Source organism: Nicotiana attenuata, unplaced genomic scaffold (assembly GCF_001879085.1).
Source record: "Nicotiana attenuata strain UT unplaced genomic scaffold, NIATTr2, whole genome shotgun sequence".
Taxonomy (NCBI): Eukaryota; Viridiplantae; Streptophyta; class Magnoliopsida; order Solanales; family Solanaceae; genus Nicotiana; species Nicotiana attenuata.
In genome coordinates, this window is record NW_017674475.1 from 1 (window position 1) to 59,720 (window position 59,720).

General features: G+C 40.4%; 2 protein-coding genes across 8 annotated transcripts; one reads left to right on the plus strand and one right to left on the minus strand.

Moving 5' to 3' along the window:
* Positions 1 to 30,499: 30,499 nt before the first annotated feature.
* LOC109218732 (phosphoglycerate mutase-like protein 1) lies at positions 30,500 to 39,843 on the plus strand. Of its 7 annotated transcripts, none has more exons than XM_019383108.1 (10): positions 30,500 to 30,585; positions 32,212 to 32,273; positions 32,423 to 32,530; positions 32,831 to 32,910; positions 33,295 to 33,457; positions 34,792 to 34,866; positions 34,986 to 35,074; positions 38,415 to 38,534; positions 39,240 to 39,284; positions 39,359 to 39,843. In XM_019383108.1, exons 2-10 carry the CDS (start codon positions 32,214 to 32,216, stop codon positions 39,468 to 39,470), a joined length of 852 nt encoding a protein of 283 aa, XP_019238653.1. In that variant the 5' UTR covers positions 30,500 to 30,585; positions 32,212 to 32,213; the 3' UTR covers positions 39,471 to 39,843. The 7 variants fall into 7 exon arrangements, with proteins under 7 accessions (XP_019238653.1, XP_019238657.1, XP_019238655.1 ...); XM_019383112.1 differs by having other exon boundaries at positions 30,583 to 30,662; XM_019383110.1 differs by having other exon boundaries at positions 30,585 to 30,667.
* A 205-nt stretch (positions 39,844 to 40,048) lies between these two features.
* On the minus strand, positions 40,049 to 40,948 carry LOC109218731 (KDEL-tailed cysteine endopeptidase CEP1-like). Its single transcript, XM_019383105.1, has 2 exons — positions 40,940 to 40,948; positions 40,049 to 40,765 (listed from the first exon to the last, which is right to left on the minus strand). Exons 1-2 carry the CDS (start codon positions 40,946 to 40,948, stop codon positions 40,343 to 40,345), a joined length of 432 nt encoding a protein of 143 aa, XP_019238650.1. The 3' UTR covers positions 40,049 to 40,342.
* Positions 40,949 to 59,720: the final 18,772 nt, after the last annotated feature.

A 59,720-nucleotide genomic window follows, 5' to 3' on the forward strand; every position in this document is an offset into this window, starting at 1 on the left:
CTGGCGGATCGGCATAATGAACCCCTCATGGAACCTAAGTGGCCCACCGGGACTGCTGGGCTGGAAACCTCCTCCTCCATAATCACCTGACAGTCTCCGCCACTGAGGCCTGCTGCTGGGGACTCCGGCTGCTGACGGTAGAGTAAGACGCGCTGTTCTCGCCAATCTGCGAAAGACAGAGTAGAAAACTCAATTCCGGGGTTTGATGGAAACAGAACCGCACGACAAGAAAGAAACAAAATGTATAAATTTTTTTCCTAACTCTGTAGCCTCTGGGAATATAATACAGACCTTCTCCGTACCGATCCTCAGACTTCTACGAGTTTGTCCGTGAGTGTGATGTAGGACCTATGTGTACCTAGTGCTTCTGACCTAACTTGTCACGACCCGGATTTTCCACCTCGGGAGTCGTCGATTGGCGCCCTACTAATTAGAGCAAGTGCAAGCCAATTATACGAATCCTTTTTAGCGAACATCGACCATATTAACAACAATGAAGCATTTAACGAATAAGGCGGAAAGACGTCTCAAATAAAATTTACTAAAAGAAATGCGGAAGTTTAACAATCCTCTACCCAAGGCTGGTGTCACAACACTCACGAACGTCTAGAGAAAATACTAAATACAAGGTGTGAATGAAACATAAAACTGTCTGCTACGGTACAACGATAACAAACTGAATAAAATAGAAAGGACTCCGGGCCTGCGGACGTCAGCAAGGCTACCTCGAATGTCCCTGGACTGGAAACTCGCTCCCAGAATGCTACTGCTACTCAAATGCTGCTCCAGCACCTGGATCTGTGCAAAAAGATGCACAGAGTGTAGCATCAGCACAACCGACCCCATGTGCTGGTAAGTGCTTGGCCTAACCCCGGCGAAGTAGTGACGAGGCTAGACCGGACTACCAAACAAGCCTGTGCAGTTCAAAAATATATATACGCAATAGAAGAGAATACAGAAATTTAACAAGTCAAGAGGGAGGGGAGCATGTTGTAGGGGCTGTAGCAGTTTAGAATACAAGGTCAATAAATAAGGAATGAAACGTACAACTACAAAGCCAACGAGAGTGATAATCAAAACATGGCACGGAATGTCCCTTCGTGCATTACTAATCAAAACATGGCACGGAATGTCCCTTCGTGCATTACTAATCAAAACATGGCATGGAATGTCCCTTCATGCATTAATAATCAAAACATGGCACGGAATGTTCCTTCGTGCATTAATAATCAAAACATGGCACGGAATGTTCCTTCGTGCAATAGTAATCAAAACATGGCACGGAATGTTCCTTCATGCAATAATAATCAAAACATGGCACGGAATGTTCCTTCGTGCATTAATAATCAAAACATAGCACGGAATGTTACCTTCGTGCAATTAATAATCAAAACATGGCACGGAATGTTCCTTCGTGCATTAATAATCAAAACATGGCACGGAATGTTCCTTCATGCAATAATAATCAAAACATGGCACGGAATGTTCCTTCGTGCATTAATAATCAAAACATAGCACGGAATGTTCCTTCGTGCATTAATAATCAAAACATAGCACGGAATGTTCCTTCGTGCATTAGTATATTCTCAACACAAATCGTGCACGGCATCAACCTTCATGCTTTATCACTCTTCCTCACCCAAGCAACAATCACAAAAAATGGGGCGAGGGGATAGACAAACAATAAGAAATGTCCCGGCAAGGGAAAACACAAGTAAATAGCTAAATCCCAGCAAGGGAACAACAACAATAACTTTCACATCCCGACAAGGGAGAAAATCACTATACGAACACAGCCCGGCAAGGGAATAATCACATTTCTTTCTCTTTCTTTCATTTCTTACTCAACAATTACTTTAGCATTCGAGCCAACGCTCCAAAGAGTTCACAAGTCATAATTCTTTCTCATACCCTTCACATTATATAGAAATCATCAATTACACAAGGAAGAGTCACAACAAAATCAAAATAAGCACAACTAAGGACTCACGGTCATGCTAGACACCAGTGTATAGATACTCGTCACCATGCCTATACACCGTACTCAACAATTAGCAATTAACAAACAATACTCTAATCCTATTTCCTCAAGCCAAAATTAAATCAAACACTTACCTCGAATGCTCCAAACTCAACTCAATCCTCTAGTATAGCTTTACCCCTCGAATTCACCACCAAACCGCTCGAATCTAATCACAAATTACTTGAAGGTATTAACAATACTACTTGAATCAATTTGAATGCACGAAAATGAATTTGCCAAAGTTTGTTCAAAAATTCCCAAAATGCCCCTGGGCCCACGTGGTCAAACCCGAGGTTCGAACCAAAACCCGATTCCCATTCCCCCATGAATTCAGATACATAAGTTATTTTGGAATCGGACCTCAAATTGAGGTCCAAAACCCCCAAATTTAGGAACCCTAGTTCTACCCTAAATTCCCAAATTCCCCCATTAAAAACCTTGGTTTGAAGTTGGAATTATGTTTAAGGATGTTAAGGAGTATAGAAAATCAGTTAGAAATCACTTACCAATCGTTTTGAAGAAGTAGAATCGTTTGGAAAAACGCCTCTTATGTTTTGGGTTTTGAAAAAGTGAAAATGACTGAAAATCTCGACTTTATATACTGTACTGAAGACCCAGCGCGGACCGCACAAAAATGCCCCGCGGCCACGCCGAGGAAGGGTGGGGAAACCACTCTCTGAACCTACCCAGCGCGGACCGCACTGTTTGGTGCGCGCCCGCGCTGGTTAAATGAAACCCCAAGGCCCCTCTCTGAATCTTCCAGCGCGGACCGCGCTGATATGGCACGCGGTCGCGCTGGTCGAATTGGAAGTCATTGGCCCTCTGAACCCAGCCACGTGGACCGCGTAAAAGTGCACCGCGACCGTGCGGCTGCCAGCGCGGACCGCGCGGAAATGACCGCGGCCGCGCTGGGGGCCTGCAACACCTGATACTTTTAAGCCTAAGACCTCCCGGGACCTACTCAATACCCACCCGAGCCCTCGGGGCTCCAAACCGAACATACATAAAATCTCAAAAACATACTCCGGACTCATTCGTGCGATCAAATCGCCCAATTAACATCATGAATCGTCAATTTGGGTCTCAATACCCATGAATTTCTCTCCAATTCCCATAAAACATTAATTTAAGCTTTTCTAGCTCAAAACACGTCAAATGACGTTCAAATCTAACCAAACTTTACAGCAATTGCTTAAATCATATTTAAGACTTGTGCCGGGAGTCGGAACCAAAATACGAGCCCAACAGCACACTCTTCTAAACAAATAACACCTTCCAATTCTTTAATTATTTTCAGAAACAATTTCACACAACAATTCGTTTCTCGGACTTGGGACCTCGGAATTCGATTCCGGGCACACACCCAAGTCCCAAAATTTCCTACGCACCCTCCGGACTGTCGAATCACGAGTCCGGGTCCGTTTGTCCAAAACGTTGACCAGAGTCAAACTTAATCAATTCAAAACATCAAATATATTATCTTTCTCACAAATTCACATTTAAACTTTCCGGTTACGCGCCCGGACTGCGCACTGGCAACCCCCAAGTGAGGTTTTCACGGCCTCGGAAGTACAAGGTGAGGGGGAAATACGGTGATGACCCTTTGGGTCGTCACAAGCGAGGTGACTGCCAGCGTTCGCAGCACCACTGTCTTTGTATGTTATTCATTATTTTTGTTCAGTGTATTTCTAGACTGTAAAGTGGAGATTTCATTCATATAGATGCTCGTGACTTGTGCCACCCCGATTAGGGCTGTGTTGGGTTGTAAATTTGTTAATTAATATCATTAAGTCGTATCTTGTCGTTCATTTGTGTTTAACTATTTTGAAAGAGTCGAGTTGGGTTAGTTGGCTGGCCTTGTCTTCACGAGAGGCGCCATCACGACCGGTGCGAGGTTTGGGTCGTGACAATAATGTATCGTATCATATGGTTCATAGCCTTCAGTAGAATTATTTGCCTATGTAATTAATAATGGAAAGGACTTTGTTAGGTAAAATTATGCATAGTTCCAATAGACAAAGAAAAGGATTTCTAAAAAAGAAAAGAAAAATAAGGACTATTAAGCGTAAAATTTTATAACCAAAAAAGTACCCATAACCTAGAAAAGGAACTCAAACTGAAGAAGAAAACAAACATAGGAACTCCTAACAAAAATTTAATAACAAAAAGTAATATCCGTGGTCCTAAAATATCTACTCCTGTAAATGGAGTTTATAGTGAAGTACCCTTGAAAAGGAATTGAATGAAATAATATGATTTTTCAAATCAAAGTCTTAAATATTAGTTAAATAACTAAATGACTACTATGATTTTTCAAATTAAAGTCCTAAATATTAGGCAAATAATTGAAACAATTATTTCTAATATTAGAAAAATAATTAGTGACTATTCCTACATATTAGGAAAATAAATCAAATTACTATTTTATCCAATATAAAATTTATTTTAAAAGGGTATAAAAGGTGAATGATATTTCGCCAAGGGCCTTCGTGCTTTTAATATAATATAGATAGATAAATTCGCAGTTTGTACACTGCAAGTGCTCAAAAAATGCTTGTATGTAAAAGAATGGTAATTGAAGTTATAGAGCCCGTTTGGACATACAAAATTTTTCCTTTTTTTCAAATTTTTTTGTCACGACCCGAATTTCTCACCGTTGGGACCGTGATAGCGCCTAACATCGCACTCGCTAGGCAAGCCAACGTTAGAGTTCTATTAACCTTTTTTCTTTACATTTTGTAGTTAAAATTAACAAAAATAAATCAAACAGAAATAAATACGGAAGTACATGATAAACCGATTATCTATATACTATTAACAATACCGAAGCTCTTACCACCCAGAAACTGGTGTCACAATCCACGAACATACTACGAATTACTTCAAATACTGGTATGAAAGAAGTACATCTGTCTCGAAAGAAAAGAAAACAGGGAAATAGAAACATAAGAGGGGACGCCAGGGCCTGCGGACTCCAGTAGGACTACCTTGGGTCTCCTAGATGAAGTATCTGCAACCGACCTCTCGATCAGCCATTACCAGCTCCGAAATCTGTACAGAAAGTGCAGAGTGTAGTATCAGTACAACTGACCCCATATACTGGTAAGTGCCGAGCCTAATCTCGACGAGGTAGTGACGAGGCTACGGCAGGGCATTTACAATATAACCTGCATATAATATATAATAAAGCAAGAGGAAGTACGCAACGAAATGGAACGGTAACTTGCAGCATTATTAAATACGAAACTCTATTATCTTGCTAATACTCAGCTATAACCAATGCTTAAGAGAGTTCCAATGCTACTGAATAAAATTACAGCAGAGGAAGAATACATAAATAACAAAATGATGCGGCGCGCATCCCGATCCCACCATATCATCAGTAACAGTATGAACATTCATCCTTATTACTCCTGTTGCGGCATGCAACCCGATCCCACCAGTCCACCCTTATTACTCCTCAATATGTAACCCTTATTTGTCACGACCCGGATGTCCCACCCTCGGGAGTCGTGATGGCGCCTACTAATGAGCTAGGCAAGCCAATTATGTGAACAATTTACCTCTTTTTTTACCCATTTTATATTCATTAACAATTGCGAAGTAATAACATTTAAACAGCGGAATTTAACATAAGCGGAAGAAAAAAAACAATAAGCTAGCTGAACATGAATCCAACACAACTGTTCGAGTCTCGACTACCCAGAACTGGTGTCACAGTTTCACAGATGGTCTAAGAATACTACAATTAAAGGTCTGAAAGAAATAAATATAACACTGTCTCTGGAAATGCATGAAAGAAAAAGGAATAGTAGACAGAAGAGGATGCCAAGGCCTGCGGACGCCTGCAGGACTACCTCGGGTCGCCTGATGAGCAAGAATCAGCAATCCCACTGCGGTCCGAAGTCTACAACACTGGGGTCTGCACAAAAGAGTGCAGAGTGTAGTATCAGCACAACCGACCCCATGTGCTGGCAAGTGCCTAGCCTAACCTCGGCGAAGTAGTGACGAGGCTAGGACCAGACTACCACATAAACTTGTGCAATTTAACTATATACAGCAGAAAAGAAGTACAGAAAGAAACAGTCATATACAGTCAAGTATGGGAGGGGGAAAACATGCTGCGGGGAAACATCGAATAGTAACAGAAGAGCAACAAATAAATATGAGGATCACCACAGTTTAACTGAAAATAGGAAGGGGAAATCATGATGCGGGGTACAACAAGTATCAACAGGAAACCAGCAATTTAGTGTAGAGAAACCGTAACACAGTTATCAATAAGAATTAGGAAATCAAAGACAAGTGCACGGCATCACCCTTCGTGCTTTTACTCTCTCTCACCAACACGATACACGGCATCACCCTCCGTGCTTTAACACTCTCTCACCAAAACAATACACGGCATCACCCTTCGTGTTTTACGCTCTTCCTCACCCAAAAAACAATCACAAGGCAAGTAGGGTAAGGGAATCTATAACCTCGAAATAAAATCAAATAACAACAGAAAATCAGTAAATAAACGTAAAGGACAACATAACTCAATTATCAGCAAGAATCAGGGAAATCAAGGACAAGTGCACGGCACCACCCTTCGTGCTTTTACTCTCGACCTCACCATAAGAATCAATACAATAGGCACGGAATAGTACATCGTGCGGCACGACATCACCCTTCGTGCTTTACACTCTTTCCTCACCATGTAATCATAATAATTGGCACGGAATGGTACATCGTGCGGCACGGCATCACCCTTCGTGCTTTACACTATTTCCTCACTAAACAAATAATGCGCGACATCACCCTTCGTGCTTTAACTCTCTTCCTCACCCAAATAACAATCACAAACAATAGGGCAAGGAAATAAAGGAAATTTGCAATAAGAATCCCGGCAAGGGAGCAATTAGTCAACAATTAAATCTCGGTAAGGGAACAACATCAATAACATCCACATCCCGGCAAGGGAGATAACAAATAAATCAACAATAGCCCGGCAAGGGTGACAACATAATGATCTCCTCTCTTTCTCACTTTTACTTCACAATTCACTTCACAACTCAAGCCAATGCTCTAGAGGTTCAATTATCACTTATACCTTCACAACTCATTTCACAACTCGAGCCAATGCTCTAAAAGTTCGATTGTCACTTATACTTTCACAATTCGTTATACAACTTGAGCCAATGCTCCTCAATGTTCATAGGTCACAATTCTTTCCACAAACTTTATACAACAATTAGAAACCATCACCAAGGCATGAAAGATATAACGAAGTCATGATAATCACAATATAAAGACTCACGGGCATGCTAGACACCAACGTATAGATACTCGTCACCATGCCTATATGTCGTACTCAACAATTACCACATAGCAAATAAGACTAAACTCCTAATCCCTCAAGCTAAAGTTAGACCAAACACTTACCTCGATGCCACGAACATAATTCACGATTCAATTATAGCTTTACCCCTTGATTCCTCCACCAATTCGCTCGTATCTAGTCACAAGTTACTTAATTACATCAATAAACGCTAAATGAATCAATTTGAATGCATGAAAATGAATTTTCCAAAGTTTTACCCAAAAAGTCAAAAATCGCCCCCGGGCCCACATGGTCAAAACCCGAGGTTCGAACAAAACCCGATTACCCATTCCCCCACGAACTCAAATATATAATTTGTTTTAAAATCGGACCTCAAATTGAGGTCCAAATCCCCAATTTTTGAAAAACCTAGGTTCTACCCAAAACACCCAATTTTCCCCATGAAAATCATTGATTTTGAGTTGAAATCATGTTAAAAGATGTTAAGGAGTTAAGAAAATGAGTTAGAAATCACTTACCAACGTTTTGGAGAAGAAAGGTTGTTTGAAAAATCACCTCTTATGTTTTTGGGGTTTTGAAAAATAAAAAGTAACTGAAAATCCCGTCCAAATATACTATTCTCAGGTGCCCTTGCGGACCGCACAAAATCAATTGCGGCCGCACAGCACTACTTGTGTTCTACAGTGACAGGTCTTAGTATTTTGGCCATAACTTTCTCGACAGATATCCAAATGCCTATTATAATATGTTTCTGAAAACTAGATTCAAATATCTACAACTTTTGTTTTTGAACCATCCCCAAATTCCCTGTAGATCAAAAGATATGAGTTTCCGAAGTCGGACCAGTGAATCTGTGCGGACCGCACAAAATCAACTGCGGCCGCACAGTCACCAGTGCGGACAGCACAAAAACTACTGCGGTCAGCACTGCGGGTTCAGAGGTTTGCACTTCCCTGAACCTGCAACATCCATGTTTTTAAGCCTAAGACATCCCGGGACCTACCCGAAACTCACCCGAGCCCTCGGAACTCCAAACCAAGTGTGCATACTAACTCAAAAACATCATATGGACCTACTCGTGCGATCACATCATCAAAATAACATGTAAAATCATGAATTAAACCTCAAAACTCAACATTTTCATCAAGAACTCTCAAAGTTCATAACTCTTCAACCGGAAGTCCAACTCACGTCAAATAAACTTCGTTTTTCACCAAATTTCACAGTTATCTTTCGAATACTATAACAAGTTTGTACCGGGCTCCGGAACCAAAATACGGGCCCGATAACAATGGTTTCAAACATTAATTCTTTTCTTCATTTCTTAGATAATTCAGTAAAATAATTTCTTTCAAAAATTGATTTCTAAGGCTTGGGACCTCGGAATTCATCTCCGGGCATACGCCCAAGTCCCATATTTTACTGCGGACCTCCCGAGATCGTCGGAATACGGATCCGGGTCCGTTTGCTCAAAATGTTGACCAAAGTCAACCATAATCAAATTTTTAAGTCTAAAGATTTCTATTTCTCATATTTTCACATAGAAGGCTTTCCGGATATAGGTCCGGACCACGCACGCAAATCAAGGTGGGGTAATAAGGAGGTTTTTAGGCCTCGGAACAGTGAATTCATTTGCAACACAAGTGATGACCTTTTGGGTCATCACATTCTCCACCTCTAAAACAACCGTTTGTCCTCGAACAGACATAAGAAGGAAGTACCTGAGTCGGAAAAAGATGGGGATAACGTTTCCGCATATCGGACTCGGACTCCCAGATCGATGCCTCAGCGGGTTGACCTCTCCACTGAACACGGACAGAAGGAAAACTCTTCGATCTCAACTGACGAACCTGCCGGTCTAGAATAGCTACCAGCTCCTCCTCATAAGACAAGTCTTTGTCCAACTGGACAGTGCTGAAATCTAACACGTGGGATGGATCGTCGTGATACTTCCGAAGCATGAACACATGAAACACTGGATGCACGGCTAACAAGCTCGGCGGCAATACAAGTCTATAAGCCAACTCTCCCACTCGATCAAGAATCTCAAACGGGCCAATGAACCTAGGGCTAAGCTTTCCCTTCTTCCCAAATCTCATTACGCCCTTCATAGGCGACACTCGAAGCAATACCCGTTCACCGACCATGAATGCCAAATCACGAACCTTGCGGTCGACATAACTCTTTTGCCTGGACTGAGCTGTACGAAGCCTATCCGAAATAATCTTGACCTTGTCCAAGGCATGCTGAACCAGATCCGTACCCAACAACTGAGCCTCTCCTGGCTCAAACCATCCAACCGGAGACCGACACCGCTTACCATATAAAGTCTCACAAGGAGCCATCTGAATACTCGACTGGTAGCTGTTGTTGTAGGCAAACTCTGCTAAAGGCATAAACTTATCCCACGAGCCTCCAAAGTCAATGACACAAGCTCGGAGCATATCCTCCAAAATTTGAATAGTCCGCTCGGACTGCCCGTCCATCTGAGGATGAAATGTTGTGCTCAACTCAACCCGCGTGCCCAACTCTCGCTGAACTGCCCTCCAGAAGCGTGAGGTAAACTACGCACCTTGGTCCGAAATGATAGGCACGGAGACACCATGAAGGCGAACAATCTCTCGGATATAGATCTCAGCTAACCTTTCAGAAGAATAGGAGACTGCCACAGGAATGAAATGCGCTGACTTGGTCAGCCTATCAACAATAACCCACACTGCATCGAACTTCTTGCGAGTCTGTGGGAGTCCAACAACGAAATCCATAGTGATCCGCTCCCACTTCCACTCGAGAAGCTCAATCCCTGAAATAAACCACCGGGCCTCTGATGCTCGTACTTAACCTGCTGACAATTCAGACACCGAGCCATATATGCAACGATATCCTTCTTCATTCTCCGCCACCAATAATGCTGCCGCAAATCTTGATACATCTTCGCCGTGCCCGGATGAATAAAGTATCGGGAGCCATGGGCGTTCTCTAAAATCAACTCTTGGAGCCCATCCACATTAGGCATACAAACTCGACCCTGCAATCTCAACGACCGGAATATAAGCAAGACTGCTCATACTGGCTGACTTCCTACTCAAAGCATCGGCTACCACATTGGCCTTTCTCGGATGATATAAGATGGTGATATCATAGTCCTTTAACAACTCCAACCACCTCCTCTGCCTCAAATTTAACTCCTTTTGCTTGAACAAATACTGAAGACTCTTGTGATCCGTAAACACCTCACATGCAACGCCATACAGATAATGCCTCCAAATCTTCAATGCGTGAACAATGGCTGCCCACTCCAATTCATGAACCGGATAGTTCTTCTCATGAATCTTCATTTGCCGCGAAGCATAGTCAATGACCTTGCCATCCTGCATCAACACTACACCAAGCCCAATACGAGACGCATCACAATAAACTGTATAAGGCCCTGAACCTGTGGGCAAAACCAACACCGGTGCCGTAGTCAGAGCTGTCTTGAGCTTCTGAAAACTCGCCTCACACTCATCCGACCATCTGAACTAGGCACCCTTCTGGGTCAACCTGGTCATCGGGGTTGCAATAGATGAAAACCCCTCCACGAACCGACGATAGTAGCCTGCCAATCCCAAGAAACTCCGAATCTCTGTAGCTGATGCTAGTCTAGGCCAGTTCTTGACTGCCTCAATCTTCTTCGGATCAACCTGAATACCCTCTGCTGATACAACATGACCCAGGAATGCGACTGAACTCAACCAGAACTCACACTTCGAGAACTTAGCATATAACTGACTATCCCTCAAGGTCTGAAGAACCACTCTAAGATGCTGCTCGTGCTCCTCCCGGCTGCGGGGATATATCAAAATATCATCAATGAAGACTATCACGAACGAATCCAAATAAAGCCTGAACACTCGGTTCATCAAATCCATAGAAGCTGCTGGGGCATTTGTCAACCCGAATGACATCACCAAGAACTCATAGTGCCCGTACCGAGCGCGGAAAGCTGTCTTAGGGACATCGGATGCCCTAATCCTCAACTGATGGTAGCCAGATCTCAAGTCAATCTTCGAAAATACCTTGGCACCCTGAAGCTGATTAAACAAATCATCAATCCTCAGCAATGGATACTTATTCTCGATTGTAACCTTATTCAACTGTCGGTAATTAATACACATTCTCATCGACCCATCCTTCTTCTTAACAAACAACACCGGCGCACCCCAAGGCGAAACACTAGGTCTAATGAAACCTTTCTCAAGCAAGTCTTGCAATTGCTCCTTCAACTCTTTCAACTCAGGCGGGGCCATACGATACGGCAGGATAGAAATGGGCTGAGGGCCCGGAGCCAAATCAATGCGAAAATCAATATCCCTGTCGGGTGGCATACCCGGCAGGTCTGAAGGGAATACCTCAGGAAACTCACGAACAACGGGCACAGAATCAATAGAAGGAACCTCAGCACTAGAATCACGAACATATGCCAAATAGGCCAAACACCCCTTCTCGACCATACGCCGAGCCTTCACATAAGAGATAACACTACGGGTAGAATGACCAGGAGTCCCTCTCCACTCTAAACAAGATAAACCTGGTAAGGCTAAGGTTGCGGTCTTGGCATGACAGTCCAAGATAGCGTGGTAAGATGATAACCAGTCCATTCCCAATGTGCCATCGAAATCAACCATGTCCAGAAGAAACAAATCTACATGAGTCTCAAGACCTCCAATCACAACTATACATGATCAATGAACACGATCCACCACAATAGAATCACCCACCAGTGTAGACACATAAACAGGGGCACTCAAAGAACCACTAGGCATGACCAGATGCGGCATAAAATAAACCGAAGCTTCTTTGCTACAAACCGAAACAGTACCTGCACCTCCACCTCTAATACCTCTAGCTCCACCTCTAGCATCTTTCCCTCCACCTCTAATACCGCTACCTCCACCTCTAGCAAACTGAGCGGGCTGGACGAGTCCCTCAATGAACCTCCTCGCTCTCTATCTCTCAGTGGGAAGCATGATAAGAGCATGACGAGCCAAGTCGATAAATCTGATCTCGTACTGAGTAACAGTCATAGGACCCTACTGGAGACGCTCAAACTGCCTCCGATAGGCCTCTCTCTGAGTGATGGGGAGAAACTTCTCCAGAAATAGCTAAGTCGAAGCTGATGACCTAACTGGTATAGCCAATCAATAATCTCTCCAATAGGTCTTGGCGGATCCAGACAAGCGAAAGGTAGGAAAATCGACCCCATTGGTCTCCACGATCCCCATGTTCCTGAGAACCTCATGACAACTGTCTAGATAATCCTGGGGGTCCTCAGTAGATGCACTGCTGAATGTAGTAGTGAAGAGCTTGGTGAAACTTATCCAACCTCCACAAAGCCTCCGAAGACGTAGCTGATCTATCACTGGTCTGTGTTGCTGCTCGGCTGAAGAAGCGGTACATGACCTCGCCATTCGCGAAAGGACAAGAGTAGAGATTTCAATTTAGCATTGAGAGAACAAAATCGCACGACAGGGAAGAATAGAAGTGAAACTTTTCCTAACTCTGTAGCCTCTGGGATAAATACTCACGTCTCCGTACTGATCCCTCAGACTCTACTAAGCTTGTCTGTGGACTGTGAGACCCATGTAACCTAGAGCTCTGATACCAACTTGTCACGACCCAGATGTCCCACCCTCGGAAATCGTGATGGCACCTACTAATGTGAGCTAGGCAAGCCAATTATGTGAACAATTTACCTCTTTTTTTTACCCATTTTATATTCATTAAAAATTGCGAAGTAATAACATTTAAACAGCGGAATTTAACATAAGCGGAAGAAAAAAAAAACAATAAGCTAGTTGAACATGAATCCAACACAACTGTTCGAGTCTCGACTACCCAGAACTGGTGTCACAGTTTCACAGACGGTCCAAGAATACAACAATTAAAGGTCTGAAAGAAATAAATACAATACTGTCTCTAGAAATGCATGAAAGAAACAGGAATAGTAGACAGAAGGGGACGCCAAGGCCCGCGGACGCCTGCAGGACTACCTCGGGTCGCCTGATGAGCAAGAATCAGCAATCCCACTGCGGTCCGAAGTCTACAACACTGGGGTCTGCACAAAAGAGTGCAGAGTGTAGTATCAGCACAACCGACCCCATGTGCTGGTAAGTGCCTAGCCTAACCTCGGCGAAGTAGTGACGAGGCTAGGACCAGACTACAAAATAAACTTGTGCAATTTAACTATATACAACAGAAAAGAAGTACAGAAAGAAACAGTCATATACAGTCAAGTATGGGAGGGGAAAACACGCTGCGGGGAAACATCGAATAGTAACAGAAGAGCAACAAATAAATATGAGGATCACCACAGTTTAATTGAAAATAGGAAGAGGAAATCATGATGCGGGGTACAACAAGTATCAACAGGAAACCAACAATTTAGTGTAGAGAAACCGTAACACAGTTATCAATAAGAATTAGGAAATCAAAGACAAGTGCACGGCATCACCCTTCGTGCTTTTACTCTCTCTCACCAAAACGATACACGGCATCACCCTCCGTGCTTTAACACTCTCTCACCAAAACAATACACGGCATCACCCTTCGTGCTTTACGCTCTTCCTCACCCAAACAACAATCACAAGGCAAATAGGGTAAGGGAATCTATAACCTCGAAATAAAATCAAATAACAACAGAAAATCAGTAAATAAACGTAAAGGACAACATAACTCAATTATCAGCAAGAATCAGGGAAATCAAGGACACGTGCACGACACCACCCTTCATGCTTTTACTCTCGACCTCACCATAAGAATCAACAAAATAGGCACAGAATGGTACATCATGCGGCACGGCATCACCCTTCGTGCTTTACACTCTTTCCTCACCATGAAATCATAATAATAGGCACGGAATGGTACATCGTGCGGCACGGCATCACCCTTCGTGCATTACACTCTTTCCTCACTAAACAAACAATGCACGGCATCACCCTTCGTGCTTTAACTCTCTTCCTCACCCAAATAACAATCACAAACAATAGGGCAAGGAAATAAAGGAAATTTGCAATAAGAATCCCGGCAAGGGAGCAATTAGTCAAAAATTAAATTCCGGCAAGGGAACAACATCAATAACATCCACATCCCGGCAAGGGAGATAACAAATAAATCAACAATAGCCCGGCAAGGGTGAAAACATAATGATCTCCTCTCTTTCTCACTTTTACTTCACAATTCACTTCACAACTTGAGCCAATGCTCTAGAGGTTCAATTATCATTTATACCTTCACAACTCATTTCACAACTTGAGCCAATGCTCTAAAAGTTCAATTGTCACTTATACTTTCACAATTCGTTGTACAACTTGAGCCGCTCTTCAATGTTCATAGGTCATAATTCTTTCCACAAACTTTTACACAATAATTAGAAACCATCACCAAGGCATGAAATATACAACGAAGTCATGATAATCACAATATAAAGACTCACGGGCATGCTAGACACCAACGTATAGATACTCGTCACCATGCCTATATGTCGTATTCAACAATTACCACATAGCAAATAAGACTCAACTCCTAATCCCTCAAGCTAAGGTTAGACCAAACACTTACCCCGATGCCACGAACATAACTCACGATTTAATTATAGCTCTACCCCTTGATTCCACAACCAATTCGCTCGTATCTAGTCACAAGTTACTTAATTACATCAATAAACGCTAAATGAATCAATTTGAATGCATGAAAATGAATTTTCCAAAGTTTTACCTAAAAAGTCAAAAATTGCCCCGGGCCCACATGGTCAAAAACCGAGGTTTGAACCAAAACCCGATTACCCATTCCCCCACGAACTCAAATATATAATTTGTTTTAAAATCGAACCTCAAATCGAGGTCCAAATCCCCAATTTTTGAAAAACCTAGGTTCTACCAAAAACACCCAATTTTTCCCATGAAAATCATTGATTTTGAGTTGAAATCATGTTAAAAGATGTTAAGGAGTGAAGAAAATGAGTTAGAAATCACTTACCAACGTTTTGGAGAAGAAAGGTTGTTTGAAAAATCGCCTCTTATGTTTTTGGGGTTTTGAAAAATGAAAAATAACTGACAATCCCGTCCAAATATACTATTCTCAGGTGCCCTGTGCGGACCGCACAAAATCAACTGCGGCCGCACAGCACTACTTGTGTTTTGCAGTGACATGTAAAACCATGAATTAAACCTCAAAACTCAACATTTTCATCAAGAACTCTCAAAGGTCATAACTCTTCAACCGGAAGTCCAACTCACGTCAAATAAACTTCGTTTTTCACCAAATTTCACAGTTATCTTTCGAATACTATAATAAGTTTGTACCGGGCTCCGGAACCAAAATACGGGCCCGATAACAATGGTTTTAAACATTAATTCTTTTCTTCATTTCTTAGATAATTCAGTAAAATAATTTCTTTCAAAAATTGATTTCTAAGGCTTGGGACCTCAGAATTCATCTCCGGGCATACGCCCAAGTCCCATATTTTACTGCGGACCTCCCGGGATCGTCGGAACACGGATCCGGGTCCGTTTGCTCAAAATTTTGACCAAAGTCAACCATAATCAAATTTTTAAGTCTAAAGATTTCTATTTCTCATATTTTCACATAGAAGGCTTTCCGGATATAGGTCCGGATCACGCACGCAAATCAAGGTGGGGTAATAAGGAGGTTTTTAGGCCTCGGAACAGTGAATTCATTTGACACAAGTGATGACCTTTTGGGTCATCACATTATTCCTCCGGTTGCGGCGTGCAACCCGATCCCACCAATCCACCTTTATTACTCCTGTTGCGCAGCGCAATTCGATCCCACCAGACAGCACCCATCACACAATAAAAACACATATTTCACAATTTAGCTCAAAACCCTCCACAATATTTATGCTTCAAACCAATGCAAATAGAAGACTATACAGTTATGAAACTTCGCTCAATTGCTACTACACAGCGAGACCAACCAAAACATACCATGAAACACCGATAAACCAACTTAACCAATAATGTAACACAATGAGATTACGGAACAATTACTACCTTCAACAAGGAAAACAACATTTAAAAAGAAGCAATTAAACATGGAAGCACCAATAAGCATGTAGCAGTTAAGATAGGAAGACATTATATTAGGAAAGGGGAAAGGGACAGGCTAAACAAATAATTTGGAGGCGCATAGGTACTCGTCACCTCACCTATGCGCCACACACATATTTTTTCACATAGCAATTAAGTCGGGGATCCCTAATCCCTTAAGTCAAAGTTAGACACAACACTTACCTCAAACCAACGGCCAACTCAAAGCTCAATTACCGATTTTCCTCTAGATTCCACCTCCAATATACTCGTATCTAGTCATAATTAACTTAATAAAATCAATTATCGCTAAAGAAAGCAATTCCAATGCATAAGTATAAGTTTCCCATCATTTTCCCCGAAAAGTCAAAAATCGACCCCGGGCCCGCTTGATCAAAACCCGAAATTCGAACCAAAACCCGATTACCCATTCACCCCGAGCCCGGATATACAATTGGTTTTGGAATCCAACCTCAATTTGAGGTCTAAATCCTCAAATTTTGAAATCCCTAAGTTCTACCCAAAAATCCCCAATTCCACCATGAAAAATCCTAGATTCTAGGATGAAATCTTGTGAAAAGATGTAACAGATTTAAAGAATTGAGTTAAGAATCATTTACCTATGATTTGGGGAAAAAATAGCCTTTGGAAAATCGCCTCTTGAGGTTTATGTTTTTAAAAATGGGAGAATAAATGAAAAATCCCGTCCAAAATCGTTTTTGAACAGTTGCAGATATCGCATTTGCGATCAGGGGTTCGCAAATGCGAACATCCCTTCGCAAATGCGAAGAATGTCCAGGACCTGCTACTATCGCAAATGCGAACAATTGTTCGCAAATGCGGCCTGTTCTTATTGCAATTGCGATCCTGAGCTTCGCAGTTGCGAAGGTCCGCTCCCCGCCTTATTGGCCGCAAATGCGAAGCTTCTTTGCAAATTCCTTAAGTCTAAATCACTCCGTAGCCTATCCGAAACTTATCCGAGCCCTCGGGGCTCCAAACCAATCATGCACACAAGTCATAAAACATCATATGAACTTGCTCGTCCGATCAAATCGCCAAAATAACATCTAAAACTACGGATTTAGCACAAAATTGCATGAAATTTTCAAGAAAGTTCAAAACTTCTATTTTCTCAACCAAAGGTCTGAATAACGTCAAATCAGTCCCATTTCTCACCAAATTTCACAAATGGTATAAAATATCATAACGGACCTGTACCGGGCTCCAGAACCACAATACGGGCCCGGTATCAACAAGATCAATTATTAACTAGATTCTTAAAACCTTTATAAATTCAGTTTTACAATTTTCATCAAAAATTCATTTCTCGAGTTAGGGACCTCGAAATTCGATTCCGGACATACGCCCAGGTCCCATATTTTACTACGGACCCACCGAGACCGTCAGAACACGGGTCTGGGTCCGTTTACCCAAAATGTTGACTGAAGTCAACAAAAATCAACTTTTAGGCCAATTTTTCATATAAAAGCTTTCCGGAAGCACGCCCGGACTGCACACTCAAGTCGAGGAGGAATAAAATGATGTTTTGAAGACCTCGGAACACGGAATCGAGTTCTAAAACATAAGATGACCCTTTGGGTCATCACATTCTCCACCTCTAAAACGACTGTTCGTCCTCGAACGGACATAGAAAAGTACCTGAGCTGGTGAAAATATGGGGATATCTGCTCTGCATATCGGACTTGGACTCCCAGGTAGCTGCCTCAACAGGCTGACCTCTCCACTGCACACGAACCGAAGGATAACTCTTCGATCTCAACTGACAAACCTGCCGGTCTAGAATAGCTACCGGGTCCTCCTCGTAGGTCAAATCCTTGTCCAATTGTACAGTGCTGAAATCTAACACGTGGGATGGATCGCCTTGATATTTTAGCATGGACACATGAGAAATTGGATGCACCGCTGATAAGCCTGGGGGCAACGCAAGTCTGTAAGCCACCTCCCCCACTCAATCAAGAATCTCAAAAGGCCCGATGAACGTAGGGATTAACTTGCTCTTCTTCCCAAACTGCATCACACCTTCATAGGTGATACCCGAAGCAACACTCTCTCTGCGACCATGAATGCCACATCACAAACCTTACGGTCGGCATAACTCTTTTGCCTGGACTGAGCTGTACGAAGTCTATCCTGAATGATCTGAACTTTATCCAAGGCATCCTGTACTAAATCTGTACCCAATAACCGAGCCTCCCCCGGCTCAAACCACCCAACCGGCGATCGACGCCGTCTACCATATAATGCCACATAGGGAGCCATCTCGATGCTCAACTGATAGTTGTTGTTGTAGGCAAACTCCGCTAATGGCAAGAACTGATCCCAAGAACCTACAAAGTCAATAACACAAGCGCGGAGCATATTCTCCAAGATCTGAATAGTACGCTCGGACTGTCTGTCCGTTTGAGGATGAAATGTTGTGCTCAACTCGACCCGCGTACCCAACTCACGATGTACTACCCTCCAGAAACGCAAGGTAAATTGCGTACCTCGATCGAAAATAATATACACGGGCACACCATGAAGAATAATGATCTCGCGGATATAGATCTCTGCCAACCGCTCCGAAGAATAGGAAACTGCCACAGGAATAAAATGCGCTGACTTGGTCAGTCTATCCACAATAACCCAAACTGCATCGAACTTCCTCTGAGTCCTTAGGAGTCCAACAACGAAGTCCATAGTAATGCGCTCCCACTTCCACTCGGGAATCTCTATCTTCTGAAGCAAACCACCAGGTCTCTGATGCTCCTACTTTACTTGCTGACAATTCAAACACCGAGCTACATATGCAACAATATCCTTCTTCATCCTCCTCCATCAATAATGCTACCGCAAGTCCTGGTACATCTTAGCGGTGCCCGGATGAATAGAATACCGGGAACTGTAGGCCTCCTCTAGAATCAACTCACGAAGCCCATCCACATTAGGCACACAAACACGACCCTGCATCCTCAAAACTCCATCATCTCCAATCGTAACTTGCTTGGCATCACCGTGCCGCACTGTGTCCCTAAGGACGAGCAAATAAGGGTCATCATACTGCCCATCCCTGATACGCTCAAACAAAAAAGACCGAGCGACTGTACAAGATAAAACACGAGTGGACTCAGAAACATCCAACCTCACAAACTGATTGGCCAAAGCTTGAACATCTAAAGCAAGCAGTCTCTCACCAACTAGGATATACGTAAGGCTGCCCATACTAGCTGACTTCCTACTCAAAGCATCGGCCACCACATTGGCCTTCCCGGGATGATACAAGATGGTGATATCATAGTCTTTCAATGGCTCTAACCACCTTCTCTGCCTCAAATTGAGCTCCTTCTGCTTGAACAAATACTGCAAACTCTTATGATCCATGAACACCTCACACGACATGCCATATAGATAGTGCCTCCAAATCTTCAGCGCCTGAACAATGGTTGCTAGCTCCAAGTCATGAACTGGATATTTCTTCTCGTGAATCTTCAACTATCACGAAGCATATGCAATAACCTTGCCACCCTGCATCAACACCGCACCAAGTCCAATACGAAATGCGTCACAATATACTGTATAGGGCCATGAACCTGTGCGCAACACCAACACCGACGCCATAGTCAAAGCTGTCTTGAGCTTCTGAAAGCTCGCCTAACACTCGTCTCACCATCTGAACGGGGCACCCTTCTGGGTCAACCTGGTCATCTGGGCTGCTATGGATGAAAACCCCTCCACAAACCGACGGTAATAACCCGCCAAACCCAAGAAACTCCAGATCTCTATAGCTGATGTGGGTCTAGGCCAGTCCTTGACTGCCTCAATCTTCTTAGGATCTACCTGAATACCTTCTACTAATACAATGTGATCCAAGAAAGCAACTGAACTCAACCAAAACTCACATTTTGAGAACTTAGCATATAACTGGCTGTCCTCAACGTCTGAAGAACGATTCGAAGATGCTGCTCATGCTCCTCTCGACTGCGAGAGTAGATCAAGATATCATCAATAAAAACAATCACGAAGGAATCCAGATAGGGCTTGAACACCCGGTTCATCAAATCCATAAATGCTAGTGGGGCATTTGTCAACCCAAATGACATCACTAGAAACTCATAATGCCCGTACCAAGTCTGAAAAGTTGTCTTGGGGACGTCAGATGCCCTAATCCTCAACTGATGGTAGCCAGACCTCAAATCGATCTTTGAAAACACCTTGGCACCCTGAAGCTAATCAAATAAGTCATCAATCCTCGGCAATGGATACTTGTTCTTGATGGTGACTTTGTTCAACTGCCGATAGCCTATGTACATCCTCATCGACCCATCCTTCTTCTTTACAAACAACACCGGTGCACCCCAGGGTGAGACAATATGTCTAATAAAGCCCTTATCAAGCAAATCTTGCAACTGCTCATTCAATTCTTTCAACTCTGGTGGGGCCACGCGGTACGGCGGAATAGAAATGGGCTAAGTGCCCGGAGCCAAATCAATGCAAAAGTCGATATCCCTTTCGGGTGGTATCCCCAGCAGGTCTGCAGGAAATACCTCTGGGAACTCTTGAACAACTGGTACAAAATCCATGGAAGGAACCTCCACACTAGAATCACGAACATAAGCCAAATAAGCCAAACACCCCTTCTCGACCATACGCCGAGCCTTCATATAAGAAATAACCCTGCTGGTAGAATGACAAGAGTCCCTCTCCACTCTAATTGAGGCAAACCCGGCAATGCTAAGGTCACGGTCTTGGCATGACATTCCAATATGGCATGATAAGGTGATAGCCAATCCATCCCAAAATGACATCGAAATCAACCATATCGAGAAGTAGGAGATCGATGCTGGTATCAAGACCCCCAATAGTAACCACACACGAACGTAGACACGATCTAAAATAATAGAATCCCCCACTAGTGTGGACACATACACGGGAGCACTCAAAGAATCACGAGGCACAACCAAATATGAAGCAAAATAAGATGACACATAGGAGTATGTAGACCCTGGATCAAATAGAACTGAAGCATCTCTACTGAAAACCGAAACAGTACCTGTGATAACAGCATCAGATGACTCAGCCTCAGGCCTAGCCGGGAAAGCATAACATCGAGGCTGGGTCCCACCACTCTGAACCATATCGCTGGGACGACCTCCTGCTGGCTGGCCTCCACCTCTAGCGGGCTGACCCCTACCTCTGGCTCCCTGACCCCTACCTCTAGCTGGCTGGGTGGGCGGTGCCGGAATCATGACACGAGAACCCTATTGTTGTGACCGAACACCCACTAATCTCGGACAGATCCTCCGGATATGCCCATACTCACCACACTCGAAACATCCATCCTAATACTATGGCTGAGGAAACTAAGACTAACCCTGATGGGCCGGCTGACCGCGATAATAACTATGAAGAGGAGGTGCTCTGATAGGAGCTGGCGGTGCACTATAACCCGGCTGCCCTGAAGGAGGTACATAAGAACCACGACCCCCTGAAGCTCCATGGGATATCTGAAGTGCTAAATGAAATGTCCTGGGAGGAAGGCCTCTACCAAAAGTACCCCGGCCTCTAGATGAGTCCCCACTGAATCCACGGGAGTGACGAGGCCTCTTGTCAAATCCCTGATCACTCCCATGAGCTAAAACCATCTCAACTCGTCTGGCCACATTGGCTGCATCCTGGAAAGAATTCTCATTCCCTGTCTCCTTAGCCATCTGCAATCTGATAGGATGAGCGAGTCCCTCAATAAACCTCCTCACCCTCTCTCTCTCGGTGGGAAGTATAAAAAGAGCATGACGGGCCAAATCAATAAATCTAGTCTCGTACTGAGTGACGGTCATAGAACCCTGCTGAAGGCGCTCGAACTACCTCTGATAGTCCTCTCTCTAACTGATAGGAAGATACTTCTCCAAAAATAGCTGAGAGAACTGGTCCCAAGTAAGAGCTGGTGACCCAGTTAGTCTGGCCAAACAACAATCCCTCCATCATTTCTTGGTGGAATCTGACAGACGAAAGGTAGTAAAGTCGACCTCATTGGTCTCCACTATCCCTATGTTTCGTAATACCTCGTGACAACTATCCAAATAGTCCCGGGGATCCTCTGAAGATGTACCGCCATAGGTAGTGGTGAAAAGCTTGGTAAGCCTATCCAATCTCCACAAGGACTCAGAAGACATAGTTGATCCATCAACGGTCTATGCTATAACACCCGGCGGAACTACCCCAACTGGCTGAGCTGCTGGAGTCTGAAACTGGGGAGCCATTTGCTTCGGAGTGTGAGTAGTAGGAGTCTGTGCTCCTTCCCCAGCCCGAGAGACGGCTGGTGCTACAGGGAATGTACCGGCCTGAGTAACACTCTATATAAGGCGCACTAGACGGACCAAAGCATCCTGAAGTACCGGAGTAGCGATAAACCCCTCTAGAACCTGAGTTGGTCCTGCTGGAACGGTCTGGGCCGGAGCCTCCTCATCAAACTCTACCTGAGGCTCCGCCGCTAGTGCTTCTTCTCGAGCTCTAGGCTGAGCACTGCCCTTGCCTCAGCCTCTAGCACGGCCTCGGCCTCGGCCTCGTCCTCTCCCCCTCGTAGGAGCTGCCACTAGGGGCTCGGGTTGCTGATCAGCAAATGAAGCGGTACGTGTTCTTGCCATCTACGAAGGAACAATAGTAGAGAGTTCAATTAGCATTGAAAGGTCAAATCGCACGGCAGAGAAGAATAGAACTGAATTTGTTCCTAACTCTGTAGCCTCTAAGGGATAAGCATAGACATCTCCGTACCGATCCCTAAGACTCTACTAAGCTTATTCGTGAATTGTGAGACCTAGGCAACCTAGTTCTCTGATACCAACTTATCATGACCCGAATTTCCCACCGTCGGGACCATGATGGCGCCTAACATCGCACTTGCTAGGCAAGCCAACGTTAGAGTTCTATTCACCCTTTTCCTTTACATTTTATAGTTAAAATTAACAAAACTAGACCAAACAGAAATAAATGCGGAAGTACATGATAAACCAGTTATCTATATACTATTAACAATACCGAAGCTATTACCACCTAGAAACTGGTGTCATAATCCACGAACATACTACAAATTACTACAAATACTGGTCTGAAAGAAGTACATCTGTCTCGAAAGAAAAAACAGGGAAATAGAAACATAGGAGGGGACGCCAGGACTTGCGGACGCCAGCAGGACTACCTTGGGTCTCCTGGATGAAGTATCTGCAACCGACCTCTCGATCAGCCACTACCAGCTCCAAAGTCTGCACAGAAAGTGCAGAGTGCAGTATCAGTACAACCGACCCCATGTACTGGTAAGTGCCGAGCCTAACCTCGACGAGGTAGTGACGAGGCTGCGGTGGGGCATTTACAATATAACCTGCATACAATATATAATAAAGCAAAAGGAAGTACGGAATGAAATGGAACAGTAATTTTCAGCAAAAATAAATACGAAAATCTATTATCTTGCTAGTACTCAGCTATATCTTAAGAGAGTTTCAATGCTACAGAATAAAATTACAACAGAGGAAGAATACATAAACAACAAAATGATGCGGCACGCATCCCGATCCCACCATATCATCAGTAACAATATGAACATTCACCCACTCCTGTTGCGGCGTGCAACCCGATCCCACCAGTCCACCATTATTACTCTTAATATATCACCTTTATTCCTCCTGTTACGGCGTGTAACTCGATCCCACCAATCCACCCTTATTACTCTTGTTGCAGCGCGCAACCCGATCCCACCAGACAGCACCCATCACACAATAAGAACACGTATTTCACAATTTAGCTCAAAACCCTCCACAATATTTATGCCTCAAACCAAACGAAATAGAAGACTATACAGTTATGAAACTTCGCTCAATTGCTACTACATAGCGAGACCAACCAAAATATACCATGAAACACCGATAAACCAACTTAACCAATAATGTAACACAATGAGACTACGGAACAATTACTACCTTCAACAAGGAAAACAACATTTAACAAGAAGCAATTAAACATGGAAGCACCAATGAGCATGTAGCAGTTAAGACAAGAAGACATTATATTAGGAACGGGGAAAGGGACATGCTAAATAGATAATTTGGCGGCGCATAGGTACTCATCACCTCACCTATACGCCACACACATGGATTTTCACATAGTGATTAAGTCGGGGATCCCTAATCCCTCAAGTCAAAGTTAGACACAACACTTACCTCAATCCAATGGCCAACTCAAAGCTCAATTACCGATTTTCCTCTAGATTCCACCTCCAATCCACTCGTATCTAGTCATAATTAACTTAATAACATCAATTATCGCTAAAGAAATCAATTCCAATGCATAAGTATAAGTTTCCCACCATTTTTCCCAAAAAGTCAAAAACCAACCCCGGGCTCGCTTGGTTAAAACCTGAAATTCGGACCAAAACCCGATTACCCATTCACCCCGAGCCCGGATATACAATTAGTTTTGGAATCCGACCTCAATTTGAGGTTTAAATCCCCAAATTTAGAATTCCCTAAGTTCTACCCAAAATTCTCCAATTCTACCATGAAAAACCCTAGATTCTAGGATGAAATCTTGTGAAAAGATGTAATAGATTCAAAGAAATGAGTTAAGAATCATTTACCTATGATTTGGGGAAGAAATAGCCTTTGGAAAATCGTCTCTTGAGGTTTAGGCTTTGAAAAATGGGAGAATGATGAAAAATCCCGTCCAAAATTATTTTTGAACAGTTGCAGATATCGCATCTGCGATCAGGGGTTCGCAAATGCGAACCCCGCAAATGCGAACATCCCTTCGCAAATGCGAAGAATGTCCAAGACCTGCTACTATCACAAATGCGAACAATTGTTCGCAAATGCGACCTGTTTTTATCGCAATTGCGATCCTGAGCTTCACAATTGCAAAGGTCCCCTCCCCGCCTTACTGGTCGCAAATGCGAAGTCTGCAGACCTGAAGCATACCGGCAAAATTCCTTAAGTCTAAATCACTCCGTAACCTATCCGAAACTTACCCGAGCCCTCGGGGCTCCAAACCAATCATGCACACAAGTCTTAAAACATCATACGAACTAGCTCATGCGATCAAATCGCCAAAATAACATCTAAAATTACGGATTTAGCACCAAATTGCATGAAATTTTCAAGAAAGTTCAAAACTTCTATTTTCTCAACCAAAAGGTCGGAATCACGTCAAATCAGTCCCGTTTCTCACCAAATTTTACAGATAGGGTATAATATCATAACGGACCTGTACTGGGCTCCGAAACCACAATACGGACTCGGTATCAACAACATCAATTATTAACCAGATTCTTAAAACCTATATAATTTCAGTTTTACAATTTTTATCAAAAATTCATTTCTCGAGTTAGGGACCTCGGAATTCGATTTCGGACATACGCCCAGGTCCCATATTTTACTATGGACCCACCGGAACCGTCATAACACGGGTCCGGTTCCATTTACCCAAAACGTTGACCGAAGTCAACAAAAATCAACTTTTTAGGCCAAAAATTATTATTTCAACTATTTTTCATATAAAAGCTTTAAGGAAGCACGCCCGGACTGCGCACTCAAATCGAGGAGGAATAAAATGAGGTTTTGAAGACCTGGAATACAGAATCGAGTTCTAAAATATAAGATGACCCTTTGGGTCATCACATCTTTTTGAAAATAATGTTTGGTTATCCCATTCTTACCAATTTTTCCTTTTTCACATGAAAATTTATTTTCAAATTTGAAAAACTGGGAAAATGAGAATTTTCTAGTTTTTAATTTTACAAATTTATCCTATATTTTTAAAATTTATAAAATGACCGCATTAGTTTTTCATCTTTGGCAGATACATCTTTGGCGACTGATGGTGGAACATTAGTCCTAGTTGATACTTGAACTCTGCCTACTGGAAGTTTGATTATATGGTTATGAGAAATATGTGGCTATGCGTTCTTTTGCACCTTTTCTATGTGTTAGTAGAATTAGAATATGTGATATTGGTTTTGCATCTTCTGTGTATTATAGTAAAGCAGAATATGATAACAGTTAAACAATAGCATTTTGATTGTTTATTTGAAGTAGGATAATCAAATTGGGGTGATTTTGATATTTTTTTACAAATTGTGGGGTATAAATCATGTTTCATGATTTTTTAAAAAAAGACATCCATAAATTATAACCAAACACAACTTATCTTCAATTCAAATTTTAGTGAAATTCCAAATTTGAATATTTTTTTGGAATTCATGTCCAAACGCCTACAGAGTTGCCTTTTAAAATTCTCTTTATTAGGCTCTTTATTCCAAGTTATTTTCTTTCATATGAAATGGTAGAACATTTATTTTAAAGTACTAGTATTTATGAACGTGCGTTGCACGTTAATAATGACACGTAATGGTTTAAACATTTAATTATATGAAGGAACAATAAAATTTAATTAATGAGAGAAATTTTGTATATAATAATATAATAATCATCTAAATACCTAAAAATATTATTATATTAGCATAATAGATGAATTTAAAATAAAAGGACAACATCACACAAATGATTTTTGTCATGTTACTTAGATAATAATGTGTTAATACTTCCTCCGGTCTACTTTAAGTGATTTTTTGGTTGCTTTCACACATATTAAGGAATTCACCTTTTATCATTAATTAACAATATAATTGACCATATTAACCTTAAAGTGGATCGGAGGAAGTATAATTTAAAAGTATTTAATGTGATGGTATCTTACCGAACACTTCTTGTGGGCGATATTTTTGTGTGTGTATGTTTCCTCCTAATTGGTTACTCTACCTTAACCAGAACTCTTGTTGCCGATTTTGATATCCCTCTTGAAAGTGCAACATACAGTTATTTGTGCAAGAAAATATATTGCGGTAAATATAATCTAATATTAGGATGTTTGTCCTAGTGATTTATTTATTATATTTAAAAAACGTAAACATACTAAAATTATTTTGACACAAATTTAAAAGAATATTCCTTAGTTTTGGAAGACCAAAGTTGAATTCAGGGATAAGAATATACTTAGAAGCACATTGACCAGTATCATAATTTTGCATGTATGACATTACTCTCACAACTTCTATATACCATATGTGTGCTATTACATAAGTTATTCGACGTATCTATGTTTTTCAGTAGCATGACGAGCATATATTTTTCAAAAACAACCTATATACAATGGAAGATCAATTATAACTTAGTCTATTATATATACGGTGACACTAACATGCGTAAGAAATATTAAACTTGACAACAAATGTGTATGGTAGAAGGCCATTTGATATTAAAGTATTTAAGTATTCTTCTTGGTAGTAATTATTGGTATCATTCTCTGCTGAGTCAAAAACTGAAAAATATTTTGTTTTTACTATAAAATTTTGCAATCAACCTTTTATTTAGTTGATCAACATATTTATTTCTGATAGCTAAGATAACTTTTTAATTCTATCATGCGATTTGCAAATTGCATTTTAATCTAATGATAGAAATATTTCTCTTACTAAATGCACTACTGTTAGCATTGGGGTTGATAACCAAGTATTCGAGAAGAACCAAATCATCTTTTATTGGATGCTCTTCTTCGTTTCCGACATGAAGCAAGAAGACACTAAATGCCGGATCTGTTCTTACTTTATATTTCTTGTCAGTTGAATCTTTTTTATTTGAGGCCAAAAGTATTACTTTGACGAGCTAGCTTTTACAGTCTTTGTTTTTGTCGATTTTGGAACTACTGGTAGTACTTGATAGAAATCACCTCCCAAATCATTAATTTTTTCACCAAACGATCCATTAACATCCAATATATCTCTAGAACTCTGGGCAGTTGTTTCGATCGTTTGACACTTAGTTATAAGTGCTTCATCCCATATTATCAATTTTGCTTTCTTTATAAATTTAGCATCATTGCTCTGCTTTGATATATATTTGTGATGGTTATTTGAGTAGGAAAACAATTCAAATATAATATAAAAATATATTATCGTGGGGATATTATTTTCCTCAATTTCAACTCTTTATGCAGCCCAATTAATATTACTTTTATTATTTTTTGGTATTGGACATTATGGAGTGGTAATGTATTGCCAATATGGAGGATTATTAAAAAAATTGATTTTATTAAACCTTCCTACATATTTTTAAATAAGAATTTAATAGATTTTGAATATTAAAAGTTAGCATAGAAGGTATTGTAGTCCAAGAATTAGGTTATTGCAGTTATGTCCTTTACCTATGAGTTCTTTCATTTAATATTTTAGGGCTATTTTGGTCTATTAATAATGTATTTGTGCCTTTATAATAATATAGGATTTTCTTTTTCTAAATCGATTTGGACAATATAACACATTTTCAAATTAGTCCAGAAAATAGGTTATTGCAGTTATGTTCTTTTCCTATGAGTTCTTCCATTTAATATTTTAAGGCTATTATGGTCTATTAATATTATATTTGTGCTTTTATCATAATGCATGCTCTCCTTTTTTCTAAATCGATTCGGACAATATAATACATTCTCAAATTAAATTAGTAATAGGACATTATAATACGTTTTCAAATTAAATTAGTAATAGAAATTTTTAAGAAGTATTTCCTAAAAGTAATAGGATTATATGACTAAAAACACGTCTCTACCCCGAAAGTAATTATATTAATAGAAAACATAACGTGTTCCTAAAGATATTAGGTATACATGCTAACATGTAGTATTATATGTCTATGCCTGAAAGTAATTATGTTAATAGGATTCCTAAAGGTAATCATGCAGGATTCCTAACATATAGTTTATGTCCTAAAACTAATAGGATTATAAGGCTAATATCTAGAATTTCGATTATGTCCTTTTATTATGAGTTATTATGCTTAATATTATAAGGTTATTTTTGTAAACTGACATTGTATACATGCTTTTATAATAATATAGATATAGATATAGATAGATATAGATATAGATATAGATAGATAGATTAATCAATGATATATGCATGTGCATATTTTTGGGGTGGCGAATGTAAGATATTTACACAAAATCTAGATATTACATATATGTATAGCACAATTTCTAAAATAAATATGTGAATAGTGATTATATGCCAAGCAACGAAATAGTCCTTCTGGTTTTCATCATCTCTTTTGAAGTTTAAATTGTAGAATGCTTATGAACTTTTAACGGTAAGTATTACTTTTTCATGCTTTTCTACGATTCATAATATGTAGTACTTATGTCCTAAAACTAATAGGATTATAAAGCTAATATCTAAAATTTCGAATATGTCCTTTTACTATAAGTTATTATGCTTAATATTATAAGATTATTTTTGTAAACCGATATTGTATTCATGTTTTTATAATAATATAGATATAGATTATTCAAATATGTAGCTTGATCTGTAAAAAGAAAACAAAAGGCAAACATAGAGGAAAAATTTGGATCCACTTAAAAATATCTAAATATTGTCAGAATAACACACGTAAAAACTTGCCTTGGTGTGTGATTGTTGATTCTCAAGCAAAAGCACAATAACAAATTTTTCTGAAATTTTATCTCTTAAAGTTAAAATAACCTTTCATTTCTTTTGATTTTGGGGCTCACTTATAGAAAAGGTGAAAATTATGGCGATGGTTTCAATAAGTTGAAGAAAAGTTTCAATTATTTTTGTAATTTTCTAAAAAATGAAATATTTTCTCTTTTAAAATAGAGTGATGAAATTCAGAGTACGAAAACAACAAGAAGATAGAGTTTTGTAAAATTTTGCAGTAATACAACAAGTTCTTTATAAAAAAAAGGTGCAATTTTAGCTGGAAAATTTCACTAGTGTATATAAGTTTGTAAGAATTTGAAGAGTATGTAAAACGTAATTTACATGTGTTTTATGTTAACTGAGATAATAAACAGTTTGGAAGAACATTTTAGATATGCAACTTATAAAATTTCATTTAGAAATAGACTTATAAAATCGTTATATATTTATTGCATATGCAACTTATAAATCGCATTAACTGAACGCGTCTTCTAAATCGCATTAAGTGACACTGACTTATGCGTCCCATTCAGCCCGACTTGTGTGAATCACATTTCAGATGCCAACGTCCCATCTACTCTAATATCTTTCCGTTTCTGTTTCCATTTCCTCTTCGGTAAAATCACTCTCTCTTTCTACGTCTTATACACAGTTGAAAATCTGTTATTGATATGCTGTGAATTTGATCTGCGCGTGAGGAAATGTTACTCTCTCATTTATGTTAATTTTTCATAATCGTGCTATGCTGTAAAATATTTGTTTTTTGTTTGCATTCTCCATTTTTTCGTCTTGGTTAATCTTTCATAATAATGCGATGTTGTTCTGATTATTGCGCCTGAATTCTCAATGTTCTTCCTTCTCGGTTGAATTTTTTATAATGAAATGCGACGTTGATGTTTTCTTAGAACCTTCTCGAGATCGAATCGGAGAACTGCAGTATTTCTGGTCACAAACTCTTCTTATAACTCAGATTTATATTTTTGTTTACTACTACTAAAGCCTAAAAGTGTTATCCTAAGTTAGCTTCCTGGTCATCTGTTGTACACTGAGTCCGATACATGGACCTGTATTTGTCAAAAGGTAGTAATTAGTATAGGAAAAAAAGAGCAAAGCAAATCCAATTTGTACCACTTTGGTGTGAATATTATTTTTATAATTACTTTTTTGAAATCCTACCCATCTGGACTTTTGGCTGCTTAACAGAAAAGCTAATTTGATTCTACATGTTTTTTACCTTTGACTGTCCTACTGGTTGAATATGATTGAATTGATACCCTTGTTTCTGGTCTGCATCAATCTTGGTTACTTAACGTGCTCAAATTAGTAGCTTCTTTATCTTTTAGTGATTAAATGCAGTTTCAACATATTTGGTGCAGTGTAAAAGCAACTTTTTAGGCCTTTAGGTGAGGAAAGAAAAAATAGAACTTGGTTTTTAGGGTGGAAATTCTGCCAACTTGATCATAATTTTGGTAGATGAAAAAGACCCCGTTGCCAAATGGTTTGGCACTTCCATTGTCATTCATAAATATATCAATGCATCTAGAGCAAAAAGCCTCTTAATGGCTCATATGTCTTAACTACGTGGACGAGTAAAAATAAGAAATTGTAGCAGCTACTTTGCATGAATGTCTTATATTCATATGTTGCAAATCAATTTCATGACATAAGTTGTTTATGGTTGGTTCCGGGAACCAGGCTTGAGCATCTTATCTCAACTCAAGAAAATAGCATATATGAATGGTGTTCTGTATGTTTGCCGATGTTTCATATTGGAAAAACAGTGTAGAAAAAAGTATTAAGTTGCTATAGGAAGATTTTTCCCTGTCAATAATTCCAACTACCCTTTCACCTAGCTGGACTGGTGGAGTGGTGGTTACTATTTCAGACTCATGTTTAAAATTTGTATAGTTTCCTTTTGGTTCCTTATGATATGTTCTTTTGCTTTGAATTAACAGAACACCAATCATGCTTCTGTAATATCTGCTTTAACATATATCACTCTGAAATCTTGTCATATTCCTGGGGAAGTGTTGATCCCTCCCTTTGTCTCCTTTTTCTGTCTTTTATTTGATATAGATATAGATGTTACCTCACAGAGGAATACCACACCTTTCTATGCTCTTCTTTTGGGATATTAGGTCATTACATGTAGATGTTGTTCTCTTGGTAGTTTGTTTTAATCACTCGTCTCAGTGTATGCTTTTTCAATAATAGTAAAAGTCCATCATGGTTGCAAATGCAGATATGGATGTTTCTGGAGGTCAAAGCTTGTATCCTTTACACCGCTGCAAAACTATACACCTGGTTTGTGTTGGTTTTGCGTCTCTTATCTGATTGTGCAAATTTGCCATAAAGATACTCAAAGAATAATTCTGATCCTTCGTAGTTAAGATTCTTGGTTGTTTTACTTGCTTTCTGATAGAGTTTTGGACTATATTGCTTTTAACATGTAGGTGAGGCATGCTCAGGGGATTCACAATGTGGAAGGAGAAAAGGACCACAGTGCATACCTATCTCCGCACCTTTTTGATGCACACCTTACTCCTCTTGGCTGGGAGCAGGTAATAAATAGTTAGACATGGCTACAGTGCATACCTATCTAGTAGTAGGTTTGTTTTAGGTGAGGATCGTCTTTCTCTCCAATGACATGTTGGACGTCAAGAGTGTTGAAGTCTTTCCTGCTGTCCTTTTCCTTGCTTTTGAATCTTTATCTTAGAAGAGTTATCCATAATAGAGTCCGACCACAACAACTGAATTGATCATCTTCATGATAAGGATAATAACAGTCACTTGAACTTGTTTTCTGCCATTATGGAACTTAGGTTTGTGGTATTGAAAAATCTCATTTGGTACTGTTTCAGGTAGATAATCTTCGGAAACATGTTCACGCATCTGGACTTTCTAAGAAGGTGGAACTAGTTATCACTTCTCCTTTATTAAGGTACATGGCTGTGTTTTATATCTTAGTGTCGAGAAGCTGTGACATCCTTATTTTTCTTCTCATTTGATATGAAAGTTTCATCTCTTTTTTTTGGAACATGTGCACAATATTATGCTTTTGAGGTGGCACTATGATGGATGTTGAAAGCAGCGTTGGATTTCTTAAATAATCATTTCTTTTGTTATACTAACATAATGGATGGCATATGTCTTGAGCCTCGTGAAACCAGAATTTTCTGGCTTACATGAGAAGTACAATTCTTTTATGCATGCGCATTCCAGCACTGTTCTATGAGATCAGTTTCCCATTTGGTATTTTTCAGCACTGATGACTGTAGCAGGTTGTTTTGTTTTAACCTTCAACTTTGGTGGTCTTGCATTGTAGGACTATGCAAACGGCAGTTGGAGTTTTTGGTGGAGAAGGTTGCCCAGATGGAATAGACGTTCCCCCACTCATGGTGGCAGATGCAGGAAACAGTAACCATCCAGCAATTTCAAGTCTAAATTGCCCTCCCTTCATTTCGGTGGAGGGTTGTCGTGAACACTTGGTAATGTCATCCTAAAAGTTACCTGACTTTAATGTGTCAGTCTTCTTTATCCTTTTCTCGTGTCGTTATATTTGTTTTCTCTATCTATTTGTTTTCTCCCTTCCACGATTATTTCCTCCTCTGATGTTGACTTAAGTTGGTGTTCTTTTCTCCTTCTTGTCAAGATATTTTTTGGTCTCTCTCACTCTTTCTCTCTCTTCTTCTTCTTCTTTTTTTTTTTTGCATATAGTGTTTCTGATCATGGATAGCATTCTTTCTTTTTCTTGCAAACTGGAGTACCGTTTGTTGGCAGGAAAAGTAAAACCCCTTTGCTTCTATTTTCTTTCTTTAACATTTCAATCTTTTTGGTAAGGTAGAGCTGTAGAGGAGTTTGGGACGAGGAATGACTGTTTTCATACTGTTCTTTGGTCTTGGCAATAGTCTGATATGTCTAGAGACTAGAAGTACCAAATTGTTTAGAAAGCATTTTCTTATAAACAAGATTCGCCAAGAATTGATAAAAATTGTGCTCTTGTAGTGGATTTTGGCAAGAATTTATGTTCTGTCATATTGTTAGTTCATCTGTAATAATGCATATAAGTTATGTGAAATGAATTAAAACAACTTGAAGCATATAACCTATCACTTGGCATGAGAGTCTTCTATTATGTATTGCTAATTGTTACTGAAAACTAATATTGACACTAAAACTACATGACATATTGAGCATATAAGAAGCGGAGTGATTAATATGACAAAAGATTATGGCAATGAATTGTTTTGGTGCTGCCTTGTTTGGGTATAAGTGCTTGTAAAGCAGCTTGATAAACTTGGTTTCATCGATTGGCAACTTATCCTCTTCTTTTCCTTCACTCACATGAATGTTTGTGATCCTTTGTTTTTTGGTTTATTCTCGTAGAACTTTGGTTATTGACAGCATAAATCCCTATGTGGGCTTCTGATTGAGTTGAACAACTAGGTGGCATGTTTCTCTTATGTTCCACTTAATCTTACTACCTCTATTTCATTTTGTGTGAATAGAATGTTATATTATTAGGTGGAGAAGTCTTTTAAATAATGGTTTGAAAAGAAATTATAGTGTAATAGTTTGTTTGTAAGATGTCAAATAAAGTTTCCAATGTTCTGAAGTAATTTCTTATATTAGTGTGAATTGTTGAAAGGGGAAAATATTCCATTTTAAGGAAGAGGTCAACTCTTTTGGGGGTGGACCAAAAAGGTAAGGCTCGGTGATACTGGAACAAGGGGATGTTATTATAAAGGAACTGCAGAAACTCTCACTTTTTCAATGTTAGCATACTAGAAGCTTATTTGTTCTTATGTGTTGCCAAATGCAGGGAGTTCATTGGTGTGATAAGAGGAGAAGCATTAGCGAATACAAGCCTCTATTTCCTGCAATTGATTTTTCCTTGGCAAGTACTTATATTTCTCAAAATATCCTCATGCTGATTTTAATTTTTGGTATGATTTGCCTGCTGCGACATACTTTTAGTGTTTTCTGGATGAAAAAGGTGTATCTTGATTTTCCCAGATTGAATGTGATGATGATGTTCTCTGGGAGCCTGATATCAGAGAGCCAAATGAACACCTTGCTGCTAGAGGAATGGAGTTCTTGAAGTGGTAAGTGCTTGTTTGTCAGAAAGAATGCAAAATTGATCTTAATGATCTTCAGATGTTTGTGTCCACATTTGAGTTTTATGACAAACCTAAATGAACAAGAAAAAGCAAGTTTCAGTAAGTACAGTACGTTCAGTAATTCAACTACCTGAGAGTAGTTTCACTAATGCTGTTAACATTAAGTAATTGTCACGACCCCAATTCCCCACGGAGGATGTCGTGATGGCACCTAGTCTCCAAGATTAGGTAAGCCTAATATACACGGAGAAATAGCGGAAATAATAATAGAACTTCAAATTTAAACCATCTAGCTATCATAAAAGAACTCTACAATACCGCTGACAATAACTCCCAAAATCTGGTGAGACTGAGTCATAAGCTCTACACGAATATACGGTAACATCCATAATACATCACTGTCTAAGTAAAGAGTAAGCAGTAGAAAAACAAGGACAGATGGTGACTCCGAGGCCTGCGAAAGCTAGGCAGGTATACCTTGAAGTCTCCAAACTGAATGCTTTACTCACTGGTGCCTAGCCTGGGTTGAGGTACCTGGATCTGCACAAAAATGTGCAGAAGAGTAGTATGAGTACACCATAACGGTACCCGTAAGTATCAAGCCCAACCTCAGTAGAGTAGTGACGAGGCCAAGTCAAGACACCTACTAGGATAAGAAAAGAAGCTGAACAAATATAGTACAGTCTAATAATGGAAACGAGGAAAATGAAGCAATAAAGCAATACAACAAGATAAGCTACAACTGAATTTAAAGCAATAAAGGCAACAAGGAAGGAACACATAATAAGAACATCAAAAAAACAATGCGGGCAAATACAAGTGAAGTAAATGAGAGATAACAACAAGAATTACACTCGAGGTACGCCTCGTAATCTCATTTCACAATCACTATCACAATCTTTCCTTATATCGCCGCGCGCGAGCCTTACATTTAGATAGTTTGAAAACATTTGTTTTCCCCGAAATAGCTACACGCACTTTGGACCACCTTATGTCGCCGCGTGGCTTCATGTAATTCCCTTACTAGCAACACGCACATAAATCACACCTTATGCCGCCCCATTCACATTAACCCCTATCCTTATACTGCCGCATGTGCATCAATATCACAACATAATCACAACTCGCACCACAAGTGCCCTATGCCACAACTTGCCAAAAGAATCAACATTACCAATGTTTCCACAACAAGTAGCCCATGACTCAACCACAATGTTTACAAGAGTCTCAACAATAACAAAATAATGGTGAATAGCTCAACAAGAACGATATCTCAACAATTAACAACTTCGTCTCAAAGTGATAACGGCTTTTACAACTTCAACACCAATAGCTAAACAAGAGATATTCCATGAATTAACAACTTCAAGTAAGTAATTCCACAATTAAAGAAGTAACAAGACAATAAGACAATAATTTCAATTAAAGCATATAAAAGCAAAAAAACAAGAGGTGGAACAACTGTTAAAAATGTCAAATAAAGCATATGAGTGTAGATTAACAATGAAAGATATAACATACTATGACAATTGGATTAAAGGCATGAAAAGATAATAAAGTTGCAATCTTTAAAGAAAATCAAAAAGTCAACTCAAAACGTCAACCCGGGCCCGCGTCTCGGAACTTGACCAAACTTACAAAATCCGAACACCCATTCAATAACGAGTCCAACCATACTAAAAATATCCAATTCCGACCTCAAATCGACCTCCAAATCCTCAATTTATAGATTAGGAAGTTTTCACAAAATTCTCCAATTTTTGAAACTCAAAACTCTAATTAAATGATAAAAACAATGATGGATTCATGAATAATAATCAAATCCGAGTCAAAACACTTACCTCAATCAACTCCTTGAAAATCCCTTCCAAAATCGCCCAAAACCGAGCTCTCTAACTCAAAAGATGAAAAATGGAACAAAACCCTCAATCCAGCCCTTTTCTGCCCAGTTATTCCGCTTCTGCAGACCAATAGCCGCTTCTGCAGCTCGCACCTGCAGAAAATCCATCGCAGGTGCGTCTTTTCATTAAGCCAGGAAGATCACTTCTGCGGACCATTGTGCGCATTTGCTCTTGCGCTTCTGCAGAACCAAGCCGCTTCTGCGCGTCTGCTTTTGCGGAGAAACGACCGCACCTGCGGTCACAACTCGCCCAGCCCCCAAATCTCGCTTTTGCGGCTCACTTGGCGCTTCTGCGGCGCCGCAGATGCGGCCCAAAGTGCGCAGGTGCGATTGCACCAGAACCTCAGCACATAAGTTCTTCTAAATCCAAAATGATTCCGGATTCAATCCGAATCACACCCCGGGCCCCGAGACCCCGTCCAAATATGCCATCAAGTCCCAAATCACATAGTGGACCTACTCGAGGCCTAAAATCACATTCAACAACACCAAATCTACGAATCGCCACCCAATTCAAACCTATTGCATCCATGAACATTCGACTTTCAAAACTAACGTCGATTCATACCAAACCAACTCAGATTGACCTCAATCTTCACCTTATAAAAAAAAAAAGACCTCTAGTTTTGCCCACAAGTTATAAATGACACAATGGACCTATTCCAACTCTCGGAACCAAAATCCAGACCGATATCAACAAAGTCAACACTCGGTCAAACTTCTCAACCTTCAACTTTCCAACTTTCGCCAATTCAAGCCAAAACAACAGACGGACCTCCAAATCAATATCCGAACACACTTCTAAGTCCAAAATCACCATACGGAGCTATCAAAATCATCAAAACTCCATTGGAGTCGTCTACACAAAAGTTAAACTCCGGTCAACACTTGCAACTTAAGCTTCCAACCTTGGGACTAAGTGTCCTAATTCACTTCGAAACTTACCCGAAACAAACCAACTACCCCGGCAAGTCACATAACCACAATTTAACATAGAGGGGACAATAAATAGAGGAACGGGGCTAAAATACTCAAAACGACCGGCCGTGTCGTTACATTAATATTATGCCTAGGTTAGTATGGAGTTAAAAAGGTTTTCTGAAACCAGCTATTGATGCTGGTCAAAGCTTGCTTCTTTGAATTTCTTGGTCACAGGCTTCTCTGTTGCTTCCTTTTGCTTCTTGATTTCATAGTTGGATAAGTAATATTGTTTCACATAATCTATAAATACTGCTTCTATTGAAGCGGGGAGCGTTTCATTTTGTTAAATAATTTCTCTTGAATAAGATTACAGTAATCTTCAATGAAATAAGGCTTTCGGAAAAATTTACAAAGTTTTGCTGGTCAAAGGTTCCAGATGCAGATTCCACTGTCTTGTTGCCATCATATTTTTCCTCTTTCTACTTCATTGTGATACTGATACAGGTTGTGGACACGGAAGGAGAAGGAGATTGCAGTTGTTACACATAGTGGATTCTTGATACATACACTCAGTGCATTTGGTAATGATTGCCATCCAGATGTAAAGAATGAGATATGTAGACCGTAAGTTCTCAACTCATTGGTGAACTGATATGCTGGAAATTGGTTTGATCACATTCTAACTCCACTTGTTGAATTACCAATAAATAAGCCTTTACATGATAGACACCTGATCAAACTTTAAACTACAACTGTCTAAAGGTGACAAAAATAGGAAAATTGTCAAATACAGATAAGGACTAACTTGACTAAACTTTTAGATCTCTGGTCTGCCTTACGTGTCCAGATATAAAAGGGCAATCTTTCTACTAAATATGACATCTTCGTCTCACAAGGACATTTAATAAGTCTTGTGGTAGCTTATCAATGTCATCTACTGACTTTGCCGGTTTGTCTTAATATTCATGCTGCTCATTCATTTCCTGCCCGTGGCTTAATACTAATCAATATCATGCCTCCTGTCCACCTATCCCTCTCCTGCCACGTTCTTTGTTGGCTGTCTTGGGAGAAGTTGGCAGAAGACATGCATATATTCTTTGCTCGTTTATAATTTCCCTAAAATAGCTCAAGTGTCAACTGTTTTTTTCCCGCTTGGTAGAATAGCTGAAAGGTGTGTTTGTTTCCTTGAAGGTTTGTTGTTTCAGCTTGATAGGATAGCTAAAACTATGTCTGCAATTGGCCTCTCCATTTTGAGATACAGTACATTGTTTCAGCATTTTCATTGTGGAAACCTTTTGATCATTTGATGTTCTTGTATGTAATTTGCAGATTCAAGAACTGTGAACTTCGGTCCATGGTTATTATTGACAGAGGGTTTGTGTTTCTAAAACCTGTTGAACCAATCTATCTCCATTTTTTTATTGCTGACTGACTTTGCCACTCTGCAGCATGATTGGGTCAGATTCTTCAACAACTGATTATCCAGGAAAAATTCCAAGTGGAGTAGATATCCCAAGTGACGATACATGTATTAATCATCCAGATGGATTGTCAAACTGATCTAAAGCAGCGGCAATCAAAAGTGGTGGCGTTTGGTTAGCTTTTACTATTCTTTCAAGTAATGTATTGGATTATCTCATTTGGAGCTGGCACTTTTTGGCTAACTCAGAATTTATTATTCTTGAAGAAAGTCGACCGAGCCAAACTCAGTAGTCTGAAGGTATATAAGCAACAGCTTCAATACCTTACAAGTATCAGCAAGTATTTGTTGTAGTTGTCTAAATTACATCTCATACACGTATAATGTAAGTCATGTTCTGTTGAATTAAAAGTGTGCTTTTAGGTATCATGTTTTCAGTTACTGTATTGTGTTTGAATTTCTGGCGGGGGTTTTGCCTCCTCTAAGAGGAATCCATTTTGTGATTCATCTCTGCAGGCTGTATACTCTTTGCATTTTACCCCATCTGTAATTCAAAGGACAATAAGCAAAAGTAAAATAGCTATCCTATCACGACATTAAAAATAGCTGGTTTAGTTGAACTTTGGTCATTTGACAAGCTTGTGGTGGCTTTATCTTGCTTTTAATGTTAACTTTTTTTATCTTTGTTAAGCAATGAGAAAAGAAGAAAGTAAAACTAGACCTTGATTATTTTGTCAGCTATGTCATTATTTCAACCTAACATTAAGTCTAGCGTTGCACCATTCAGTCTTTTGGAACAAACGGTCTCTAAGAGAACATAATTTCATTACTCGTATTTTACAAATATTTTTACATATATACAAGCTTTTGTTCAACACTTACAATATACAAACTGCGAGTCTGTAACATACATAGACTCTAGATACACACACATAAATTATATGATAAGAGTGCATATCATTAATCTTTACAGAATAATCAACAGCACCCCCTAAACTAGCTTCTCAAGCATCTAATTAGCAGTTGGATTAGAAGCTTGCATAGCAATTCCACTAAGTCCTTCCTCAGCATCAACGTCTCTTTGCATTCTTATGTATCCATTCTGACCCAAACTTATTCCCCGTGAATTCTTTACTAACCAATATTTAGTACCATCACTAATTTTTCCGTAAACAACTGCAGTAACACCGTAATCCAACTCAGTTCCACATTCTCCGGTGCTTGAATAGAATTGGAAATCCGAGCCACTAGCATCAATGGCAACGGATATTGGTTGGTTGGCAACTGCTTTTAGCAAAGTGGATTCGCTATTGGCCGGAACATCCCGGCAAGTTAAGAATGACAGTGACAATGAAGATGCTCTGCTGCGCAAATGATATAATCCAAATGAAATTTTGTGATAAGTTTGTTTACCATAATCTTGGAACTTCAGGCACTAAGGAAGCTGCTTCATTGTCCTATGGCACAGTTTTGTAATTGATCATTGCGCTGTCCTATTTGCAGATTACTTCTATTTTGGCCTTTAATGTGATGGGAAAAGGGAAAAAAGAAGAGGCGATCACAACAATTTGCCCCGTAAGCTACAGAAAGAATTTTATATATACCTCACCTCACTCATCTCTATTCTATTATTTCAAGAAAATGAAAGGAAATATGGCAAAAACAACGGAGCCAAAAGCAGAGCGTTGATTATAGCCTGTGCTTGTATATTGTCACTGTACGAACCATGTACTCCACTAAAATGGTTTATTAGTTACACAGGCATGATACAGGTGCTCTAGTTTTAGGTGAAGTGTTGTAATAAGAGAATCAAAAATAAGAAGTCCGGAGCTTTTTTAAAGTCAATATTATCGTATAAGAGTATCAGCTCAACAGTTGGTCTTTTGAAATTGGTATCCTATCCATTTATGCTATCGTGTAACTTAATTTGCTGCATGTGGTGCTTAGTATAAGGTATTAAATCGATAGCAACATTAGAGACTAAGATACAAAATATAGATACAAACAAACACATAATCCCGAGGTTCCAGCTACTTAAAGCGAGAGTGCATCCAAAAATTCGAGAAGAGTGCTCGGCCTTCAGGGTTAAACAAATTAAAGGTCAATAGTTATTGCGTCTTGCTTATACACAAGATGAAAATATTAATCAGGCCTTTTATTTTATCCATCGATTGAGCGATGTCACTATCCTTGCTAGGCTATAACCAATTAACATAAGTAAAAATTACAACACTTGATCATAAATTATGTCCCATTTCCTTTTGCATAGACACTAGCTCAAAGTTTAAACACAACAAAAGATATGTTAATTGCTATAGACTGCAAAATGAGAAAGTCAGCGGTGACAAAACAAAACCAATACCTGCGATTTGCAGGGAAACTATATAATGCAATGTCAATATTAAGGAATAAAGGGGTTTTTTCATTCCTATACACTATTGGAAACTTTATTACTTTAAATGTCCATGTTTAGTTAATTACACGACATAAACAAGTTTTGTTTAGAAAATATATATAATCCACCTTAAAAGGCTCCCAATCCATTATTTGTGCCTTCAATCAAGGGATTTAGTTATACTCTTCTCATTTTTTCTCTACTCTCCATATCGAAACTTATATTTAGGAATTTCTGTTTGCTAATTGTTTCGGTCTTTTTTTTTTATCCTTAAAAAACTGTATTATAAAGTCTAACATAAAATATGAGAATAGATGGATCTTCAGGTGAAATTAAGTTTTGAGCTTTGAATATAATCTTTCCTTGGATCTCACGGAGCCTATTTTATAGGATACAATTCTACTCAACCACATGAATGTTGGAATCGACGACGAGTAGGTGCCTTTGCTTCTCCGCTTCTGCTGCTACTGTCTTCACCTAACATTGTTTGCAAAGAAGGAAGAAGAGTGTACTTAGTTTTAATAAGGATGAAGGATCTGGAAAGGAAATAACAGAAAAGAAATATAAATATATAGAGGGAAATTCAATCAAGAAAGGGTAATGCATTAATTGGCAGAAGAACTGTGTGTTTTTTTAGGCTATAAATATATATTATTTCTACCCAGTTAATGTAACGACCCGACCGGTCGTTTTACATTTTTGAACCCCGTTCCCATAAATAAGACTTCCCGCACTTGCTTTAGCTAATTTATGACTTGCGGGGACGGGTGGTTCGGAAGTTAGAAGAGTTTTGAGCAAGAATAAGTCTAGTTGCTTCTTTAAGTTTCTTTAAAAAGGCCAAGTTTGACTTCGGTCAACATTTTGGGGAAACGGACCCGGAATCATAATTTGACAATTTCTGAGGGTCCGTGAAAAAATATGGGACCTGGGTGTATGCCCGGAATCGAATTCCGAGGTCCCTAGCCCGAGTAATGAATTTTTATGTGAAATTGTTAAGTTAAAGTTTCAAAGGTTTAAATAAACTAAGAAATCATTGTTTTCCTAGGTATCGGGTTCGGATTTTGATTCCGAAACTTGGTACAAGTCCGAAATATCAATTAAGACTTACCCGTAAAATTTGGTGTCAATCCGAGTAGTTTAAGGGCGTTTTGACCCGTTGGAGGAGAATTTAAGAACTTGAAGTTCAATGATTTGATTCATTTGGTTTTGGGGTTGATTCCTCGATTTAGCGTTGTTTTGAGTGTTTCGAGGGTTCAAGTAGGTCCGCCTCGTGATTTCAGACTTGTCGGTATGTTCGGGCGGGGCATGGGAGCCCCGAGCGTCAAACGAGCGAGGCTCGAGTGAAGTTAGAATTTGGAAAATGACTGAAGCTTGCTGCTTCTGTCATAACCGCATCTGCGGTTCTTGGACCGCAGAAGCGGGACCGCAGATGCGGTCATTAGATCGCAGAAGCGGAGAAGGGGCAGGCCAGGGGAAACCGCAAAAGCGGCCCAGGGACCGCAGAAGCGGTTCCGCCTATGGGGCCCCAGACCGCAGAAGCGGTCGAGCCCCAAATCCCAAAAGCCGCATAAGCGGCCAAAATTCTGCAGAAGCGGAAATATTTCCGCACATGCGACAATAACTGGGGGCAAAAGGGTTCATTTAATACGAACTCAAACTCATTTCTCTCATTTTTCACTCTACACTTAGGCGATTTGGGTTCTTCCAAGAGAGGGTTTCCACATAACTTGGTAAGGTAAGTAATTTCCCTTCATCCTTAGCTTAAATACATGTATATTAGGTAGATTAAACACCAAAAATTTAGTAAAAATCAAGGATTTGAGCTAGACCTAGGGTTTTAATAAAACTAAGAATTTATCATAAAATTTGCCATGTAATGAACTAGAAATCATATATTTGTGATCCTTAGGTGATAGAGAACAACTTTCTTAAAAAATCTCGGAATCCGGGCACGTGGGCCCGGGGTCGGAATTTAGGAAACTTGTGTTAATGGTTAGAAAATTGCCTAAATAGTTAGAGTTCGACCTTGTAAGCCTTTATTTACTAGTTCTTACTTCGTTTGATTAGTTTGGGATTTTTCGGCTTCGAATTAAGGACTTGGGCTCGTTCTTGGACATTGGAAGTGCACTTTGGAGCGAGGTGAGTCTCCTTTCTAACCTTGTAAGAGGGAATTGTCCCCATAGGATTATAAATGAGTAATTGTTTTTAAATGCGGGGCTACGTACGTACTAGGTGACGAGAGTCCGTGCGTAGCTACTATAATGATAATTGTTCGGGTAGTTAGGACCCACGTCATGTCTAATTGGTTAATATTTCTTGTTTTAAATTGCCAATATGATCATTTATGATTTGCTAGAGACTTGAGGAAATGAAAAGTGAACTTATGAGTTTGTTGAGTCTTGGTAGGAATTCCTTGTATGTAATTGAGCCTTATGTGCTTTCCTGATATTTTCTTGATGATTATGGACCGGGCCGATCGCCTTGGTGAGAATAGATGCATCTATGGTTCGTGCCGCTCGACCCTCGGCAGTGCACAATTTATTTTCTGTTGGAGCAGGCCGTCGACCTCGCCATGATTGTGCATGACTTATATGCTTACGTTTAGATATGACATGATCACTTTTTTAATATGAAAAAAGGGAAAACTGGTAGTTTAATTATGTCAAGAACGTGAATATGACTCTTCTCTTAAACTTGTGTTATTGGAAATTCTTCATGCTGTATATCTCACTTTATTATTATATTATCTTGACCTTAGTAAGTATCAAGTCGACCTCTCGTCTCTACTTCTTCGAGATTAGACGGGATACTTACTGTGTACATGTGGTTTATGTACTCATACTACGCTTCTGTACTTAAATGTACAAGATTTGAGGCAGATGGATCTGGACATCATCCCGGTACGCATTAGTGAGCACGCTTGGGGACTTCTACGGTGAGCTACTTCTCTTTCATGCCGATCCGCAGCCGAAGAAGTCCTTTCTTATACTTTTTGTTTCTTTTTATCCTGATTCAGACAGTAGGATAGTGTATTATTCTTTTGTGTATATTCTACTAGTCGCCCGTAGCTTGTGACACCAGGTTCTGGCACACACAGTAGTAGACATTTATTTTGGGGTTGTATCGCTATTTTAGCACCTTTATTGGTCTTATCTTTAAATTCGAAAATCTAGTATAACTGTATTTGGCTAAAGTAAAATGAGAACTTAATCACATTCCGCATCGGCTGGCCTGACATAGTGTTAGGCGCCATCATGACCTATTATGGAAAATTGGTCGTGACAACATGGTATCAGAGCACTAGGTTCACGTAGGTCTCACAAGTTATGGGCAAACCTAATAGAGTCTTGTAGATCGGTACGGAGACGTCTGTATTTATCTTCGAGAGGCTATAGGGTGTTAGGAAAGATACTCTTTATTCATTTTCCATCGTGCAGTGGTCAGTGTATTAAATTTCCTCTTCTATTCTCTCACAGATGGTGAGGACTCGTACCGCCGACGTTCCGGACCTGGGAGGAGCTGCTCCCCCCATTGCTAGAGGCCGGGGGAGGACACCGGTCCGTGGTAAGGGACGAGGGCATCCCAGAGCTATTCCAGATGCACCACCAGCAGACCCTGCGAGGGATCCCATTATTGAGGAGCAGGGCGAGCCTACTCCGGTAGATTTCACGACTGCGCCGGGATTTCAGGAGGTCATGGGCAGTATGCTTCGGTTCATGGACACTATGACTCAGGCTGGTTTATTTCCAGCAGATCCAGCTACCTTGCAGGTAGGAGGGGGAGCACAGACCCCTACCGCACAGGCTCCAGGTCATGCAGCCGCAGTTTATCATACTCCGGGTGCACTACCCGCGGAGGGGGTTCAACCAGTTGCTGCAGCGGCACCCCAGCCACGGCCAGCTGTGGACGGCGATCCGCAGAAGTTGTTAGACAGATGGACCAGGTTGCACCCTCCAGTCTTCGGGGGCGAGCATCATGAGGATGCCCAGGATTTCATTGACAGGTGCAGGGATAGACTGCACAACATGAGGATATTGGAGTCGCATGGAGTCGACTTCACTACTTTTCAGCTGGAGGGCAGGGCCCGTAGATGGTGGCAGTCTTATTTACTTAGCAGGCCAGCAGGCGCTCCTCCCCTCACTTGGGGTCAGTTCACTCAGTTGTTCCTTGATCGGTACATTCCACCCTCTGAGAGGGAAGAGCTGCGTCATCAGTTTGAGTATCTGGAGCAGGGTTATATGTCAGTGACCGACTATGAGGCGAGGTTCTCTGAGTTGTCTCGCCATGCACTCATGATACTCCCCACAGAGGCAGAGAGAGTACGGAGGTTTGTTGCGGGGTTACATCCCACTAGTCCGATCGGGTATGGCTCGTGAGGTAGAGATGGGCACTGGATATCAGCTAGTACTTGAGATTGCCCGCAGGATTGAGGGTTACCGTTTGAGGGGTACAGAGCAGATGCAGCAGGATAAGAGGGCCAGATTCTCAAGAGAGTTCAGAGGCACCCCAGCCAGGGGCAGAGGTCACTTTGGGAGGGGTCAGCCCAGTAGGCCCCCAGTTCCAGCACCACCACCGGCTCGGGGTGCTCCAGCACGCTCCTATTTCAGCGCCATGCCAGAGAGTTCTTATCGCCCGCCAGCTATTCAGGGTTCATCCAGTGGGTAATCAGGTCCTCCGGAGTCTTCCGGTTCTTATTTCAGTGCTATGCCGGAGAGTCCTTACCGCCCGCCGGCTATTCAGGCTTCTTCTAGTGGGCCTTCTGGTATTCAGGGTCAGCTATTCGGACAGCAGGCCAACGTACCACGTTGTTTTGAGTGCGGGGACGCAGGCCACATGAGGAGATACTGCCCCAGGCTCAGGGGCAAGGCAGTACAGTAGAGGCAGCAGCCCATGACTCCAGCACCAGCGGCCCAGCCGCCTAGAGGTGGAGAGCAGACTGGTAGAGGCCGTTCCAGGGGTAGAGGCCAGACGGGGAGAGGTCAGCCAGCTACTACTCAGTCAGTTGGGGGCCAGACAGCCGGTGCTCCAGCTAGATTCTACGCTCTTCCAGCCAGGCCAGATGCATTGGCCTCAGATGCCGTCATCACAGGTATTATTTCCGTCAGCGGTAGAGATGCATCGGTGTTATTTGATCCAGGGTCTACTTATTCATATGTATCGTCTCTATTTGCTCGTTTCCTGGCTATTTCTCCGGAGCCTTTGGGTGTTCCTGTTCATGTGTCCACTCCTGTGGGTGATTCTGTGGTTGTGAACCGAATTTACCGGTCTTGTGTGGTTACTTTCTGTGGTCTTGAGACTAGAGCAGATCTTCTGTTGCTCGATATGATCGATTTTGAGGTTATCCTGGGCATGGATTGGTTATCTCCATATCACGCCGTTCTAGATTGCCATGCCAAGACTGTTTCTCTAGCGATGCCAGGGTTGCCGAGATTGGAGTGGAAGGGTTCCACAGTTGATTCGCCTAGCAGGGTCATTTCCTTCCTGAAGGCTCAACGCATGGTTGAGAAGGGGTGTTTGGCCTACTTAGCTTATGTTCGAGACACCACCGCAGATTCCCCGACGATTGATTCAGTGCCAGTAGTCCGAGAGTTCGCCGATGTTTTTCCTTCTGATCTTCCTGGCATGCCTCCGGACCGTGATATTGATTTCTGTATTGATTTGGCTCCAGGCACTCAGTCTATATCTATCCCGCCGTACCGTATGGCTCCTAAGGAGCTGAAGGAGCAGTTGGAGGAGTTGTTAGCTAAAGGGTTTGTTAGGCCCAGTGTATCGCCTTGGGGTGCACCAGTGCTATTTGTGAAGAAGAAGGATGGGACTATGCGGATGTGCATTGATTACCGCCAGTTGAACAAAGTCACCATAAAAAACAAGTATCCATTGCCCCGTATTGATGATTTGTTTGACCAGCTGCAGGGTGCTAGGGTGTTCTCTAAGATCGACCTAAGGTCAGGGTATCATCAGCTGAAGATTCGGGATTCAGATGTTCCGAAGACCGCATTCAGGACTAGATATGGCCACTATGAGTTTCTGGTGATGTCCTTTGGCTTGACTAATGCTCCAGTGGCATTTATGGATCTGATGAACAGGGTGTTCAGGCCTTATATTGATTCTTTTGTCATCGTCTTCATTGACGACATCCTGATATACTCACGTAGCCTGGGGGAGCACGAGCAGCATTTGAGAGTAGTGCTTCAGACCTTGCGAGAGCAACAGCTTTATGCTAAGTTCTCCAAGTATGAGTTTTGGCTGGAGTCAGTAGCATTCTTGGGGCATGTAGTGTCAGGGGAGGGTATTAAGGTGGATTCCAAGAAGATTGAGGCAGTTCAGAGTTGGCCACGTCGTACTTCAGTGACCGAGATCAGGAGTTTCTTGGGGTTAGCAGGTTATTACCGTCGATTTGTGCAGGGCTTTTCATCTATTGCATCACCTCTGACCAGATTGACCCAAAAGGGTGCCCCGTTCTGTTGGTCCGATGATTGTGAGGAGAGCTTCCAGAAGCTCAAGACGGCTTTGACTACGGCACCAGTTCTTGTATTGCCTTCCGGTTCAGGGATGTATACAGTGTATTGCGACGCTTCTCGCGTTGGATTGGGATGTGTGTTGATGCAGGAGGGGCGAGTTATTCATATGCTTCACGTCAGCTGAAGGTTCATGAGAAGAATTACCCTATGCACGATCTAGAGTTGGCGGCGATTGTCCATGCTCTCAAGATATGGAGGCATTATTTGTATGGGGTGTCATGTGAGGTTTACACCGACCATCACAGCTTGCAGCATTTGTTCAAGTAGAGAGATCTTAATTTGAGGCAGCGCAGGTGGCTTGAGTTACTAAAGGATTATGATATTACCATTCTTTATCATCCTGGTAAGGCGAATTGGTCGCGAATGCCTTGAGCAGAAAGGCGGAGAGTATGGGTAGCTTGGCATTCATTCCTGCCGAGATGAGACCATTAGCTTTGGACATCCGGTCTTTAGCTAACAGACTTGTGAGGTTGGACATTTCGGGGCTAGCCGAGTTCTAGCATGTGTAGTTGCTCAGTCTTCGTTATTGGGGCAGATTAAGGCCCGACAGTTCGATGATACTCATTTGGCGGTCCTCAGAGAGACGGTACTTCAGGGAGGTGCCAAGGAGACTTCTATTGGCGACGATGGTGTGTTACGGCTACAGGGCCGTGTATGTGTTCCTAATGTTGATGGCTTGAGAGAGAGGATTCTAGAGGAGGCCCACAGTTCGAGGTATTCCATTCATCCGGGTGCCACGAAGATGTATCGTGACTTGAGACAGCACTATTGGTGGCGGAGGATGAAGAAGGACGTAGTGGAGTATGTTGCTAGATGTTTGAATTGCCAGCAGGTCAAATATGAGCACCAGAGGCTAGGTGGCCTAGATGCCCATTCCGGAATGGAAGTGGGAGCGCATTACCATGGACTTCGTGGTTAGGTTGCGGCGGACTCAGCGGAAGGTTGATTCAGTGTGGGTTATTGTGGATAGGTTGACCAAGTCGGCCCACTTCATTCCGATGGCGACTACTTATACGGCGGAGAGATATGCTCAGATTTACATTCGGGAGATAGTCAGGTTGCACGGTGTGCCGGTTTCCATCATATCGGACAGAGGCCCTCAGTTCACTTCCCATTTTTGGAGAGCTGTTCAGAGTGAGTTGAGGACCCGCGTAGAGCTCAGCACGGCATTCCATCCTCTGACCGATGGGCAGTCGGAGCGAACTGTCCAGATTTTAGAGGATATGCTTAGAGCATGTGTGATCGACTTTGGAGGGCAGTGGGATCAGTTCTTGCCCTTGGCGGAGTTTGCATACAATAATAGCTATCAGTCCAGCATAGAGATGGCCCCGTATGAGGCATTGTATGGTCGGCGTTGTCGTTCTCCTATTGGGTGGTTTGAGCCCGGTGAGGCTAAGTTACTTGGCACAGATTTGGTACAGGATGCCTTGGATAAGGTAAAGTTGATTCAGGAGAAGCTCCGCAAAGCTCAGTCCGGGCAGAAGAGTTACGCGGATCAGAAGGCACGTGATGTATCATTCACGACTGGCGAGAAGGTTCTCTTGAAAGTCTCGCCAATGAAGGGCATTATGAGGTTTGGGAAGAAGGGCAAGCTAAGCCCAAGGTTTATTGGCCCCTTTGAGGTGTTGAGGCGAGTTGGAGAGGTTGCCTATGAGCTTGCTTTACCTCCCAGTTTATCAGGAGTTCATCCAGTCTTCCATGTATCGATGCTTCGGAAGTATCATGCCGACTATTCACATGTGTTGGATTTCAGAACCATTCAGTTAGATGAGAGCTTGGGCTACGAGGAGGAGCCAGTTGCCATTGTTGATAGACAGGATTGCCAGTTGAGGTCCAAGAGGATTTCTGCGGTAAGAGTCCACTGGAGGGGCCAACCGGTCGAGGAGGCGACCTGGGAGTCCGAGGAGGACATGCGGAGCAGATATCCCCACCTATTCAGTAGTCCAGGTACTTTTCTATGTCCCTTCGAGGACGAACGTTTGTTTAAGAGGTGGAGAATGTAACGCCCCGACCGGTCGTTTTGCATTTTTGAACCCCGTTCCCTTAAATAAGACTTCCCGCACTTGCTTTAGCTAATTTATGACTTGCGGGGACGGGTGGTTTGGAAGTTAGAAGAGTTTTGAGCAAGAATAAGTCTAGTTGCTTCTTTAAGTTTCTTTAAAAAGGCCAAGTTTGACTTCGGTCAACATTTTGGGGAAACGGACCAAGAATCGTAATTTGACAATTTCTGAGGGTCCGTGGGAAAATATGGGACCTGGGCGTATGCCCGGAATTGAATTCCGAGGACCTTAGCCCGAGTAATGAATTTTTATGTGAAATTGTTAAGTTAAAGTTTCAAAGGTTTAAATAAACTAAGAAATCATTGTTTTCCTAGGTATCGGGTTCGGATTTCGATTTCAAAACTTGGTACAAGTCCGAAATATTAGTTAAGACTTACCCGTAAAATTTGATGTCAATCCGAGTAGTTTAAGGGCGTTTTCACCCGTTGGAGGAGAATTTAAGAACTTGAAGTTCAATGATTTGATTCATTTGGTTTTGGGGTTGATTCCTCGATTTAGCGTTTTTTTAGGTGTTTCGAGGGTTCGAGTAGGTCCACCTCGTGATTTCAGACTTGTCGGTATGTTCGGGCGGGGCACGGGAGCCCCGAGCGTCAAACGAGCGAGGCTCGAGTGAAGTTAGAATTTGGAAAATGACTGAAGCTTGTTGCTTCTGTCATAACCGCATCTGCGGTTCTTGGACCGCAGAAGCGGGACCGTAGATGCGGTCATTAGATCGCAGAAGTGGAGAAGGGGCAGGCCAGGGGAAACCACAAAAGCGGCCCAGGGACCGCAGAAGCGGTTCCGCCTATGCGGCCCCCAGACCGCAGAAGCGGTCGAGCCCCAAATCCCAAAAGCCGCAGAAGCGGCCAAATTCTGCAGAAGCGGAAATACTTCCGCAGATGCGAAAATAACTGGGGGCAGAAGGGTTCAGTTTAATACAAACTCAAACTCATTTCTCTCATTTTTCACTCTACACTTAGGCGATTTGGGTTCTTCCAAGAGAGGGTTTCCACAGAACTTGGTAAGGTAAGTAATTTCCTTTCATCCTTAGCTTAAATACATGTATATTAGGTAGATTAAACACCAAAAATTTAGTAAAAATCAAGAATTTGAGCTAGACCTAGGGTTTTAATAAAACTAAGAATTTATCATAAAAATTTGTCATGTAATGAACTAGAAATCATATATTTGTGATCCTTAGGTGATAGAGAACAACTTCCTTCGAAAAATCTCGGAATCCGGGCACGTGGGCCCGGGGTCGGAATTTAGGAAACTTGTGTTAATGGTTAGAAAATTGCCTAAATAGTTAGAGTTCGACCTTGTAAGCCTTTATTTACTAGTTCTTACTTTGTTTGATTAGTTTGGGATTGTTCGGCTTCGAATTAAGGACTTGGGCTCGTTCTTGGACATTGGAAGTGCACTTTGGAGCGAGGTGAGTCTCCTTTCTAACCTTGTAAGAGGGAATTATCCCCATAGGATTATAAATGAGTAATTGTTGTTAAGTGCGGGGGCTACGTACGTACTAGGTGACGAGAGTTCGTGCGTAGCTACTATAATGATAATTGTTCGGGTAGTTTAGGACCCACGTCATGTCTAATTGGGGAATATTTCTTGTTTTAAATTGCCAATATGATCATTTATGATTTGCTAGAGACTTGAGGAAATGAAAAGTGAACTTATGAGTTTGTTGAGTCTTGGTAGGAATTCCCTTGTATGTAATTGAGCCTTATGTGCTTTCCTGATATTTTTTTGATGATTATGGACCGGGCTGATCGCCTCGGTGAGAATAGATGCATCTATGGTTCGTGTCGCTCGACCCTCGGCAGTGCACAATTTATTTTCTGTTGGAGCGGGCCGTCGACCTCGGCATGATTGTGCATGATTTATATGCTTACATTTAGATATGACATGATCACTTGTTTAATATGAAAAAGGGAAAACTGGTAGTTTAATTATGTCAAGAACATGAATATGACTCTTCTCTTAAACTTGTGTTATTGGAAATTCTTCATGCTGTATATCTCACTTTATTATTATATTATCTTGACCTTAGTAAGTATCAAGTCGACCTCTCGTCTCTACTTCTTCGAGATTAGACGAGATACTTACTGAGTACATGTGGTTTATGTACTCATACTACGCTTCTGTACTTAAATGTACAAGATTTGAGGCAGATGGATCTGGACATCACCCGGTGCGCATCAGTGAGCACGCTTGGGGACTTCTACGGTGAGCTGCTTCTCTTTCATGCCGATCCGCAGCCGAAGAAGTCCTTTCTTGTACTTTTTGTTTCTGTCTATCCTGATTCAGACAGTAGGATAGTGTATTATTCTTTTGTGTATATTCTACTAGTCGCCCGTAGCTTGTGACACCAGGTTCTGGCACACACAGTAGTAGACATTTATTTTGGGGTTGTATCGCTATTTTAGCACTTTATGATCTTTACTGGTCTTATCTTTAAATTCGAAAATCTAGTATAACTGTCTTTGGCTAAAGTAAAATGAGAACTTAATCACATTCCGCATCGGCTAGCCTGACAATGGTGTTAGGCGCCATCATGACCTATTATGAAAAATGGGTCGTGACAGTTAAATACAACTATAATATCATACAACTTAAATACAAATTTTATATAAATTATATACAATATGTTCTTTTGTATATTTTGTATCTGATTTATACATAGTAAAAATAAATTTCATACAACTAAACATGTATTATACAATTTATCTACAACTTATCTACAGCTTTCACACATTATTTCTACCCAATTAAATACAACTACAATAACATACAACTTAAATACAAAATTTATACAATATGTCTTTGTATATTTTGTATCTGATTATACATAGTAAAAATAAATTTCATACAACTAATTATATATTATACAACTTATCTGCAACTTATCTCAATTTTCATACATTTTTCACTCAGTTATATTTAACTACAATATCATACAACTTAAATATAATTTTTATACAATATTGTTCAACTTTCATACAATAGTTAAATAAAAAATATAAGTATAAACAGCAGAATACAATTTTACTACAATCGTAAATATAATGTATATCATGTTCTCTTCTTCTTATTATTCTTCTTCTTCGAGTTTCAGTCAGAAATTCAGCCAAAATCAAGTCTAATCTTCACCAAAACACCCTCAAAATAGAGATATAAACTCCAAACCATATTCCCAGTTGTTTGCAACAACACCCAATCCAAACAAATAATGATTTTTGGAAACCCAAATTCGAATTCAAAGTTTCAAAGCTTTTTAATGGCTGTCAATGGTGGAATTGCTGCTCTCTTTTCCTTTACTTTATATACTAAAAGTAGGAATTGAGAGATAGAGAGAGACATAGAGAGAATTCTCAATTCTTTGCAACAACACCCAATTCAAACAAATAATATTTTTTGAAAACCCAAATTCGAATTCAAAGCTTCAAAGCTTTTTAATGGTTGTTAATGGTGGAATCGTTGTTCTCTTGTGCAAGATACGTGGGGGAGGGGGTGGGATGTGGAAAGAGAAACGTGGAAGGAGTGGAAGATAAGTTAGAGTGATTTTAGGACACTAATTATTATCATTAATTCCCTTAGAATGTACATAAATGGTAATGCATTGATTGATAAACTTAAAGTATTAGATACTTAACTATCTGTTGAATCACACATGTAAAACCTTCTAAAAAATTATATACAATAAAAGCTAAATTCATCAAGAATAAGAAAAAGTCACTAGTTTCATAGTGGACCAGTCTATTCCATATTCTAATAGCCACAATATATTAAACTATTGTAAGCGAACCCAAATATATAGCTCATAAAAATAAAAACAATAGAAAAATAAACAAACTAGGGAGCAAAAGGTTGGAAGCACCTTCATAATTAGTCTCACAATTAAAAAATAATAAATCACTAGACGCCATTACGACAGGTCCCACCATGAAAACGAAAAGAATCTTTTTTTCCGTAAATCAAAAAAAATATTCTTTTCGTTTTCATATATTTTTACTTACCAAATTTTTTTTGGTTGAATATTTGCATATCCAATATGGCACCATAATCATCAATTATCAACATTTTAAAATAATATACCACATTCACTTAAGTAGTTTACAAGGATAAATTATCGGCAAAATACCTTAAATTACCCTTAAATTTGGATCGGATTATTAGTGTCTTCCCCGAATTATGTCCGGTCCTAATAACCCTGCACTTGATTTTATGAATTTAAAACACCCCCACCCCCCTCCCGATCTCGTATAGCTTAATGCAGTGCATACATGCGGCTGTCCAAGCTGAAAATTTATCTTATGTGTGATCCACGTAGGACAAAGAAAATATTATTTTATTTTATATACATAAATCAAAAGACAGAAAATGAATTAAAATAAAACATCTGGACTAGTCAATCCTATTTCTTCTAACACAGTAGTCACTACTCCTCTCCTCACTCTTTCTCTCTCTCAAATCCTCTCAATGTTTTCCCAATTTTCTCTAAGATTTTCTTTTGATTTACATAGAAATCTTATGGTTCTAGAGTAGAAATTTATGATAAACGGTTCCAGGTGATTTCCCAATTCGATTTAGTTAGATTTGGAGTTGAATCTGTGTGGGTGGCATCCAATCTAGTGAAATGGATTCCAAGTGTGGTTGATTGCTAATTCCAACAAAAAAACTACTAAAATTGAACCTTCTAAATAGCATTAATCTCATTATATTCATACTTTATAGTTTCTGCAGCCAAAAAATTTTCTGCCGGGTATTAGCATTTGATAAGAAATTTTAAACATGCCGGATACCCACATCTACAAAATGTATTCATCTTGAATGTTAGGTATGGTGGAGAAAAATAGGACATAAATATGAAAATGGAACTAAGTAATTTAACTAATAATGAAAATAATCAAGAATTATAGGGAAAGGTATGAACTTGAGTTGGCTTCAATGGAGGATATTATAAATAGAAAGAAGAGGGATTATAGTCATTGGGAATATTTATTTGGGGCCTGTTTACTGTTTGAGAGCTCTCTCACGCGCCACAATCCACTTAATACCACTTGCTATGCCATGTGGCAGATCGGGGNTCACTTGCGGAAAAAAACTTATTTAAATGAGATTTTTACATGGTTGCTCCCTTTTTAAAAATTATTCTCATAAATGATAGTAATCTCTGTTTATTCCAAAATCGGCACATTTCTTTTTATACTTTTTTAGCGCTTTCACGTTGGTAACTCATTAACTAAGGGATCCCTCTATATCAATACACTTTTATTACATTTCCTTTTTCCTCTCTCTTCCATAATTTTTTTCTTTTCTTCCATAAATAATACTAGCCCAAATATATCAAAGATTCTGGAAAAAATATCTAAAAAATAATCCCCTCTTTAATATAAATTTGTCAGAATAAATTTAAAAATCATTTATGCCATATTTTTCTTTTCCTTTTCACTATTTTCTCTCCTTGCGACAAAATCCAATTACTAAACAAAATGAAAGGCTTTAAACGTGAAGCATTCATGAGTCATTTTTATACTTATATATAATAGTAGTATTATATAATATTTAAACAACTACAATGTACTCTAAATATATAAATTTATACAGTAAATATGTGGTATATTTTATATTATAAAATTTGATATTCCGAATATACATCGTATATATTTATCATATTGAGAAAAAGAATTACATACTATGTATATCCAAATAAATAATATTTTATACTAATAATATTTAATTTATACTTCATAATATACTTATTAAATAAATAAATATTAATGTATTATACAAATTATATTATATTATATTATATTATATATATATATATATATATATATATATATATGTCACGACCCAATTCCCCAAAATCCGATCGTGATGGCGCCTCTCGTGAAGACAAGGCCAGCCAACAGAACAACAACGCCTCTTTTAACAGTTACTTAGCATGAATAAGTCTGAATCATAGATAATGAAATCATATTGCGGAATAAACGTGATAAAAACAGAGAATCCATCCCGACTCAGCCCGAAATCGGGGTGTCACAAGTCACGAGCATCTAGAAGGATCTTTGATACAACTACAAAGCCTGTAATACATAAAATACAATCTGGAATCAAAAGGAAGAAATCCGGTGCCGCGAACGCTGGCAGTCACCTTGCTCAGCTACGATAGCAAATCCTCAACCAGCTCAAACCCGCTACCGAGTAAACCAATACCTGCATCTGCACGCAAGGTGCAGGGAGTAAAGTGAGTACTCCAACTCAGTGAGTAATAAAGGTAAATAATAACTGAGCAGCAAGAAACCACGTAAAGCAAGCCATAATGCTATATAGAACAGTGTAACCCTTTGAGAAAACAGTGAAACCGTATAATCTTTAGAAATATCTAGGCTCGGTTTAAAAACCACTTTCGAAAATGTCTTTTTCCAACAGTTAAGTAAATGAATGCGAAACAGATAGTGCAAGACAGTACATAAGTCAACCCCTCGGGCACAGCACTCCATTAAACAATAACACCAGGGTACCAGGTAAACAGTGCAAGAAATAGCATGGAAGCCAATGAAATACGAGTGCTGGAATGTCATGACAAATAATACAAATAGGAACAAATGCATGAGTGCAATGCAATGCATATGACGGTACACTCCGGTACCCACTGCGGCGTGCAGCCCGAGCCATCCATATAATTAACGTCGATGACGCTCACTAGGGGTGTGTACAGACTCCGGAGGGGCTCCTACAGCCCAAGCGCAAATAATCAAGCCATCTTGTGGCACCAACCAGGCCCTCGGCCTCAATATCAATACAATACCGCTGCGGCGCGCAGCCCGAGCCATCCATATAACCAGAAATCACTATAACACTGCTGCGGCGCGCAGCCCGATCCATGCTCAGTCCAGAAATGCACATAAGCCACTTGGGCAATATTAAAATAATGGTTCTCAGCTCAAAACGTCAATAAAATATTGTTTAAGTTTTCAAATCTTAGAAAAATGGCTGAGTTTGCAACACAGTATTAAAACCCTGGACCGAGGTCAAATAATATGCAAAGTAATGCGAAAACAGTGATATCAATCCATGAAGGATTCACATAGTTGGCACGAAGCCCAAGCATGGCAATCAGCCCAAATTATGATGATAACAAGTAGTTTCAGTCAAATACGTAGTAATTTCATCAATCGGGATGGACCAAGTCACAATCCCCAACGGTGCTCTACCCCACGCTCGCTATCCGGCGTGCAAGCCACCTCAATACAGCACTATGATGTGCACATCCGGGGTTTCAAACCCTCAGACTATCATTTACAATCATTACTCACCTCGAACCGATGAAATCTCTAGCTCGCGACGCCTTTGCCCCTCAACTCGGCCTCCACGCGCGTCGAATCTAACCAAAATCAGAGCGAATACATCACCATATGCTAAGGGAACAATACCCAATCGAAAACAATCGAAAAATAGCAAAAATCTCGAAACTAGCAAAACCCGAGCCCCGGGCCCACTTCTCGAAAAATCAGAAAATTTAACATTAATGGATTCCTCATCTTCTCACGAGTTCATACATACTAAGTACTCTCAAATCCAAGCTCAAATGACCCATCAAATCTCAATTTGAAATATCAAAAACTCAAGCCCTAGTTCATCAATTTTAGGCTTAATTTCCATGAATTTCTAGACCAATTTCACAATATAATCGTGTTTTAAGTTCAAAAATCTTACCTCCAATTGATTCTCCTTGAATCCCTCTTCAATTTCCTTCAAAAAGCTCTCAAAAATATCAACAATGGAGTAAATGAGTCCCAAAATCGCGGCTGACGTGTTTTAAAACATTCTGCCCAGGTATTTACTCTTCGCGATCGCGGAGAACAATTTTTTCCAGCCCAAAATTTACACTTCGCGATCGCGATGAACAGTTCCCAGCTCTTCCGAACAGCCTCCAGTATAACGGTCATAACTTTTTACACACAACTCCAAATTACAAATGGTTTGATGTTCTCAAAACTAGATACATAGGGCTATAATTTCATATGTTGCTCATTTCCTGACTCCTTATACATTGCGAGATATAAGCTTTCAAAGTCATCCCTGTGAATTAGAGACCTTCCCGGGCATCCTATAGTGTAACCACCATAACTTATCGTACGCAACTTCAAATTCCAATTAATTTATATTTCTGAAAACTAGACACAAAGGTCTACAATTTTTATTTTTGGATCATCTCAAAATTCCTTATAGATTGTGAGATATAAGCTTCCGAAGTGGGATCAACGCAACAGAATATTTCTTCTCCGCGATCGCGAAAGGCTTTCCGCGATCGCGATTCATTGGCAAGTTTCTCACGTTTTACTCACCGCGATCGCGACCTATTCCCTGCGATCACATAGAACACTGCTGTAGCCAAAAGCCAACAGTTAAAAATGGCCTAAAAATGGTCCGAAACCACCTCGAAACTCACCCGAGGCACCCCGGGACCTCAACCAAACATGCCAACCAATCCTAAAACTTCATTCAAACTTGTTCCAATCTTCGGAACGCTCAAAACAACATCAAAACACAAATTTTTCGTCGGATTCAACCTTAAAATTTTCAAAAACTCTAAAAACACATTTTCGATCAAAAAGTCTACCAAACCTCGTCCGAATGATCTGAAACTTTGCACGCACATCCCAAATGACATAACGGAGCTACTGCAACTCTTCCGACCCCTATATCAAAATCTCGCCTATCAACCGGAATTTGCCAAAATACTAACTTCGCCAATTCAAGCCTAATTCTACACCGGACCTCCAAAACCACTTCCGATCACACTCCTAAGTCACAAATCATCTCCCGGAGCTAACCGAACCATCGGAATTCACATCCGAGCCCTCTAACTCATAAGTCAACGTCCGGTTGACTTTTTCAACTTAAGGCTTCTTAAAAGAGACTAAGTGTCTCATTTCTTATTAAAACCACTTCAAATCGACTCGATTACACAAGATATGGATAATGAAGCATAAGGAAGCTGAAAATGGGGAAATCGGAGCGGTAACTCATGAGACGACGGGTCGGGTCGTCACAATATATATAGGTAAATATTATAAAGATCACTTATTCATCGAAGTATGCACTATTATACAAGCATCCAAATTTATACCACCAAATAAAATGTTGCCATGATTAAAATAGAGAGAAAGTACCAATAAACCCATAATTAATAACAATTTATTAGATGGGAAACTGAAACCCTTTGGTTTTATATTTAAGGAAATAAACACTTTAGATGCGTGATTGTAGGTAAAGGTTTAAAGCTTTCCGCTAGAAAATATAATTATTTAGTTGCCTTGTATGTAAAACACTTATTGCTGCTATGTTTGTGAAATTTTTTCTTAAATTTTGTCTATTTATGTTTTTTGCTCTTTTTAAATTCCTAAAATCAAGTGTCGGGGG

What these genes read in the sequence shown, in the direction of transcription:
- LOC109218732 (XM_019383106.1), top strand. An exon ending in CTCCTCTTGGCTGGGAGCAG is followed by an intron (nt 32,531 to 32,830) that starts GTAATAAATAGT and finishes GTACTGTTTCAG; the next exon opens with GTAGATAATCTTCGGAAACA. An exon ending in ATGGTTATTATTGACAGAGG is followed by an intron (nt 39,285 to 39,358) that starts GTTTGTGTTTCT and finishes GCCACTCTGCAG; the next exon opens with CATGATTGGGTCAGATTCTT.